We start from the raw sequence: 67,803 nt of genomic DNA, 5'->3' as shown, positions 1-67,803 counted from the left end.
TTACATCTCCTAGTAGATCTACCCTTAGATACACTATAAGATCCTCTATTACGTCTCCCTTAGATCCACAGCAGCAGAAACCCGAGCAGGTCTGCAGCACAAATAAAACCCTGCTGAGAGCACTAATATACCCTTATACACCCTTAGATCTACCCTTAACTCCACTATCAGATCTACCCTTAGATCCACTATTAAGATCCACCCTTAGATCTACAATTAGGATCCACCCTTAGATACACCCTTAAATCCACACCGTTAGATCTCCTCGTAGATTCACCCTTAGATCTACCCTTAAATCCACTATCAGATCTACCCTTATATCCACTATTAAGATCCACCCTTAGATCCCCCCTTAGAGATTTACCCATTAGGATACACCCTTAAATCCACCCTTAGATACACCGTTAGTTCTCCTCGTAGATACACCCTTAGATCCACTCTTAGATCTACCCTTAAATACACTATTAGGTCTACCCTTAGATCCACAGCAGCAGAAACCCGAGCAGGTCTGGAGCACAAATAAAACCCTGCCGAGATAATTAATATACCCTTAGATCCACTATTAGATCCAGCTCTGGATACAGCTTTTGATCTACCTTAGGGTCACCTTTAGGATCACCATTAGGATCACCTTTGAGGTCACCTTTAGGATCACCTTTAAGGTCACCTTTAGGATCAACTTTAGGATCACCATTAGGATCACCATTAGGATCACCTTTAGGATCACCTTTAAGGTCACCTTTAGGATCACCTTTAGGATCACCTTGAAGGTCACCTTTAGGGTCACCTTTACATTTAAGGTCCATCTTTCAAACCTCCTTTGGTTTGATTTTCAGTTCAGGGTTTGAATTGTAGTTAGTTAAATAACTTACAGATGTTCAACATAACAGCTTTTAGCCAATATACTGGTATTGTTCAACACTAGATTTAGACAACATCGATATTTTAACCTGATAGCAATATATATTCATAAATCTCCTCCCTGACCTCATTTTAGGTCACATTATATAAATCTCCATGGAAAAAAACACTTTAAGCCTACTTTTAATTTCATACCCACTGGATGTATTCCATTAATAAACATCGGCGCAAAATAAAATAATAATAACAATTTAACTTCAGTTGTGGGGAAAAAGTGCCTTATTTGTTTTGAACGTTTTGTTTATAAAAAGCATATATCAGTTTTTTTTTTGTTTTTTTTTTATATATCCATTGAAAAAAATTATACAGATGTTAACCGATATTACAATTCATGGCAAATATTGCCCGATAATCACAGCACATTTTGTTATATCAATCCAACATCTGGACAAACAAGTGGACAATGTCAGGTTTGTTAAGACATGGATGGGCATAACATGATTTTTAATCTTAGTGAAGCAGATTAAACTGCAAGCCTTACCTGAGCTCCAAAGATGAATTAAATAAATTATGCAAAATCAATTTCAAACCTTTGGAAACCTTCACAGAACCAGTTATTAATGCCAAAGGTAGACAATCGCCTTACAAAACCTTACAGATACAAATAACTATACCATTATTATTAATGGTTAATAGCTTTTTTATTTCCTTAATGAACTTTAGTCGGATTTACACGGCAGCAATTTGCGTGATAATGGATTTGTATTCAACAGTTTCACTAAATCCCTGAACTCACAGAGCAGGCTTTTATTGTGATAGTCCGAGCCAGCGTTTCACTGCTGTCAATACGTGTGACTTGACAGTGTGTTGTGTAGTTCATCAGTCAGCCTGTAGAGGCGCTGCTACAGCAAGATGAGATGATATAGTGACCATGACGGTAAACAGTTCACGTTTCACCATTTACCCTTTACACGTTTACGCTTTAATGTCAGTGTCTGACCAGCTGTTCATGTGTAAACATCTGGAGGATGGGTAGATAAACATCTGGAGGATGGGTTAGGTAGGTTAACATCTGGAGGATGGGTTAGGTAGATAAACATCTGGAGGATGGGTTAGGTAGGTAAACATCTGGAGGATGGGTTAGGTAGATAAACATCTGGAGGATGGGTTAGGTAGGTAAACATCTGGAGGATGGGTTAGGTAGGTAAATACCTGGTGGATGGGTTACGTAGGTAAATATCTGGAGGATGGGTTAGGTAGGTAAACATCTGGAGGATGGGTTAGGTAGGTAAACATCTGGAAGACTGGTTAGGTAGGTAAACATCTGGAGGACGTGTTAGGAAGGTAAACATCTAGAGGACTGGTTAGGTAGATAAACATCTGGTCTGAGGATGGGTTAGGTAGATAAACATCTGGAGGATGGGATAGGTAGGTAAACAGCTGGAGGATGGGCTAGGTAGATAAACATCTGGAAGGACGGGTTAGGTAGGTAAACATCTGAAGAATGGGTTAGGTAGGTAAACATCTGGAGGACAGGTTCGGTAGGTAAACATCTGGAGAATGGGTTAGGTAGGTAAACATGTAGAGGACGGGTTAGGTAGGTAAACATCTGGAGGATGGGTTAGGTAGGTAAACATCTGGAGGACTGGTTAGGTAGGTAAACATCTGGAGGACGTGTTAGGAAGGTAAACATCTGGTCTGAGGATGGGTTAAGTAGATAAACATCTGGAGGATGGGATAGGTAGGTAAACATCTGGAGGATGGGCTAGGTAGATAAACATCTGGAGGATGGGTTAGGTAGGTAAACATCTGGAGAATGGGTTAGGTAGGTAAACATCTGGAGGACGGGTTAGGTAGGTAAACATCTGGAGGACGGGTTAGGTAGGTAAACATCTGGAGGACGGGTTAGGTAGGTAAACATCTAGAGAATGGGTTAGGTAGGTAAACATCTGGAGAATGAGTTAGGTAGGTAAACATCTGGAGGCAGATACAGAGACATAAACAGGCTGTACGATTGATGTTTTATTCAGAGTTAGCTTTAGTTCCTCTGAGCCTGACATGGTCTAAAATACAAAATTTCAGGTACATATTTACACACTTCCATTGCTGTTCAACTACAATAACACATTTTTTCAACTTTGAAAATCAGTTTTAGTATTGTGCTTATAACCTTCTTAGGTTGATGAGAAGATCCAGAAGAATGAAGTCAATAAAACATAGTCCTATCACTGGTTATTGGAGCTCTCTGCTGGTGACAAATGGAACTGTTACTAGACACCAGAACCTACTGGTCCTTACAAACCAACCTGTTGTATAAGGGAAGTCATTTAAAGCTCATAACAGTGAAATGAAAGCTGCAGCACATGCACACAGACACAGGTGCAGTTTCATCACAACCAACTTATTCATAAATGTGACTTACAAACAGTTCTTTGCAGCCTGTTCACAGAAAACCACAGTGGTGTCTGGTACCCAGGGGTGGACTGGCCATCTGGTATACCGGGCCTCGACCCTATGGGCATCAACCTTTTTTTTTTTTTTTTTCGAAGATTGAGTGCAGGCAGACATGGTGACAGGTGATCAAAAATGGTCCAAGAAGTGGCAAAAATGTGGCAAAAAAAGAGTGTAGAGTGACCAAAAGCAGTGTAAGAGTGGCCAAGAAAAGGAAATAACTCACTCAATTTAATCACAGCAGATTTTATATGGATGTGTTTTAAAAGCACTTTTAATAATAAAGACGTTACGGCCAAGTCTGCAGAAAACAAACAAGACGGAGAAGCCGGTAAAGGAGAAATGTATCAATAATCCTCCTTTATTAACAATGATAATTCTAATAATAATAAAGATTATGGCCTTTGGGTTCAGTGTGTGAAACACTTTGACAGTGATTTATAGATATTCTAAAGCAGTGGTTCACTGTCCACCACCAGGCCCTTCAGCAGCAGCACATGTAGCATTAGCTCGTTAGCATTAGCTCTGCAGACGCCTCATGTTAAAAGGTTCAACCACTGCTCATTTAACCTGGACACATCATTGTTGATAATAATATTGTATTGTTTTGATGTATGGAAACAATCAGAAGAGTCAAATGAACCTAATATGGATTTTGTTTATTGAAAACGTATTGATTATTGAAAAGTTAACATCCTGTTGATTGAAACTGAAGTGTTGGTTGGACTTTATTTAAATAAAATGTGAAATAATAAACAACAGGAATCTAGTAAAGCTCACCTGTACTGTTCAGTACCAGGGATTTATTTCACTCACACTGTACACAATATTATTATGGATAAAAAGCTACTAAATCAATTTTAAATCATTGATTCGTTCTAAATTAATCAATATCATCCATGAATCAAATTGCCATCAATGAATCATTGCTAAAACAAATCTTTACACCCTTAATATTGATACATGATATCTGGATTATGTTATGTTTGTTTTGTTAGTAGATCTTGACGATAGTTAGAATATGAATCATTAGTTGGATGTTGGTGATGACACAACTATTTTTGGACACTACAGCTTTAATACAGTGTAGGAATCCTGAAATCTAGAAAGACTACATGAAAATACATTTTAGAAAAAGGTAGAAAAACTTTGGACCTAAAGAACCTTGACCCAGAAAAAAAAAGCAAAAAAAAAGTTTACTCAGTAAAGGTGAAACAGCCAAAGACGGTGCTGTGCTCACATTGATAGTTTACATCATTTCTTCTACATTCAACTTTGTAAAGATTCAATTTTTGGTACATTTTTATTACTGTAAATTAATAAAGAATATTAGGAGAATCTTCACCAACCTGACCTTTACTATTCCTATTTTAATTGTCATTCTTAGATTCCGCCAAATCAAACCACGCGCTTGTATTGAACGTAGTCACTGTCGTCATAGTAACGTCATTTCATCAGAATCGTCAGAAATAATTGATTCCATGTTGGTCATTGATTTTAAACCTCTGATAAAATGCTTATTGTCGTCTGTGCAGACTTTCCTTTGCTCTTTGCTTCAAATGTTAAGATGTGAAGATGTGTGTGAAGGTTCTCAGCCATCTGGGTCATGTGGTTCTAGATTAGTGAAGATAATTTAACTGAGCTACCAGCGTTAGCTCATTAGCTCAGCACTGACGAATCTCATTGAGTTAAACTTCAAGTCCAGTAGAAGTAATGATGTGTATATGGTATAACCCTTGAGGACGTGTTACATGACCCTGATACAAACCTTTTCTCATACATTTGACACATTATAATATCCTTTACTTGTAGCTGTTTGTGTGTTTGCTCATCTGATACATGTCAGGTGTAGAACCTGTGTCTCCTGCTTGTTCATCCGTGACGTAAAACCAACCGCACTCTGCTCATAGCTGCTGTGAATGTGGGACAGCGAGGTCACTGTGGTGCAAAGGTGGTGTGTGTGTCTCTCACGTGCAGTCCTCAATCCTCTTACAACCCCCACTTCTTCCAGCGTTGGCCCAGACGATAAGACCATGAGTTCAGGTTTTATCCTGAAGATGAAGTCTATCCCCAGCCTGAAGTCACGCCAACAGACGTCAGACATGTTTCCCTCCAATCATCAGACGTTTGATGGGTAATCAGTGTTGGACATTCTCAACACTTGAATGCGTAATTTGATGTTTACACTTTGACTAGATGAAAACAGATCAAACATTAGAGACTTTATGAAGAAATCAAAGAAGTTCTTGATGGAGAACCTCAAACGAATGATAAACTCAGTGAAGCTGAAATGAACCTAATGATCAATGGAAAATCAATTAGTGCTAGCATCTCATAGTTCAGTTCTTCAGCAAATCAGTTTGTTCAGTGCAGCAGTGATAATGAGAGAATTATAATTACATATTAGTACATGTTAGGGGATTTCTAACAACTTGATTGATATAATTTTGCAATAGAAGAATAGATTAGTTATTATTAGTAGTGGCCACACTACAAGGAAAGGGGTGGAGCCTATGAGAACGCCAAGTGCCCGCCAATGTCGTAGGCATGTTTTTCTTTCTTTCTTTCTTTCTTTCTTTCTTTCTTTCTTTCTTTCTTTCTTTCTTTCTTTCTTTCCCAGTGTTGAAACCAACTCACCCACTTTTCACCCACTGAACCATTACATAGAGTCTCAAAAATCAGTCGCGCGCTTCTGTAATTTCTGGCTCTTGCCGACTTTAAAAATTTGACGCACCAGCGCGCCCAAGTACGCCAACAATACATTACTGTTTGCCAAAAAAATTATTCATTGTAGAATCATGAAAATTGACACAGAAGTAGACCATGACAAGACAAGTAAAAAATATTGCAAAGACCATGCCAAAAAATACACAGGAAGTCCAGAATCTTGAATTGAAAATTGCAAAATTGCTATTTTCGCTCACGTTATATTTTAACACATTTTTCCTGGTTGTTTCACTGACAGGGTTCAAAATCGCTGGAGATCATCTAGAGAAGTGGGTCACCGAAAGTGATCCATGGATTTTTGATATTTTTTTACGGTGTTTGCAGGGAGGAGCCGAGAATTTTGGGCAAAAATTACAAAATATAAAATTTTTGGAAAATGCTCCCATTTGCACATACAAACTCCGATTTGCATCAAATGTGAATCAGCTGTTAAACTCCTGGCCCTAAACCAGCTCAATGTGGAAAAACGTACATTTGCGCATTAGTGCCCCCTGCAGAGTGAAGATAATTTAGTATGGGGCAAACGTATTTTAACGCACTCCTCCGAGGGTGTTTCACTGATGAGCTCAAAATTGCTGGAGATCATCTAGAAGAGTGGGACATAAAACCTTTTGAAAATTAAAATTTTTCGAAAATGCACATGCAAACTTTGATTTGCGTCAAATGTAAATCAGTTATTCAACTTTCGGCCCTAAACCAGTTCAATGTGGAAATACGGAAATTGCCACGCTGGCGTCCCCTACAGAGTGAAGACAATTTAATGTGGGGAATTTTTTTTTTTTTAAATGTCGAATTTTTCACGAACAAATGCCGTGCGGCGAAGGCTCGAGACTCCAATCAACCGAACAGTCATGTTTTTGGATTGTGGGAAGAAGCCAGAGTACCCAAAGAAAACCCAGGCAAGGAGAACATGCAAACTCCCCAAAGAAAGTGTCCACCCCAGGGCTTGAACCCGTGACCTTATTGCTGTGAGGCAGAGACGGTTTGTTATTAGTATTATTAGTAATGATTGGGCAGCAATGGTGCAGGTGATCATGAAGGTTCTTATTACTTGGTTCTGTTCTCTATGGGGAACCCGAGTCTTTCTATGTGGGGTTTGCATGTGCTCCCTGAGAGTGATCGAAAAACACTTGAAATCCAAATAGTCCTTGTGCTTTTCTCTGAGTTAAACATTTCCAACGTAAGGCTGTAGCATGAGGTACTTCATTCTTCACAGATGATAATGTATAGATTATTATTATTATTATAATACGATAAATATGGTAAATATGGGTGTCCCTGGCTTTGACGTCATGTTTACAACCTTTTCCAGGTTTTCTGCCCTTCCTCCAACCTCCCTCTCTCTATATTCTTGGCTCCCGTGGTAAAACGGATGTGAACCTGTGATGTCATCAACCTTGGCACAGCGGGACGGAGGAGCTTGCAGACCCTCAGGGTGCCACCATTGGTGCCCATGTGTTTGTGTCCCGTAGATGGTGAAATGTATGATATGGAGCTGCACCTGCGTCTCAGCGTGCTGATTGATCAGTTTGGTCATGTGGAATGTCACCATCTGCTCCCCCCCAGTTCCACCCACCCCTACGACTACGTGTGTGAATGCCAATCACTGGCAGGAAGATGGTTATTTAAGTCATGTCAAATCAGGCACATGATGAAGAGCAGCACGTCAATGACAGGCAGCGTCTCACAAGCAGAGGACACGCATTGAAAGAGCTGCATGTTCTGCATAATTAGGGAAATAAGTTTAGATCAGTGAGGACTGGTTCATGTGAGTCTCTTAATAGTCAATATGATATCAGGGGCCATCAGCAGAGTGACATTCTTCATAGTACAGTGTCACATCCAATGACATTTCAGCCATGGCAGAATACAGATATGCAAATATAAACTCATTAACATTTGATTTACCCGTTGGAATGATCACACCTTTGACACGACTGCAATTAACTAAGATTGATGCAAAGTTCAGTGTGTGTGTGTGTGTGTGTGTGTGTGTGTGTTTGTGTGTGCGTGTTGTTCTGCTCTGAACTACAGCACAGAAACTTTTCTCTGACTGACTTGTGTTGATTGTTTAGCAGTTGACCTACTAACCCAGTTAACACTAGCATGGATACTCTGATTACTCTACTACATGGATACTCTGATTACTCTACTACATGGATACTCTGATTACTCTACTACATGGATACTCTGGATACTCTACTACATGGATACTCTGATTACTCTACTACATGGATACTCTGATTACTCTACTACATGGATACTCTGATTACTCTACTACATGGATACTCTGATTACTCTACTACATGGATACTCTGATTACTCTACCACATGGATACTCTGATTACTCTACTACATGGATACTCTGATTACTCTACTACATGGATACTCTGATTACTCTACCACATGGATACTCTGGATACTCTACTACATGGATACTCTACTACATGAATACTCTGATTACTCTACTACATGAATACTCTACTACATGGATACTCTGATTACTCTACCACATGGATACTATGATTACTCTACTACATGGATACTCTGATTACTCTACTACATGGATACTCTGATTACTCTACTACATGGATACTCTGATTACTCTACCACATGGATACTGTGATTACTCTACCACATGGATACTCTGATTACTCTACTACATGGATACTATGATTACTCTACTACATGGATACTCTGATTACTCTACTACATGGATACTCTGGAATCCAGAGTGATTTATTTTTAGATTAACAAACTGTTTCATCATAATTGTATTTGAAGTTAATGTCATTAATCATCAATACCCTCTGTAAGAAACAACAATTCATTATTTTAACATTTTTTTAAACCTACAAGGAGTTATTTCAAAAGAGTCAAAGAGCCACATGAAGCTCCAGAGCCACAGGTTGCAGACCCCTGGGCTAAGCTAATGGGCACAAAGAATAAAAAGAAAAAAACAAACAAAAAATATTTTTACTTTCTCCTGGGGGCAGAATTGGTTGTTCTAAAGCAGTGGTTCTCAAACTTTTTTTTGGCTCTAATACCCTCTTTCTCTTGAGTCCAAGTTCCCCCTTTTGTTTGACTACAACATTTTGCTTAGAAAACTATTTACAAATCTATAGCGTAATGATGGAATGAATGAGTGATAACACACATGTTAAAGAATCTCATTTTGTAAAAGGGTGGAAAGAAACTGCAGTTCTTCACAACCTTTTTTGGTTCGTGACCCCATTTTGATATCAAGGTATTTCTGGCGACCACAAAGACTTTTTTTCTTTTTCTTTAATTCGAATTTTAAATAGATGTTGATGATGTTAAAGCTTACATTCTTTTTGCTGCATTTTAGTTGAACTACGTACATTTCAGGCAACCCCATTGAAACTCCAGGCGACCCCACATGGGGTCCCAACCCCAAGGTTGAAACACCCTGATTTAATGGCTCCTGAATAGATGTATTTCTATAGTTTTTTATTGTTTTCGGTCATATCACGCCTCGGTGAGACCAAGACTGACACTTTATTTGTTAATTTTCCACTCTTTCTCTCTTGAGCACCCTCTGTAGTGCCATTACGTACCCCTAGTGGTACACGTACCCCCATTTGAGAAACGCTGCACTAAAGGGCAGGATTTGGTCCCCGGGCCTTGAGTTTGACACGGTTAGGGTTTATGGTCAGAAATAGTTATTATATATATATATTATTGCCTGTATGCTTACTAATAAAGTCCTGAGAAAGAAATAACAGGGTTGTTTTTATCCTTAAACGTTATTGTTTGATGTTGTCAAGATATTTAATAGTGAGATAGCAGGAGGCATCGTCAAGATTGATTAAATCAATAAAAGGTATTAAAAACTACTGAGAATTATCAATTCCTCATATATAAAATAAGTTGCACAAGTTGTAGTTTAAGAGAAGATTGCTGCTTCATAGGAATATTGAAGATTTTTTTTTTTGAGTGATTGTGCATCAGGATCAACAAAATAACTGATTGATCCATTCATTCAGGATTTGTGTCTTTTTTAACAAATTCTCAGAGATTGTATCATTGTTTCCATAACACAAAGGTCAGCAGACAGAGGATTTGACCTCTTACAGGAAGTCTGGTGTATACTGTATTAAAAATAACCTTTAGGTCGTCCACGTGCCCACGAACTAATACTGAGTTATTTGTGAATGTGGGTCAGACAAGGATGTGGTATCCTCTGTTTACTGCCAATCTCTACCTGTCTAACAGGAGATTAGCTGAGTCCGTCATCACTGGTTGGTCCTGAACAAGGATTTCTGGACTGGACAATGTTGGACTCACACAAGATGAGGGTAAAACATAAAACTAAAACATGTCGGACCATCAGTGGACAATGATTTAAGGTTGAGGATCCGTGAAGACCTCGTCTATACAATGACTTTTTATAGCTTATATAGCTTTTTTTTATTTATTTATTTATTTTTTAAATCTTTTTTATATTAGTATTAGCAGCGAAATCATCAAGGGGTGTCAAACCGGTTCGATTCAAAACTACATTAGAAGGTTAAGCACTTTGAATTACTGCCTTTTTAATATTTTTCACAAAATTACTCGTGACAATTCACAGAAAATCTGTAAAGTAACGGAGCAAGGTTTTAATAATAGTCAATGCTTTTCTGATGATGCAACAAGGCAGTGTTAACTTCTTCAACTAAAACCTTTTGTCGACCCTTTGTTCCGCAGCTCATTTGTGACGAGAATGTAAATGAAAGAACAAAGAAAATAAAAGGAAATCTCTGTTCATGTTCAAAAGATGAAAATCTGGATTACAACCATCCTCAGTGCTTTGATTGTTTTCCTTTTTAACAAATGCATTATCCCAATTTAAATTCAAACTCTCAATATTGGAGCTTCATTCTTGCAAATTGTAAATCATTTGTTCATATATGCAGAAAATAAACCTTGTGAAGAACATGATTATGTATTGCACTTTGGACATTTTCTATGAAACAACAGTTGTATGGTGCATTCTTATTTTGAATATCTAAACACATAAATTAAAGGTATGCTTTCAATGTAGTTTTTACAACCATGAAAAATATAATTTTGCAACATGTATTACAGTAGAACAACACTGTCTTATTACTTGAAAAGACTAAAATGAGACTAAAACTACTTTCCAGGGATTACATGTACATAACTAAAACATAACAAAACTAAAAGACTAAAATGTGACTTTAACAAAATCCAATCTTTGGTTTGTGACTAAGACTAAAACTAATCCTGTCAAAAGTAACTCTGGCCACAGGCTGATTAAATGGAATGTAGGTCCAAATTTGGCCTGCGCACCTTGAGTTTGGCACATGTGACAGAGTCAAACAAAAATAACCCAATATGTTTTAATGTATTGTTTGATAAAAGATTAAATACAGTCTAGTTCTCTCTTCTCCCTCTATCCTGCTGGAATGGTCTCGTCCTGAATTGCATAAGTTGTCTACTGGTAGCTGCACAACCAGCGGGGGGGGGGGGGGGGAGGGTCTGTGTGTACACATGAGTGGAGGCTCAGACTGTGTGTGTGGACTGTAGTGACAACATGTTCTCTACTCCTCTGATGTCCTACAACATGAAACCGGTGAGTCCCACTGCATGATGATGATGATGATGATGATGATGATGATGATGATCTACTGTCAAACAGTTTGTTTTTATTTTGTATGATTGTGTCACAAATGTGTAGGACATGAATTATGATTTTGTTTGGAGCTCTTATTGTTTGAAAGCTAATGAAATGTGTATATATATACAAAGATATATATTAACTTGCTATATATATATAAGATATACACACAAAACTGTGTGTGTGTGTGTGTGTGTGTGTGTGTGTGTGTGTGTGTGTGTGTGTGTGTGTGTGTGTGTGTGTGTGTGTGTGTGTGTGTGTGTGTGTGTGTGTGTGTGTGAGTGTGTGTGTGTGTGAGTGAGTAATTACAAAAACTAAAACTGTTTATTGATTTTAAACATATCCTGATGAGTCGGGGTGACACTGATGTCCAGTGAACTTCTTCAGTTGTAGATCAGGAAACGTTCATGTATATATATATATATATATATATAAATAATGTATTTCATTCTTTATTTACATCTTTTTTTAAACTGAGATAATCAAAAAACCCAACAAATCTGGATATTTTCACTCCAAAATCTATAGATTTGACTATTACATTTCCTTGACTTGTGATCAAAGCTGTAAAAGTCGTGTTAAAATGCTCGGTGTTGAAGGCCCAGCAGCAGCTTGACATGAAACAGCTTTTATTTCTATTTGATTTAACCCTGCGCCACTGCAGCCATTATCAAAGGCAGCTTTGATCTCTGTGAGACTAACCAGATCCAGATCCAGATCCAGATCCAGACATGGTGGATCACAGAGGCAGGAAATTGGTTCCATGTGGTTTGATTTGACCGTGGTGGAGCATAGCGTAGGGTTGAATAGCAAGTTAATATTTTCTTCTTGGATCATCAAAGGCCTGTATGTTTACAGTAGTGAATACTGTATGTAACTTTGTTCCTCTTTAAAGATGAAAACCTGAATAAAGATAAATGACATTTGTTCTAAAGTCCTTGATTATTTATTGTATTATTTTTAAAGAGATGCTATGTTAAAAGAGGATGCCATGGTGATGGCCCCTCTCCATCAGGAGACAGAGGGGGGGTGTGGCCATTATTAACGGGTCGCCTGCTATGCTGATGGTGAGGAGGACAATTGGCTTTATCCTCTGCCATATGCTGCTCAGACGGGCCATTGGCTGCTCTACTATCACCATGAGACTCATTCCAGCCACAATATATATTTTAAATTTTATTTAGGAAGGAATTGTATTTGCATCCCAGTCTTCTGAAGCTTATGATTAGGGCAGGGGTCTTTAGTGGTGAATGGGTCTTAAATCTGGAGGAGGAGGTGCATGGATCTGTGTCTTATGGATTATGGCAGTAGCGACTGCATTATGTGTTTGTAACACACATACTGTAGTAATATGTATACCAACTGGTAAAGTTGTTTTCTCCTCCATTACCTTGTTTATCTCTTAGGTTTATGGACAGACCACCAGCTCTGACAACTCAGCGTCACATCCATCAAACAAAGGTCCCAACAGTGTGTTTGCAACCACCTTTTTTGGTAACCTCAACAAAATCATGTTTATGTGTCTATTAAGATGTTTTGCAAATGAATTTATGAGAATCATTTGTAACCCCAAACAAGTTACAAGTATCATAGATTATGAATAGAAACTAATTTAATAAAAAAACTATTTGTGATGTAGAGAATAAACTAAGCATGTTTGACTTCGACAACAGGTTTAATATACAAATACCTTCCCATCAAACATTACAAGATGACATTTATTGTGGTTTGAATAATCGATTATAAAAAGCTAGAAAATGCCATTTAGGCTCTGTTAAAGGTGCAGTCTGCAACTCTCAGATCCCTCTCTCCCCCTCCCTCCCCGCTGCTCTCTTGCCCTGCCTCCAAACTTTCCAAAGTCCGTCCCTCAGAGGAGCTAACAAGCAAACGTTAGCCCGACAGCAACATTACAGTAATATAACATGCTCTATTAAAAGCATATTACAGCAGTGCTTCTCTCTCTCAATGTGCACACACATCAGCAGCAGCAACAACACATGTCACTTCCAGAAGCCCAAATGGAGGCTGCTGCACGCACATGAACAACACATGCACTACGGAGTTCTAGTGTAACAATTACAAATGAAACATAATGTAAATCAAGCAGCAGTAATTACCTTTCAAGCAGAAAAGTCACCAATTCCATCTTCTACTCCTACACACCATACATTGTAAAAAAGACAGCGCTCCAGCTCCGGGAAGGGGGCGGGGACTGTGAGCAACAGCTGTCAGACAGCCCATCAAACTCAATCTTGGCTCTGATTGGTTCTTTTTGCTCAGTCGCGGTGCATTCTGGCAATCTGCCAAAGGCTGCAGAAGCAGCAGGGGGCTCAATGAGCCTGTTTTTTTTTCTCACAAACTACTAGTTTGATGTAAACCTGTCCTTTCATAGTGACAGCTTTAGAAAATATGACAAAAAGCCACTTTTATAAGAGTTGCAGACTGCAGCTTTAAAGAGTAACAAAACCCCAGGTTTTTGCTGACCTGCCACTATGAGGGAAATTTAAAAAAATGTCTTGATTGTGGGCGGAGCTCCTGGAGCAGTTAAGACACGCCCACTTTATACTAAAAAATCTCCAATGAACAATCTATGCTATGCTAACTCACTACTCATTACTCACTATACCTTTATTCACTAGTCTCTCAGTCCAAGCTCCACAGGTGATAGTTTTAATAAAAGGGGCGGGGCAAACAGTGAGAAACCACCAAAATGCCACAAACTACCATTCTCAGCCAATAGTAAACTGATTGTAATAGCTGTAAACACATAGAGGGCAGTCACTCTTGTATTTTTTAGAAAAAAAAAATACACCAAATATAAATATTTTACTAAAATGTCAAGAGTTGGACAAGAATCAATCAACAGCACTACGTCATACCATATACATGACAATAAAGTCTATTCTTTCTTTCTTCTTTTTACATTCTATGTAATAGATAATCAATATAATTTTCAAAGGTGATTTATTCACTCTCAGAATGGTCACATTCAAACATGTGGAATCAGAAACAAGCTCCAATCCTGTTTCAGACACGTCGAGCTAGAATAAAGAAAGAAAACCGTGATTTATGAATGATGTGTTGGTTGAAAAAATGGAAAACTTCAATACCACCATACCACATTTCTATGGCAACCACTAAAGTTTTGTTTTTCTGTTGAAGTGGTAATCCAGTGTGTTAATATCTTTAACACACTGATGTATTTTTATAATATTGATTCTAACACATGCAGACTCTATTGAAGCTAACGTAAATCCACTCAGACATGGGAGAACATGCAAACGCCCCAGGTCCTGTTTCAGACTACAGTATATGTTAGTTATGAACAGCATGGCTGACCTGTGTTCATTGGTGTTTATTCCATTGTTTCCATGGATACCAGCTGTCAGACGTTAACGTGTCATCCCTCTTTCAGAGGGAATGAACCATTCTCCTGACATCTGGAGTGTTATTAACGGCCTGAACCAGCCCAGCTATGAAGGTTCCCTAGGACCATGTGGAGGGAGCTACTCTCACCTGGTGAGATTCACCTGCAGGAATGTTTTAACCTTTACTTCTTTCATTCAGCTCAACAGTTCTACAGTTCTCCCGTTCCTGTCCCCCCATGTTATATCTGATTGTCTATTCATGTTTCTTGGTCAGGATGTAACTGAAACTGAATTTCCCCTCGGGGATTAATAAAGTATAATCAATCAATCAATCAATCAATCAATTCAGCTGATCTCATTTTACACCTTTTGTGGAAAAAGTTCAGATATTTCTCTTTTTGTTCTAAATATGTTGGAGTGCATTTTCAGCTCTAACCATTACATTAGAACAGTGGTTCCCAAACTTTTCAAAGTCCCGTACCCCTTTAAACATTTAACCTGACGCCATGTGACCCCTACTCCTGCACAGTGGACACTAATATAACTGTTATGCATTGTTTTACAACCCTGGGGTCTTGACCCCAGGTGGGGTCATCTGGAATTCAAATTTGGTCCCCTGAAATGTCTAATAATTTATGATTCAAAAAAATAAAAATAAATACTGATTGAAATGTATTTTGAAAAAAGTTTTAATTGTATTATTTTTCAAATTAAAACACCACACACAAAACGATCTTAAACAACTGTATTCTATAAATATAAATCAAATTAAAATAAAATGCTGTATAAAAATATCTGAGCTGGAACGTCTTGTCACTTTGTGCACTAATCCTCGTAAAAAGCTAATTCTAAAAAGAAGAAGAAAAAAAAGTCTCTGGTGATGCCAAAAATGTCTGATTAAAGGGGTTAAAAGTTGGGAACCACTGATGTAATGATGTATGTAAATTTTCTCTGAATTTTTACCTATCCTGTTGAGGAATAATATATAATTAAAAAAAAAGAATAATAATCTCTCACCATGTTGTCTTATATCGGCTAATGTGTAATTTGTGGCAATGCATGGAGGCTCCTGACTACTGGTCGATTCATATTTTAGTTTACAATTTTTATTTTTTATTCATGGACCCCCTATGACAATTTATATACCCCTGGGGGTACCCGTACTCCACTTTGAGAACCAAGGCATTAGAATATGCAGTATATCAGTGTCTCTATAATATGTAACATAACAGTAATATAAGCCTAAATATCGAATTATAATCCAATATCTTCTTGTTCAGGACTATCCTCCACATTCACTGGTGTCTGCAGACCCAAACCCAGGTCTTCCTCCTGTGTCCACGTTTCATCGTCACAGCTCAGAGAGATCCACAGGTGACAGGATGAACATTATTTATTACTGTATATACACTTTATTTATAAATCACACACACACACACACACACACACACACACACACACACACACACACACACACACACACACACACACATTTCATGTTTTTCTCTTCTTGTTTATTCAGTATCAGGGAACCAGAGGAATGTATCAGGATCACACACAGGAGACACTTTGGGAAAAGCTTTGGCGTCTGTGAGTAGAAATATTATAAACATGACAAATATTACAAACCAGCTGTTCTCAACTCACTGTATTAACCAACATAATGGAATAGGAATTAATATTAATACAGAATAGTGCAATCCCTCCACACTTTGATGTTTTTCATTAATGGTTTTATTCCCCATCAAAGTTAAAAATTTCTCTTTTTGAATTGTGCTTCCTATTTGATGTGTTTTGACACTGATAATGTTACATAGTTTGATATTGATAATAGTTTCAGTTAGATAATAGTTAGATACGTCTAGATATTCTCCATAGCAGCAAATTTTCTTATGAAGTTTTTCTCGGTAAATTTTCAGGAAATATCCAAACAAATAATTCAGTTTTGTAGGGCAGCGATTCTCAACTGGAGGGTCGCAGACCTGTACGCGGTGGGTCGTGGACAGCTGGTCAAAAATGAACAAATACTTAATGTCTCTCATGTTGGGCTTTTGTTTTAAAAGAACCTATTATTTTGACAAGCATGCTGTAAAATGCATGTTGCAAGAAAAAATATATAGATTTATGTTTTCATGTGTATGTTAAAAACTAAATTTAATTGGTTGAATTCTCAAAAAATGTGTCGTGATTTAATGATCGTGGAAAAATGTGGGTCCCAGGGTGAGACCAGATGAGAACCCCTGTTGTAGGGGATCTGGATCAATATACAGTGTGTTTACCTCTGTGATCTGGTTCTACAGCGCCTCCTGCTGGTGACTTTGCTCCTTTACAGTGTGAAAGATCCTGGACCATAATCAGACTCAGGATCAGGATCAGTGCTTATATTTAATGCTCTCTGAAAGCTCCAGTTTATGTACTGTTTGAAGACTTCAATAAGATGCTTTTTCTGAGTATTAAACCAAACCTATTGTTTCCTCCTGCTTTAAGCAGATCTGTGAATATTAATGCAATATTAATGCAGGTCAACAGTTGGAGGAGGACTTTTTACTGCCTGCTGATCATAAAATTGATGGGTTTTCACTTTTCAGTGCAGATTATCAGCCTCCTCTTCTGCTAATAGCAGCAGCTGTAGAACACAGTTGTGCTTCTTTTTTTTTTTTTGTAAATAATGTTTAAAATAATGTAAATAAAATAATTTGCTCTCTTTCCTCCATCCTGTCAGATTTATTCTCCTGATCACACCAGCAGCAGTTTCCCTTCCAGTGCTTCCACACCAGCCGCGTCTCCCTCTCCACTGGAACCATCAGGTAAAGGCACACACACACACACACACACACACACACACACACACACACACACACACACACACACACACACACACACACACACACACACTGTATTGACTGTGCTTTAATACGTTAATATCCACCTGTGTGTGTTTCATATGTGTTCATAAAATAATGGAAAGCCTTTTTAATGCAGAAATGCCACAGTGCAAAATATGACTTTTAGTGCAAAATGATATCATAGTGTGAAGTTTTCTAGTGTTACAGTAAATGAGTGAAATGTTTTACAAATGCAGAAAAAGGTCCAACGTTAAAATGTGTTGCAGTGCTTATTTTTGTCTTATTTTGAAAAAAATAAAAATCTCTCATTGTAAAAATAACATTTCATCATAGCATAAATATCACATCTCATAGTGTAAAATATGTATATACTGTATAATATCATTTAATGTTCTTTTTAACATGAAACATTTTGCATAGTGTATGAAATTACATTGATGAAATGTGATGGAATAGAAACTATGTTGTAATATTACTGTAATATATATGAATAATAATAATATATATATATATATGAATGTGTTGTTTTCCTCTCAGGGACCAACATGTGGAGCCGTTGTGCAGCGCAGGCCCCCGTCTCACCACATTATGAGTCTTCACTTATATCCATGGTAAACACGTTAATACAACCTTCCATGAACACAACTCTTATGCTTTACATATATTATCCTTTTAAAGTGTCCCTTAAATGAAATGCAGTAGAATAAAAGACAGAATATCGTCTCACATCTGACATGCATACGTTTTACTTTGCTATGATTCAATTGATAATTGTGTTACGTGGGATAATACGATTCATCTGACAAGAACACATTCTAATCAGATAAAGATAATATAATATCAGAGTCTGTGTTTCCAGTCTCTCTAATAAGAAGTCATTGGTTTGATCCCCTACACCTCACACACACACACACACACACACACACACACACACACACGCACACACACACACACACACACACACACACACACACACACACACACACACACACACACACACACACACACACACACACACAGTATATATATATATATCAGTCACAACCTTTAATCATGCCTCCATTTAGAACTTATATATTTTGAATTTACTAAGGTGCAAAGGACACAATAACAAATCAAAAACTTTTTCTAGGGATGTCCCGATACAACTTTTTTCACCACTGATCCGATACCGATATTGCAGCCTTGCGTATTGGCCGATACCGATATAAGTCCGATACAATATCAGCATGAATCATACATACTTTAATTACTTATTTTGTAGTGTGGAATGTTTGAAAAGGTTTGATCAAGTGATGTTACTCAAACAGAGAACAACAATCTGCAACAGTAGGTATGAGAAAAACTGACCCATTTATTATTAACCAATTGGTAAAATACATTTTAACCATCAACATAATATCTACAGTATTCTACAATTGAATACAATATGATATAATACATATCAAAAATTTTAGATGCAGTCCGATAAAATTAGATATTCGTTTTCTGGCTGATATCGGACAGATATCCGATATCAATAACAAATCGGGACACCCCTAGTTTTTTCCTCTATGACTTTTTTTTTTTGTAAAAGTAACAGGAGGAATCTTTTTTTGTTGACCTAATATTTACTGTGTGTTCAGTCTCAGGTGGAGGACCGTTTGGACCGTCTGGATGATGTCATTCATGTCCTGAGAAACCACGCTGTTGGCCCCCCAGCCCCCATGACCCTCACCTCTCACCTTCCAGCCACGGTAAACTGCCTTTACTTTCAATTATTTCAGGAGTTTTCTCCTCTTCATGTAAACATTGTTTTCCTTGAAATGAATAAACCAAGCACAGTAGGGATCACTGGTGTGTTCAAATCCCACAGTACAGTATGTTCACACTGATGTGTGTTATCTTTGAGCAGAGCAGGAGGCGGGGCTTTTAAACCTTAGTCCATTGGTAAAGAGGAATTAATGACTGACTTTTATTGGTTTATTTATGTGTCAGTCAGATGTGTGTCATTCCTGAAGAGAATTAGGGGTGTGGATTAGGATTGTCTGAGATTAAATGAACTGAGTAGTGTTAGAGATCCACTCAGTGTGGATGAGAGACATGTGTTAGAGAGAAAACTGATAAATCAGTGTAATTTTAGGGCAGTTCTTTATCTAAAACCATTAACAACTGTGTAACAGATGCATAATTCACAGACAAAAGTAAACCAAACATACAGAATATTTTAGACTGAGGGAACATGAAAACTCATTTAAAATACATATTGAAACTCCTCACTAGCCAATAGAAAATCACAAATCCTTTCTTTTGTTGTTTTGCTGTTTTGAAAATATGAAATAAGGGCCATTTATGAGGACTTTTCACAATCCAAACTGTATTGGATGCTTCCCTACCATTTGTATTTGTTAGATTTCAAGTAAAAAGTGGAAATACTAACTATAAATTATAGATTTTTGGGCTGAATTTAGCTTTAGATTTTTGTTGATTTTGGGACAGAAAATTGTTAGAATCTGGCAACACTGGTTGTTGGTTAACTGGGGTCCTTTAGTCATGTAATGGACTGATGATTTATTATCCTCCGTCACAAAATGTGAAGGGGGATATAAATTTGAGCTCCATCTGTCCGTCCACTTTTCTCAGAAACTGTTTAGGATAGGAGAGCCAAATTCGGTGTGTGGCTTCAGGCTATCAATACATTGATGGAGTTCGAAAATGAGAAGCGCACAATTATTTTTTCCGGACTTATGGCACTTGTTTAGTTTTTTTACTCTGTTTGAGGTACAGTATCTTCAAAGGGGACAGCTTTTCATAGAAACCGTTTAAGATAGGATAACCAAATTTGGTGTGTGGCTTCAGGGTATCCATACCTTGATGGAGTTTGAAAATGAGAAGTGTGCAAACACTTTTTCCGGAGTTATTGCCCTCTGTTCAAGGTATCTTCAAAGGGGACAGTTTTTCTTAGAAACCGTTTCAGATGGTTCGTCATTTTATATTCTGATGTGATACTATTTTCTTATGTATACATCTAAGTTCTTAGATTTAGGACATTTGGGAAAAGGTTTTGAGTCATAATGACAACCAATCTGGCGGGGGATGTTGATGACTTTGTTTTCTTGTCCGTATTATGTTGGCATTATTGTGTGTTTAAAATCAACAAATATAATCCGCAGTGCCCTTTGACCCTGGTCAGGATAAGTGTGTACATTAGAATATATTGTTTTAATCTGATCTTCCTCTTTGTCTCTTTGTGTGTCTTAAAGGTTGACGTTGTGACGATGAGCAACAGCCACCCATCCTTCCATAGCCACCCCTACGCACCCAAACATAGAGGTATAGAGCCTCATCATCCCAATAACTCATTTATTATTATTATTATTATTATTATTATTATTATTATTATTATTATAATAATAATAATAATAATAATAATAATAATAATAATAATAATAATAATAATAATAATAATAATAATTTACCAGCACTCAAAACAACTGTGTGTTTTGGAATATTTCACACAGGTAGCCCGATAGTTCAGGATAACGTGGACTTTAAGATGGAAAAACAGAAAAAAGAGGAGATGATCTACAGCTCAGACAGCCTCAAATCTGACGAGGAGAGTGAACACAAAACAGCCGGAGAGAACAGCTCTAGAAACAGGTGAGTCTGTTTTAAAGAAATAAAAGAAACACACTGATTGGTCTAAGACAGAAGAAGAAATATGACCAACTGCACTTACCACTGTTTGGTTTCCCTCATTTAAAACAGTCTCCGCCCCCTACTGGGTGGAGGATTCACCATTTAGCTCGGCCTCATATGTTAGGCAGTGGCTATCTGTACGGTTGCCGTATCAATATACCAACATTCTATCCGGATGCAGCGCCCCTCAAATAGCCAGTTTAGGTCATGTGATAGGTCAGTCATTGGCCAGTTTAGGTCATGTGACTAAGACTAAACCTAACTGTAAACCTAACCCTGACCCTAACCCTAAAAATTGTTGCGATATAGGGTTATACCCTAACCCTAACCCTAAGACGCTAAGTACTTGCCGTACGGACAACCCCCGGTGCTATTGGTACGTTTACCGAAGTACACGTACGTAGCGTTTTAAGGTTAGGATTAGGTTTAGGGTTAGGTTTAAGATTAGGTTTAGGGTTAGATTTAGGATTAGGTTTAGGGTTAGGGTTAGGATATAACACAATAACGCAACAATTTTTAGGGTTAGGGTTAGAGTTATGGTTGGGTTTTGGGTAATGTTTAGTCTTAGTCACGGGTCCTAAACTAACCAATGACTGACCTATCACGTGACCTAAACTGGCCAAATAGGGGCGCTGTGTATGGGTAGAATGTCGGTATGTTGATACGGCAAGCGTACGGATAGCAACTGCCTTCATTTTACACAACAAGTGTGTTAATACTAAGATAACACACAGTACACATGACTAACAAGAACATATAGACAATGTACACAAAGTGTATTTACATTATGGCCAGACACATTTGCATATATATGAACAAACAGCTTATACACTCATAACACAACCTGAACAAACATGCACTTCAAGTACATGTACAGACTAGGACACACACACTCACACACCTATAGACTTCACTATCGATACATAACCAATGTAATGTACATGAAAAACATCATTATAAACATGTACAACCCTAACCTAACACATGTCACTACTAAAACACACATGCTAACCTGCTCCTTAATATTAAGTAGTGTTGCTTAAAGGCTAATCATATTTGTTGCACATCTGTAACGAAAGTTTTGCTCCTCTAGCATCCACGAGGATGAGGATCTGAGTCCGGAGCAGAAGGCCGAGCGTGAGCGCGAGCGTAGGATGGCCAACAACGCCCGCGAGCGCCTGCGCGTGCGAGATATAAATGAGGCGTTCAAGGAGCTCGGCCACATGTGTCAGATGCATCTGAACAGTGAGAAAGCACAGACCAAACTGTTGGTGCTGCACCAGGCCGTGTCCGTCATCCTCAGCCTGGAGCAGCAGGTCAGAGGTGAGACCACCATGATGATGATGATGATACATAAAAACAGACTATATGACCCAAATACATTATATTTAATTTATCTCACTGATTTAATTTAAATATGGAACTGTTTGAACTTGACATAAAATCCAAATATAAAACCACGAGAACATTATTATTATTATTATTATTATTATTATTATTTTTTTTTTTTTTTTTTTTTTTTTTTTTTAATAATTTATTTATTGTGTACATTTTTAAAATCTAAATGAGTAACTGGTGGTAATGTTTAATGGGGAAATGCTGCCTTTTTAATCATAAAAATTATACATGTGGTAAATAATTATTTCGGTTTAGCTTTTCCATCAAATTAAAAGTACCTTAATGCACAAATATAAATACTAAGGTATGTTCAAATGCTCAAACGAAGGTTTCACACTTGTTTGACAACAAACACAAAACAATGGGAAACATATAAAGCTTGATTTAACAAGATACCAAATAAAGAGCACTAAATTTGTTCTCATCTAAATTCGCCTGTTGCACATTATTCTTTTTTATTGCAAACACAGTTAATAACGGGTACAAAAGTAATATGTTGGGGTACAAAAGTGGTAAAGACCATCTGACTCAGACGAGTGACCACACGTGTAATATGACATGTTGACATGTTTTTTGAAGAGGCAAATTGACATATTCTTTAATTACAGAAAATATTGCAAACTAGAGCTATTTCACATAAATGTATTAGTTCAGAGTTTAGATTTTACTTGCCAAAAATAGAATAGAAGTCTCGAGGAAAATATCCTATTTTTGTTGTATTTTGAATGAGCAAAAATGATAATTGTTTCTATGCTGATTAATATGGAGATAGCTAATCATGATGTCATCACTCAGTGCATTCAGGTGGTGTAAGGATCATATCGAGTTGGGTTCGAGTTATGTATGCTTGTGAAACAGCTTTGTGAAGTAGCTCAAACTAAGAACTGTGAAGAATAAAAGTTGCTGAACATGAAGTCTGGAAACACAAAGTAATCTGATTACTATTAAAGACTGTCTGTGAGAAAGCCATGTGGGAAAAACTAAAGAAAAGGCAGATAAAGTCAAGAAAAGATGGACGATATATATAGTGTAAAAAAGAAAACAATAGAATGTTTAAATTATTATTTATTTAATGTGTTATGCATAATTTTTTATCAACAAACTAACACAAACAAACATAATTGAGTCTTTTTAAGAAAATATATACAAATGTCACTTTCCTAATTACTTCAAACTTTGTTTTGAAGTAAAGTAACCAACCAGTGATGGGACAAATCTCTTTTAAAATATATACTTCTTATTTTCCTTTACTTTTGCCAAGTCAAATGCTGAAAAGAATCATAACAGGGCTGCACCTACTTTTTGGTTGAGTGACAAGAAGAGAATCCTTTTATTTTGATGATGAAAAACGTTTTACACTTTAATGGCTGCTGACTTCTATTTTGTGTTACAGAAAGAAACCTGAACCCCAAAGCAGCATGTCTGCGTCAGAGAGAGGAGGAGAAGGTGTCTGCTGTCACTGATCCCCAGTCTATGAATGTGGTTTTCCATCCCAGTCTGACGGACCTGACCAACCCAATGGGTCTCTGAGCGCTTCAGTCTATGGTGACGAATGTTCAAGGTAATGCATTTGTGTACATGTTTTATGATAAATCTATAGGGCAGGAAATGAATGGATCATTGTTTCATTGATATCCTAAATATTTTGTTCAAACAATATACAATATGTGTACACTGGAAAACTCTTCTACCATGCCAAATAATACTTTTATTTCAACTCTCGATTCATTTTTAATGACATTGACGATGGATTTAAAGAGGATTAACGGAGCAAAACTGTTAAAGTGCCCAAACCGTCAGTAATATATGAAATTAATTCCCTGTTAATGTTGCTGAGATAAGAAAAAAATATAGTATACATAAATGTTATTTAACAGGTATGAGGGTGGTACTTCTGACCCTACGAGATGGTACGTGTAACATGACAGTCAGGCTAAGACCATGTACCGTACAAACAAAGCCAGGTTTTTATAAAATCAAATATAATATAACCGCATACTGTAAGTGCATATATTAGTACATCATATATATTGTACATGTGAAACACAATCATAAGTATGACAAACCCTTTGGTAGCAGTAGTTCACCAAGTTCAATCAGAAAAACTTTCCATCTCTGTTGTCACTTCTCCCACCCCCTAAGTTCTCCCACCTTCTAAATTCTCCCTCCATCTAAGTTCTCCCACCCCCTAAGTTCTCTCATCATCTAAGTTCTCCCACCCCCTAAGTTCTCCTACCCCCTAAGTTCTCCCACCATCTAAGTTCTCCCACCATCTAAGTTCTCCCACCCCCTAAGTTCTCCCACCATCTAAGTTCTCTCCACCATCTAAGTTCTCCCACCCCCTAAGTTCTCCCACCCCCTAAGTTCTCCTACCCCCTAAGTTCTCCCACCATCTAAGTTCTCCCACCCCCTAAGTTCTCCTACCCCCTAAGTTCTCCTACCCTCTAAGTTCTCCCACCCTCTAAGTTCTCCTACCCTCTAAGTTCTCCTACCCCCTAAGTTCTCCTACCCTCTTTGTTCTCCCACTCTCTGTTTTAGAAAAACGTCCCCAAAAATGGGGAAATACTCAGTATTGTTTCTGATGCACTTCTTTCTTTAATGTCCAGATGTTCATGGTGGTCCTTTCGTGGTCAGAAAGCAGTGGAACAATCATCCCTTCGCTCCGTGACAGACTCTAAACTTTGTGCCTGAACTTGAACGTGTGAGAGAGGACATGTATTGATCTTTTGTACATATTCTGTATATTTATTGATGATCCTTCTGTTGGAATGTGAATGACCTGGTTGGATGTGTTCCCTATGTGTTATTTTGTGTTCGTGTGTATGTGAACATTTGAGGAGTTTGACCATTCTGTGAATGAATACATCTCCAACTCTGTGTTTTTTTTAGTAACAAATACATTTTAAACTTGTATTTTTGCCATATTAACAGGATACTAAACAGCAGAACACTGGCAGATGGCAGATTTGTTTCTCAGTACTCTTTAGACACAGTCACATAAGCTCTTTGCAGGTTTTTATACAAGTGTTTGGTTTGAACTTATATACGTTATCTTTTATATAAAGATAGTGGTTTTACTGATGTCTTCTCTTCTCAATATATCTTTTCTGCAGGTCAATAGATATAACCATACTTCACACTTTGAGTGGTTACAAATACTGTCTTGTATGTTTTATCTCACTGTTGAACAGATTATGCTCAATAAATCTACGAAGTGGAATGCTAAATAACTTGTACAGTATGTTTACGGTCTGAAGTAGCCCACAGGCATGTCTCAATATAATAATGTAGCAATAAACTTCTGTATATTTCCAACATGCTTGTTTTTTGTCCTGTTCATAAAGAGGTAGAGCAGTTCAAAAGTTTAAAGGTCCCATATCATGCTATCCCAAACCCTAACCCTTTTTCACCCATCTCCATTTGTTCTAAGAACCCCAAAAACATAGTACTTGAGGTTTATTTTCCCAAACTCACCTGTTGTCCAGAGTTTTAGCCTCTGAAAAGTCCATTTCTGAGCAACTCTACACAAACGGGCTCATTTGCGGCCTACTTATGCATATTCATGAGTGGGCGTGCCTATAGACGGGACACTGACTTCCTCCTCCCCGCACGGTGACGTAGGGCCTCCCACCCACTCCGTAGCCGAGCTCACGCTGCTTTAAAAACACAAGACAGAGAGTGGGGGCGGGGCGTTTGCCGGTACATACATAGACTGTAGACATTACATACATAGACACGCTCACCTTTGTGGGCGTATCTGTTTACATGTCAATCACAGTAAAGAGCTTCCTGGAGGCGCGGCTTCTCCAGTTCAGTGCAGCGTCAAATTCATCATCAAAGTGGGAACGCGTCATCAAATTGGAGCGAGGTGTTTGGGCTCACCCTGCAGGAAGAAAGGAGCAAATCACCCTCTAACTAACGATTGAGGGAATCAATGAATAAAACACTTTGAGCATGTGTATGAAGCCCTAATAGCACTTTTATAATGTTTAAAGCACAGAAAAGTTAAATTAGCTTTACATGGGCCCTTTAAAGCAGAGCCTTCAAACTTATTCTGAACCATTAGACACATTCAGAACTACTGGAAAATCCCAACATATTTGTAAAAATGTGTATTTTAACGCTATTGTGCATAAAATTTCATTAATAAATGTGATTTATTACATACAGTACAGCATTCAGTTTGAAGCTCTACCCATTAATAATGTTTTTTATTATTAATTTCACCGCAGAGGGCCTATGGATGCTATAATGAGCTGAATTCAACCCAATGGGCTGAGTTTGACACATGTGGTCGATACCAAAAAGCCAAAACATTAAGTCCATTTATGCATGATATTTGTTCAGCTTCTTCTTTTGCTGCCAAAACAAACGTGAGCCATTGGGGGAAACGCCTCGGCTCGACCTCGGAATACATTTAGTGTATCTGACACTAAAACTGAGCAGCAGATCCTTTAAATCCTGTAGGTCACATACATTTTGTTTTAAACCATATCCACTCCTGCTTCTAACGTTCACACACTCACCACACCAGTTACAGGAAAACACACACACGCACGCACACACGCACGCACGCACACACACACACACACACACACACACACACACACGCACACACACGCACGCACACACACACACACACACACACACACACACACACCACACACACACACAACACACACACACACACACACACACACACACACACACACACACACACACACACCAATCTTATAAAGGAACATTGACCTGTAATCACAGCGGAGAGAAAAGAGCAGGAACTGTAATGTATACATTACTGATGTGTGGTGATCTACGTCTGTGATAGTCTCACTACTAAACCATGTGAACCAGCACAAGTATTGAGTTAAACTGTTTCTCAGTTTACATTTGATCATTTAGAGAAACTCATATCCAACCATTTTCAGACCCACTTTGTCCTATTTTAGGGTCATGTGGGGGGGGTCTGCTGCTATAAGTAACTTACTTTATATCAAAACAAATAAAAGTATTAACATATCACAGGAACTTTTCATCATGTCGTCATTAAAGTTGATATCTGAAGTTTCTGAGAAATCTATGTTTATGTATAATTCTTTTGAATGCGAAAAAATACCTAACTAGTCTATTACTATGGTCTACTGCTGGTGGTCATTGATATACATTAATGTATATAAGTCCCTCCTTTGTCCTATAGACCCCTATGCAAATGGAAACGATCGCAGAGTGCGCCCAGCCAATAGGCTTTGACTTCCTGTTTTTGAGACTGTCAATCAAAGTGAATGCGGAACTGTGCACGGAAACAAGACCGCGCGTCACAACAGCAAACAGGTAAATATGATTTAGGCTCTTATCTGACCCATAGACCTATATCAATGTGACCTGATGCGACCTTGTTATGTTCCGTGACGAGCATGCAGAAAAGTAGAGGCGTGGCTTCTGGTAGATTGGGAGAGGCAGTGGGAGGAAGTGAGGCTGTTTAGGGCGGGACATCAAGACAGAAACTCCGGATAGCAGCTTTAACACATGTCCACATACAGACTTTATTCACTTATCGAGAGAAAGAAAGAAAAAAACAAGATCATCAAACAAAAATACTTCTTACTTCATTTAACGGCTTCTTGTAACAAAAACAAAACAAAACAAAACTGTAAAACAGTCTTTGAGCAAAAGGAAATTAAAGAGTCTTTTGGAATCAGAACTGATCCAGTAGTGAAGAGGAGGTGGGGCTTGGGCTTCTCATCTACAGACCATTGGCACACTTCCAGCTGCCAATCAATCCCAATCCAATCCTGATCAATGCTATGGATTACCTTGGTGTGGCTGGGGTTTAGAAAACAGTTCTACTTCATGATTACAAATACCATGTTTTCCCTATAGATTGTACTCGGGGGTAAGAAACTTTCTCAGACCAACTTTAAAGCTCTGGCTGGCCAGATTTGGGCCACAGTCCTCCAGTTTACCACCAAAAGGCAAAAATGAAACAAAACGCTTTTTTTTCCTCAAGCTATCACAAACTTTCACAAGAACATTCTGAGAATGAGACATTACATTAATTTACTTTTTTTTAGCCATGACAAACTAAAACAAGTAAAAACCGACAAACAAACCAAAATAATTAAATAACGCAAACAAAAAAGAAGCAAAATCAAAAGTCAAAAAAATCTAAGAAATAAACAAAACACAACCCAACACAATGAGACTCCTCTGAGTGTGTTTATAATAATATATAATAATTATCATTATTATATCCATCACATCACGTCACGTCACGTCACGTTTACGTTACGTTACATTACATTGTATTATATTATTTTATGTATATATATTATATTATTTTATGTTATATTATATTATATTATATTATATTATATTATATTATATTATATATATTATATTATATTATATTACATTACATTACATTACATTACATTGTATTATATTATTTTATGTTATATTATATTATATTTTTTATGTATATTATATTATATTATTTTGTTTATCTAATATATATATTATAGATACATTGTATTATATTATATTATATTATTTATATTATATTATATATATTACATTGTATTATTGTATTATATTATATTACATTAACATTACATTACATTAAATTATATTAGATATAATATTATATTAGATTATATTATATTATATTAGTTATATTATCTTATATTATATTTATAATACATGTGTTATTAAGCCATGGCCAGCAGTAAGCAGCAGTCGACTCATATGGTGTAAATAAGTTTTGGGCGGGTCGTGAACGCCTCTCTGAGGGCGGTGTGTGGTGTCGTGTCCGGTCCGAGGAGCTCTGGCCGGCCTGAGGAGGACCGGGAAGACCGCGGACCCGTGTGGGCCCTGTGTGGGTGAGTTTCAACCGGGTTTTCCACTGTTAGCTCATGTTTCAGTTTCACCTGGACCCACAGATGTGATGTTCACCAGTTTCCGGATTCCCGCTCATAAAACCAAGTGTGAGGTTGTTATAAACACAGTGTTCATGAGTCATTTTAATAAAATCCAAACCGTCACTGTATAAGATTGAAAAAACAGTTTTAGTACTTTAAATTTAACGGAAAATAATTAATTTAGGTTTTTAATTGACTGAAATATCGTCAACGTTGGATCAGTGAACGAATAAACGCTTTATGAAAGAATGGAACATTGTTTCATGCAATTATTGTTATAATGGTCATTTAAACACATGTTGACAGAAGAAAAACAGCACAAATATATTAGTTCTTATAATTCTAATAATAGGGTATTATCACATAACTTCTTTGCATGGTCTGGACACTTTTTTAAATACTTTCCACCCATAAACAGAGTGGGATGCTTGGACAATGTGACAACTAAATATAATTATCTGAATATATAAATATCTTAAACTAAACAAAATGACATCATATAAAGCACCTACATACGGATAGTTATGTTAATCATCTTCCTCCATTTCAAAAACACTAAAGGATTTTTATTTTATTTTTTTGGTATGAATTCCATGAATAGCTGAATAACTAAAACAAATCATTAGTCAACTCCCATTACTCATAATCTTAGGTGTTACAACATTTAACATAGTGTGCATCACTTATGTGCACCCCAGTTAATGTATTTTATTATTTTAATAATTTATTTGATAATCAGGAAAACTTAACATTTTGACTTAAACCATTAATTTGACTAATTCTGTTATTTTTTGTGCCATTAGCAGCTATCTTAAAGTTTGTGGAGTTAAATCAACATTAATTTATTGTGCCTGTGCGGCGGCCATCTTGGTACAGGACCACCCCCCTACAGCACATTAGGTCTATAGATGAATGACATGTTTACACTATTAAAGTGTATCATTAATCACTCAGTTGTTAACATATAATCACGGGACCCAGAAAATGTGTTTTTAAGTCTTTACAACAATTACATGTCATTTATCAGACGCTCTGATCCAAAGCAACGAACAACATAAGCAGTTAGAGTGAAGGGACTTGATCAACATCCCACAGTGATGGACCAGGTTGGATTCAAACCCGTGACCTTCCGATTACGCTGAATAACACGTAAGTGAACTGGTTACAATGGACAGAATCAGGTGATTTCACCGCTCACTCAATATTATTCCTTATGTACTTTACCTATGATAGTCAATCCACTGAATGTAGTTTGTGCTGCTTATTCAGTCAGGTCATAGAATTGGAAACTGAATTTATTTGTATTTGGGTTGGAAAACCAGCCTTTTGAACATTATTCAAGCGTCCTGTATCAAGTCCAAGTTTAGTCCCACATGACTGACATAGACATGCATAGAAGCTTTATCACCAGTTGTGTGTGAAAGTGTGATCATGTGACATCATACATCATACCTCTGGTATTACAGACATAACAAAAGTACACTGATGATAAATAGAAACATTCACGTTAACCTGTTAATAAGTCTCTTTTATTAGGTTGAATCAGATCAGATCATTGCGTGACTAAAAAATATGATTAATGCATGACATTTTGTAATAAAAAATAAATACTAAATCAAAATGTTCTCACTATAATGAATTAGACCCACTTTTAATCAATCAATGGTAAATACAGTATATTGGCCTGGGGTGGAATATGATAATAAATGAGCAAATTAGAAGTTATTGCTCTACAGGCTGTTGGGACCAGTTACCAGTTAAGTCATGGGTACAATGGTTTTTAGTCTAAATCAGTTTAGTATGTAATAATTTTACATTTTGTATGAGAAAAAAAAGACATTTAAATTCCTAAATGCATCATAACTCAACCTGTATTCAATTTTAGACTAAAGTAAAGGTTCAACAGAAAATTAAGACAAAACCAAACTTTCCAGTTAAAATGTCCAGTTACTATTTATAATTAATTATCACTGTGAAAGGTTTACTATTGTCATAGCAGTAGTTTTTCCACCTATTGTTTGTCTGTAGTGTTTCTATTATAGTCGTCACATAAAGCCGTGTTGTATCACAGTGTGATCTACTCAGTGGTGACGACACTAGGACACAATAGTTGACTGTCAGTACGACACAGAGGGAACTGTTTTCATTGAGTGTCTGTCCCTCATCCAGTGTTTAGTAAATACATGGAACCAACCTGAAGCTCCAGTTCTCCTTCTCCTCCTCCTCCTCCTCCTCCATTATCACTGTAAACAAAGCTGTGTGTGTTTTCAGTCAGATGGAGTCTCACAGACAGAGTCGCTCTGACATCACGATCCACAAGGGCCACGAGAACATGTTTGGGGTCAGGGTTCAGGTTCAGGGGGTCAAAGGTCAGCCGTTCGTGGTGCTGAACACCCCCTGCCAGGAGAACCACGGGGACATTTCTGTCATCAGTCACCAGGCTGGGTACCCCCCAGGCATAGCCAGGAGGACCCCCCCCTTTCATTACCAGAAGCACCCTGAGCTGCTGAGACCCTACGACCCCCACAGTAACCCCCTGAACCTGGTGGTTCCCCTACAGACCTCCCCCAGACCTGATGGGGACCCCCCTAAGGTGAGGGTCCCTCTGCCTGCTGAGGGGCCAGCTGAGGTGACCCCCACCCCACCAAGGCCCCCCACTTTAGTGGACACAGACTCCATCCTCTCTGTGGGGCGGCTCATCAGCCAGTTCAACAGCAGCCAGCGAAGGGGGCGGGGCCAAAGAAACAGGTTGAACCTGGAGGAGGGTCGAAGGTCACGCAGCGTGGACAGCAGTCGGACCTCTGACTCTTCATCATCATCATCCTCATCCAGCAGAGCTTCATCTCTGAGGGGAGTCAGGGGCGGGGGCCCTGCTGGGATGTACCCCCCCGGGTCAGCCAGGGCCCGCCTGCTCAGTGGAGAGGCAACGCTGAGCAACAGGAGAGATGGAGAGGCGACGGTGAGCAACAGGAGAGATGGAGTGGCAACACTGAGCAACATGAAAGATGGAGAAGCAACGCTGAGCAACAGGAGAGATGAAGAGGCAATGGTGATTAACAGGAGAGATGGAGAGACAACGGTGAGCAACAGGAGAGATGGAGAAGCAACGGTGAGCAACAGGAGAGATGGAGAGGCAACGTCGAGCAATAGGAGAGATGGAGAGGCAACGCTGAGCAATAGGAGAGATGGAGAGGCAACGTCCAGCAACAGGAGAGATGGAGAGGCAACACTGAGCAACAGGAGAGATGGAGAAGCAACAGTGAGCAACAGGAGAGATGGAGAGGCAATGTTGAGCAACAGGAGAAATAGAGAGGCAACGGTGAGCAACAGGAGAGATGAGACTGAGCTCCTCAGAACAGATCAACCCTCTGATGACAAAGATGTTCAGGTAAAAGTTTCTTGAAAATTAAGCTTTTGCGAATTAAAATGTCTTAGTTTGATGTTGTATTATTATTATTATTATTATTATTATTATTATTATTATTATTATTATTATTATTAGGTGACTCCTGATCTTCTGAGAGGACGACAGGAGCTCTCTGTGGATCCACCTGAAGATGAAACTAAACAGATGCTGTTGTGGTTCCTCAAGGATGGGTGAGTGCTTCCTGTTCAGAAATTATTTCATATCTTCAGCTCATTTTTTTATTAAAAGAATAATTTATTGAAAGCTGCTTTAGCTTTAGCTGCAGTTAGAACTCATAATTAATGTCTTTAGTCAGAATGCATTAAAGTCTGGGTTCAATCCCTGGTCTGTGGTCCATATCCTTGAATCTGCTGCATAGTTTATTTTTGCTCATCATCATAGTTTATTATGAGCAAAACCCTATTACTAAAAAACTAGTTTATGATTTTATAGATACTGATTAGGTTTGCTTTAATAGCAGTAATGATAAGTATATATAACATTTGTGACAACTTTATGATGACGTGACAAGACAAACTGACAGCGTGTGAGCAAAAGGCAGGACTTGTGCTACGGGTAGGGGAGCAGGTGTACCACAGGTAAAGGGGCGTGGCTACAGAGCAGGAGGCGGGGGATGAGAGGAGATCAGAAATAGAGCGAAGGGTCACAAACCAGATATGAGCATATGTACACAACCTGACCTGTGACAACTTATAATATAAATAATTAGCATAGCACTGACCTGAGTACCTGAGGTATTAGGGGCCAGTTATTAGGGACCGTTTTTTTGAGTGATGGACTTAATGAATTGCAATAGGTTAACTGTACACAAGTTTTTTTTCAGTATTGGGGCTAAATTCAGATAAAAGTTGCAAATCTCTTGCACATATTTGTTATAAATTTCTAAAATATTGAACTTTAGAGGCTGTTTATGAAGCTTAGACAATCTGACACATTATATATGATATACTTATTATATCATTAGAGTTATTTATTCCTTCAGGCGGTTTAACTGGGTCCAAGTTACAAATCCACAGAGAAACGTGCAGTAAATGGTCAGTTATGAAATTATTATGAATATGAACATTTAATATGTTTGTTTGTTAAGGGTTTTTTGTTTTTAGTGTAGAATATTAGTGCTATATTTAGTTATTGCCTTGGGTTGTTAGTGATACAATATAAAAAACATTCTACTAAACTGAATAGATGAAAAGGCCAGAGCGTAAAACTATGAAAAAAACTCGATTCTGAACATGTTCTAGTTTATTTCCCTTATTCAGAGCAGTTAAAACTTTAGCAACTATAACACGTTGAGTCTTTCTGTGGAATAAAAACATTTTTTCTTTTGCTGACTCATCAGTTAGTCCAGCTTGTGGTCCAGATTACATTGTGTATTTGGGGGTTTCCTGCTCCAGCTATGTGTGCTTAAACACTGCAGTAGTCAGGAATGCAAAGCAACAACTAGTTTTTACTGATAAAATAAGAGCCAGCGGTGCCTCTCGTGCCCTTTAGAAAAACGAACAGCGCAGAAGTGATATTGTCGATATCTGAACCAAAATACATACTGTAGAAAGTGATGAGTGATGATGTCACTCTGTCTCAGGACGACGGACGACGACTCCACCACCCAAAGAAAACTACGTCTGCTGCTCGAGAGGATCAACACGCTGAAGTGGAAAACTGCAGAGAATGTGGAGGAGGAGGAGGAAGTGAGTTTAAGTTTGAGTTGTTTGTGAATCAATGCGAATCATATAATGCACTGACACATCCTACGTGTGCTGGGTGCAGCTGTTGAAATACTCTTGTTGAATGTGTTTCCTCTGATTGTGAAGGATGTAAAAGTGCTTCGGGAGAAACAGGAAACTTTGGAGACCGAGGTGTTTCAGTTAAAGACCAAACTAGACACTGAGTTAAAGGTACGGCGCTTCCTTTTTCACACTGGACTCCCTTCCACGTCTCTTTCCTCATTCGCTTCGTTGTTGTTGTTGTTGTTGAAGAATGAAATGACATTAGCCAAAGCCTGTGAGAAGGCAAGAACAGAGAAGAAGAAACTTCAGGAGGAGCTGATCAGGAGTCAGGCTGAGCTCTGCAAACTAAGGGACAAACTGGTGGAAATAGAAGCTGTACTTCAATCAACCAAAGAGGAGTAAGAAACAATAATTACTTCTGTTATTGTTTCAAATATCAATAATCACAGTTTTAGAATTAAAGAGTAACTAAACCCCAAACCCACTTTTTTCTGCTGTACACATATGTATTTGGGTGTTAGTAGTCAGTAGTGCTGTATATTAATCCTAGTTACATTCTTCACATTTTAGTAAAAGTATTTTAATTTTGTATATTTAGCTGTAAAATGTCAGAGTGACTGCCCTCTAAGGGTTGAACGCTGCTATTACAGTAGAATTTTGCTATTGGCTGAAACGGATTCTTTAGATTCTCCTGCTTCATTTTTTAAATTTTCCTCCTAGTGGCAGGTCAGCAGAAGTAGGGGATTAGTTACTCTTTAAAGGTCTTCAGTCATGCTATTTTTTCACCCATCTCCATTAGTTATAAGAACCCAAAAATGTAGTATTTGAGGTTTATTTTCCCAAACTCAACTGTTTTTCAGAGTTTTAGCCTCTGAAATTCACTTTCTGAGCAACTCTACACAAAACAGGCTGATTTGCGGCCTACTTATGCATATTCATGAGTGGGCGTGTCTATAGATGGGACACTGACTTCCTCCTCCCTGCACGGTGACGTAGGGCCAGAGGACGGCCCACCCTCCTCCCACCCACTCCGTAGCCGAGCTCATGCTGCTTTATAAACATGAGACAGAGCGTGGGGCGGGTCGTTCACCGGTGCATACATAGACTGTAGAAAATACTTACATAGCACTGCGCGAAGGACCCTGAAATGTTCACCTTCGTCTGTTTACATGTCAATCATGGCAGAGAGCTTCCTGGAGGTGCGGCTTCTCCAGCTCAGGCCGCGTCAAATTCGTCATCAATTGGAGCGAGGTGTAGGGCTCACCCTGCAGTAAGAAAGGAGCAAACCACCCTCTAAACTACAATTGAGGGAATCAATGAAAAAAACACTTTGGACATGTGTATGAAGCCCTAATAGGACCTTTATGATGTTTAACGCACAGAAAAGTCCATTTAGCTTAACACGGGCTCTTTAAGGACATGTTCATGATAGGACTTTAAATTGTGCTGAATGTCTTAATTTAAAAACCTGCCCACATCTTTATTGTTTGTTCCCAGGCTGTCTCAGATGAAAGCAGAGAGACAAAGATCCAAAGCAGAGATGAAGGACCTTCAACACCAGCTCTCTGAGATGCACGACGAGCTGGACCGAGCTCAGAGGTCAGAGGTCGTCAGCACGGAACACATCCTGCAGCAGGTAAACACACAGGAAGTGATGCACATGTCAGTCAAGCTTAATTAACGTGCGTGCGTGCGTGTTGTGTGTGTGTAGCTCAGAGCAGACTTCCAGGTGGTGCAGGAGGTGAAGGAGCAGCAGGAGGAGGAGCTGAAGGCTCTAAAGGCAGCGCCTGAAAGAAGAGGTAGCAACTCATGACAGATACATGGGTTTCTATGAAGGAGGAGTTTGAGATGGAGCTGGAGAAGCTGCTCACAGACCTGGACCAGATAGAGAGGTACGAATGATAAACCACATCCTAGAGTCTATAGTTTAATCTGACATGTTGAGTCATGTTCTGTCTCAGACTAACACAGTGCTGAGTCAGCAGAAGATGCAGGTGGAGGAGGAGGGAGGGGGGTTGTTCAGGTGCAACTGAAGGAGCTGAATGTGGAGAAAACAGCAGCTGAACATGAGGATAGAACTGCTGAGTCAGTGTTTGCAGGAGTCAAAGAGCTCTGAGCTTCTGATGGAGCAGAGGACCAAGCAGCTGGAGGTGGGAATTATTTATCCATTAATAATAATAATGATTAACAGTAAATAAATGAATAACCGGATGGATGTCACTATTGTTTTAGTTTTTAGAGGCTGTGACAGATTATTTTTTTATGTTGTACTTTATTTGTTATTTTTATGTTGTCTTTTAGAGGGAGAAGCAGCAGGTTGAGGAAATGCTGAAGGACGTGAGCAGGAAGGAGGACGAGATGTGTCTATCAAACCAAGCGTTGCTGACTCGATTGGAAGATGTTCAGGTATTATTATTATATTATTATTATTATTATTATTATTATTAGAGATCATTAAATGCTTTGTCACATCTATGACATAAAAGCTTGTGTTCTGACAGGGCGAAGCTGACGAAGCTGAACCATGAGCATCGGGAGCTGAAAAGAGAAGCTGAAAGAAGAGAGGAAACAAACGGAGGAGATGTGGAGGACCAAAGCGGAGCTGGAGGATGAGAAGAGGCTCCAGGACCGAGCAAGTGGAGCAGCTCCAGAGGAAGGTAATATATTAAATTTCACTTCTATAATCAGCACACACACTAACAGCTCTTTGTGTTTGTAGATGAACAGCATCATGGAGGAGTGTGAGGCGTCCACAGATGTTTCTTCAGAACCAGGGTCCGATGAGGTCAGAGAGAGAGTCAGAGGGATATAGATGATCTACGGAGACAGCTGCAGGAGAAAGGAGCCGAGCTGGGAAAAATCCAGACAAGCTGCAAAAAAACCTGCAGGAAGAGGTGTGGAGCTCTATCCTGCTGAGTCAGCATGCTGAGTTCATCATCCAGTCACTGTCAGGCTGAGCCTCAGAGAGTTGACTGAGATGGGTGGATTGTACATGTTTTTTCCAGCTGCTTCCTCTGGAGGACGAGTTGCGTCGCTTGTCGCTCAGAGCTTCAGGATGTTGAGCTGAGGAATCAGAAGCTCCAGCAGAGGGTGGAGGAGCTGGAGCAGAGCCCACGCCTCCACACTGGACGAGCGGGAGCGGCAGATCAAACTGTTTGAGGTAAACATCTGTGAACATCTGTATTTACTTATTCATAATAAACAAATACATTTAACTTTTACATTGCTTTCCAAACATTTTCAAACAATTATAGTTATAACATAAAATTCATGTTCAACACCGACTCTTTCAAAGGAGAGAATTATCAGCTTTGTTACCACATACTTCATCGTTCATGATGACATCACTATTGTGTTTATTACAGCTAACATTAGAGTGTGTTGGCTAACATATATACAGAGAGACTCGTTCTCACACTCATGCATTCACGGGTATTTTGGGACACGTTACACGTGTTTTTACACTACAGGAGGAAGGAAATCAGAGTCTTCCAATTCTGAAAACTAAAAATTGCTGACAACACTACTTTTACAGTCAAATAACCAACTATGTAGACAATTTCTGTTGTAACTTTGAAGCAAACAAAGTCAAATCTATATATCTAATAAATCATGGATAGTCTGTCTGTGTGTGTGTGCGACGCAGTGTCTGACCAGCTTGCGCATGCCCCCATGGTGAGCATCCGTTATTTTGGACGATGCACACCAGTCTAACGCACGCGTACCTATTTGCTTAGCTTTCACTAAACTTACCTTATTTACGTAGTTAGGTGTAGTGGCAGGTGTGGCATGAGTGAAGCTATAGCGATCAGGTGCGCTTTATTATGTATCACTGCGTGACATTTAAACGCTTAGAAAAAGTTGTCAGGCGTGCAGACGTACACACATGTGCAAGTCAGTAAGTGTGTGTGAGTGTTGAGTGTTGTATCCTGTCCAATCACAGCAACGATCTGACTCAGAGCGTAACACTACAGTTACTACCACTCTATGGACGGGTGTAGTGACACAGACTGTAACCAGACTAAATGGTGGTCTGTTATACACTCACACACACACACACACTGACTTGTATACGCCTGCTCGCCTTGACGCCTAATATTTTTTTCCAAGTGTTTACATGTCACCTGTGTATTGTGCCCGTGTACCCATTCTAAGTCTATGGGAAATGTAGATCAGATGTGCAGGCGCAGGCTACGCGTTCGTTACGCGTTCGACAGACTGGTGCGCATGAATTTGTGTGAGAGTGCCGGCCTAAGAAATGTTTAATGCTAAATAAATAGTTTCATTTTTACAAATGTATGTCTTTTATCAGATTCTACCTAAACCGCAGCATTGGTACAAACTTTATCATGTGCATGTCCCATAGAATTAAACCAGGGAAATTTCACACGCTATTTTATTTTGCACCCGCAAATATAGCCCTTTATAACACTACACAGTACAGAGTATGTACACCTTTTTGTACATCCAACCTTCAAACACATACTCATTTGGCCATAATTGACAACTCTACTTAAGCTCCTCCCACTATATGAATACATACTTCCGACGGGCACTGTACTAGTCCTATATTTAAGAATGATTAAGGCTATGGATTGATATTATTGACGATGTGTTGTAAGGTGCTAACTTGTGTTTGTCCAATCTAAGTTATTGTTGATTCTAAAGCTTCTGTTTGCAGGAGAAAGTAACTCAACCTGTCTGGGTGTCTTCATCAAACATTTGCTGTAGTCAGCTTTGTTTAATGTTTAAAGTTCAGTAGCAGATGGGTCTATGTTATTGGGTTTTTAGAGCCTTTACTGTATGTTTTGTATATAAAGTTTGTTAGTTTAATAGTTTAACTTTGCATAGCAACAATTAAACGTTTGAATTGTTGTGTTGTCTCCTCAGGGACGCATTGGTCAGCTGGAGGATGACCTCAGTGAGGAGCGAACCAGCGCTGACCGTCTGATAGAACGTTTGGACAAAACCAAAGAGCAGGTGCTGTGCTTTTATCTCATTCTGAGTAAATAATTCAATCATTTATCAGTAAGTAAGTAAGCATTTATCAATGCTGAAGATGGAAGTCTGGACCATACTTTGTTTTTATTCCATAACAGACAAAGGACTGAGAGCTCAGAAAGCTGCTGACACAAATCTATCGAAAATGTTTAGTTTATGGATTCATTTGAACCTGAAATAAAACAAGAGTTTGGAATGAAACTGTGAAACAACCAGTAAAATGGTGCAACTCGCTAGAAGTAGAAACATGTTTTTGGTAAAACCAGGTGAATAACGTGAACACAGTTTCTCCTGAAAACAATATTCCTGCTGTTGCACAAAGATCATTCGGAATTATAAGTGTTCTTGCTTTGTGTTTACATGGAAATAGTAACTCCCGAACTGAGGTTTACATGGAAAACCGGTTTATTTGGCTTTAGTTAACTCCGCTTTAGGTCTGGGGGTTGGGAAGGCTCTGATTGGAGAGGGGGCGAACATGACGTATCACGTCGGTCACGTTTATCGGGAGAAACACACAACAAACCTTTAATTGTCAGCTGTAACACAGAAAACCACACATGAGAACTGTTTTCACCTTTATTTTTAGCAGCTCAACAATAACACACTTTGGTTCACGGAGCGGAAGAGATAGGAACTAATCACCGGTAAATAAAGTTCAGTAAAACTCCGATGTGCGCATGTTTATGCCTCCGTCCACCCACTTTTTCATTACATCCATGTCTTTTAAGGCTCTTATTATTATAATGTCGGCTCTCGTCTGGGTGGCCATGTTGGATTATGTTGTCACCCAGCACGTCATCGCACGCACACTTAAGTTTAATTCGGAATTAAATTAGCATTAGGAATTAAGGCTAAAGAGGAATTAACGAGTACATACAGTACATACAGTACACAGGTATCATATATATACATTAAAGCTCCTTTTTATTCCCAACATCTTGTTCAGCAAACAATCAAAAGTCCTTCCTAATACTTTGCCTTTTTTTTGACTGATAGCTCTGTTAAACTCATGTGATAAATCTCAATCTAAATTGCAAATGACTGGCAAAAATTCACTTATTAACACAAAAATTTTAAAAATACACAAACGGCATTTACACAGCTTGGAGATGTTGATAATTTATTGGCTCTGTACATGAAAACAGATGTTTGAAAAGGCCATTTTTCCATTAATTCCAGTTGTTCGTGTGAGAGCAAAATTCAAAGTGCGATAGAAAATTCTGTTTTTGAGATAAAATTCAGATTCTAGAATCTAATCAGGATCTACAATGACTCCAAAATGATGTAATTTTTTCAATGAACATAGAAAACGTGTTTAGCAAGTATATATTAACATTAGCATTTATAGTCTTTGATGCACTGTAGGCTCAATTGTTTGATAAATCATAAATGTGTGTGTTTGGATGGTTTGTGTAGGACAGGTTTGGTGTCAGTTGAACAACATTATGGGAGGAGATCAGTTGAAAAAAACAGCGTGATGGAGCGCATAATTTGCAATAATTTTAAATGTACAAAAGTTTTTCAGTATTGGGGCAATATTTTAGTGAAAGTTACAAATCTGTAGCACATGTGGTTGATTTGTTGATTATTGGCCTGTTTTAACAGCTGAGATTGTGTTCCACTGGATCCTTAAGTATAGAAATAAAGCTTTATAAATGATACTTTATATTTCATCTTTATTTCATCTTTATTTCATCGTGCTCTTTTATTCTTTTTGCTGAATGGCCAACAGTTTTCCACGTGTACTAAATGATATGTTCTAGTAAAAGGCTGAAGCTCAGTGTGTTTCCTCTGGGTGTTTAACAGATGGATAACATGAGAAACGAGCTGATGATGGAGAGATCTGCTAGACACGACCTGGAGTGTGATAAGATGAGTCTGGAGAGACAGGTAAAGTAATCTCACATTATTTATATCATTTATATCTTTCACACACTGGCCTTTCTGATGTTTCTTTCTAAAATAAATAAAATGATTTTAAACTAACAGCTCCACAAGATTTCTAGATATATGAATATATGTTTTTTCCAGACCTGCTGGAGTCTATCCAGCTTATGAATGAAGTATACATTATTATTAGTGAGGATCCATTTCAAACCCTTTTTTCACCTATTTCAACTTTTTTTCAACTTTTTCAAGTTTTTTCACCCTTTTCAACTTTTTTTCACCTTTTTCAGCTCTTTTCAAGTTTTTGCAACTTTTTTCCTTTTTTCACCTTTTTCAACCCTTTTCAACCTTTTTGACCTTTTCCAACTTCTTTTCACTTTTTCAACTTCTTTTCACTTTTTTCAACCTATTTCAACCTTTTCAACCTATTTCAACCTTTTCAACCTATTTCAACCTTTTCAACCTATTTCAACCTTTTCAACCTTTTTGCTAATGCTAGGTTAATGCTTAGCTAATGCTAGGTTAGGGTTAATGCTATGCTAATGCTAGGTTAGTGCTAATGCTAGGTGAATGCTAATGCTAGGCTAATGCAAGGTTAGGGTTAATGCTATGCTAATGCTAGGTTAGTGCTAATGCTAGGTTAGTGCTAATGCTAGGTGAATGCTAATGCTAGGCTAATGCAAGGCTAATGCCAATATTAGGCCAATGCTAACGCTAGTTGAAGGCTAATATTAGATTAATGCTAATGCTAGGCTAATGCTGATGGTAGGCTAATGCTAACGGTAGGCTAATGCTAACACTAGGCTAATGCTTACATTAATGCTATGCTAATGCTAATGATAGGCTAATGCTAATTCTAGGTTAATGCTAACACTGGGCTAATGCTATTGCTAGGTTAAAGTTAACGCTAGGTTAATGCTAACAATAGGTTAATGCTAATGCTAGGCTAATGCTAATGCTAGGTTAATGTTAATGCTAGGCTAATGCTAACCTAATGTAGCGGCTAGCACCTGCATCCTCACTTGCATTTTCTTCAGGAGATGCAAATATTCTAGTTATTATTATGATAGGAGCCAGTCACATCATACCTCATTTCAGAAATTCTGATATTGTCAACGCTTTTACAGCAACTTGTCCACTAAGTGGTGAACTGCTGAGGTTCTCATGTGCTCTCAGTGAAGTCTGATAATGTTGAGGATTCAATGATTCAATGTTCCTAAATAAGTTGAACCAAAGTTCAAGAGCATTAAACATATGGAATCAGAATCTGGCCATGGTTGGCAAATTATTCCTGATTTTCCCTGTGAATGAGTTCTTGTTCCCTTTGGTTCATTAATAATGAGAATCTGTCAACATCTGTATATATAACATCTGTAAATATCAGAATCAGAAATACTTTAGTAATCCCAGGGGGAAATTACTTTTGTTACGGCTCCAGATATACAAACAACATACAGTATATAACATCTCTAAATACAACATCTATGTACACAACAACATCTGTAAATGCAAGGCTTTTAATGAGTCTGTACACAACATTTGTCCTCGTGTGTGTGTGTGTGAGTTGAATTTGATGAGTTGATATAAAATGACATGATTTTGTAGACGATCCAGAAGGTTCTGTAGAAAAATAATCCAAAACACATGTTGGAGCGTAATGTGGGTGTTTGGCTGGTTCTACAGCGCCACCTGCTGGTGGAGGTTTATTTAAACCAGTGGTGCCTAGTTATTTTTAATAGTTATTCCTGAACAATCGCCAAACATTAAAAATGTATTAAACTGGAATAAAAACAATGAACTGAAATCTGTTTTTCAGAATAAAGATCTGAAGAGCAGAGTGACACACCTGGAAGGAAACCAGAAGACAAACCAGGACTCATTCGTCTCTAAACTCAACAGTCGTATCCAGGAGCTGGAGGAGAGGCTACAAGGAGAAGAAAGGTACTGTGTGTCATTATTAGAAGGTTCTATCAGATGTTCATACCCTGTCCCTGTGTCTCTGATACTAATAATTATTTATTACTACCACAACCGCACCAGGAATGTGTTTAGTTACAGGAAGCTTGTTTCTTCTGCTCCCAGGGAAAACAAAGGCCTACAACAAGTCAACCGCAAACTGGAGCGTAAAATAAAGGAGATGAAGATCCAGTGTGATGAGGAGAACGTCAACCTGAAGAGTCAAAGAGACCAGGTAATGGTGGTGGTTGTGGTGGTGGTGGTGGTGGTGGTGGTGGGGGGGTGAGAATAAAATAAAATGACAAAATAATGACAGCTGTATATTGTGTTTACTTAATGAAATGTACTTTAGCTTTTATCACTCATGTACACAAACATTGGAGTAGAATGTGAATAAAAAGCTGAAATCATCCTCATATTGATTCCGAATCATATTTATTCATAGTCGTACCAGTGAAGATCAGCTCTGTCACTTTAACACCTATGGATAGGTCAAAGGGCACAGCAACCTTGTCTAGCCTAGAGCGGGATTTGAACTGCCAACCCTCAATTTATTAAACTGCCTCCATATTTGGTGCATATTTCCCTCACCACACATAAGGTATTTATAATTAAGAAAAATGTACTAAATTACTAAACTAAAACAAAAATTATATAATATTATTTATACAAAAAGTACATAAAACGAGAACAGAAATGCACAAAAATATACAAAAAGGCTCCAAAAACACAAAAAATTGCTCACATTACAGAAAAATACACCAAACAACAAAAATATGAAAATGACTCAAAATACACAAAACTAAAAATGTACACAAAAAATACACAAAATGACAACAGAAATGCACAAAACAACACCAAAAAAGATACAAAAATACACAAAATGACTCTAGAATCACACTACAATGGCAATAATTGTACAAAAAATGCACAAAAAGACAACAGAAAGATACAAAAATACACATAATGACTACAACAAAACATACATTACAGAAAAATACACCAAACAAAAAAAATATAAAAATAAGGGAAAAAAAACCAAACACATTTATCATGCACATGTCCCATAGAATTAAACCAGGCAAATTGCACACGCTATTTTACTTTGCACCCGCACATCCAACATTCAAACACATACTCATTTGGACATAATTAACTCATTCAGTGCCAGCCATTCAGAGATTTTCTACCCCCCGCAGTGCCAGCCGTTTTTGAGCATTTTGACTGATTTTTAAAGACCCACAGAATATTTTCTACTATGACTATCTGAAATCTGACACCAGATTCTGAAAGATTGAAGCCTTTACTTTCATCAAAAAAAAAATTAGTTTCTGGCTTGTTTCATTCTTTTGTAATCAGCCGTTGAATAAAGCAACTTTTACACAAATCTTCAGTTTCAGAGCAAAAAGCTGAGGAAATAGCCTTTTTGTAAAAAAAAACCCTGTCAGTGACTTTAAAGCTTTTTTTTTGCTTTAGTGACAACTCTAACATCTGAACATCGTTTGCTTATATAAAACTAAAAAAACCACACACAGACCGGGCTTTTGGCAAAATTACTATTATTTATCTATCTATGTCAGAGTTTAATGTATTTCTTACTGTATTTTGGCGTTCCTCCAACTTTCTCTCCTGTCAGTCTGCACACACGCAACTTCCTCCTCCTCCCAGACATGCAGAGTGTCACTACTTACCCCGTTTTTTTATGGTTTTATCTCACAATCGGCACATTATCCATGAATTCCACAGTTGCTCTGGTCGAGTGTGCGCTGCTGTGCGCTGCTGGGAACGTCAGCTCTGCACGTAGCGCCATTTTCTGTCTCGTAAACGCCTTTCTTTCTCCCTCTGAGCTCCGATGAGCATGGATGATCTCACATCCAAAGGTGCGCTGCTACTTCCTACATGTCACCTATTATTTTGCTATCTGGCTCACAGGCTGGGGGTATTTTGTACCCACCTCCACACCGCCCCTCCTTCCCCCTCCTCCTGACATGCAGGGATGACCTGTTTGGCCCGGTTAGTTGATGGTTTTATCTCACGATCACAACATTATCAATAATCCACTCAGGTCCACACATGTTCTGTGTTAGTATGTGGTGCTGTGAGCTGCTGGATACGTCACAATATCACTTCATAGAGCCATAATCTCACTTCTTTTCCTGCTTCTTCCTCTTTTGCTGGATAGCATCAGTGGCTATTCTCTCATCTAAAGTTGCACTGCTGCCATCTTCAGGACACAGTTGGTCACTACAACACCCCACAGCTTAGATATTGATGAGGGACCTCCGCCAGGGTGTTTTCTAGTAATCCCAGTGAAAAAATGCAAGTGACGAGATATCTCGTCAATGACACTGAGCGTTTGGATTTGAAATGACGAGATATCTCGTCAATGGCACTGAGTGAGTTAACAACTTTCCTTAAACCCCTCTATATGAATACATACTTCCGACGGGCACTGTGCTAGTTAATGTAAAACAAGATCATCAAACAGACTGAGTGTCCCAGTCAGACCCTCTTTAGACAGTGGTGATGTTTGCAGCTGACTCAGAGGTTGAAACATGTGATGTTTGCAGCTGACTCAGAGGTTAAAAACATCCAAACGTCAGATGGACGAAGCCGAGGCAGAGATCGAGCGTCTGGAAAACGCCAAGAAGAAGCTTCAGAGGGAAGTGGACGAGCAGATGGTGACCAATGAGCAACTTCACGACCAGCTGAGGAACCAGATGAGGTGATTACCTTTTAATCCAACACACCAGTGGTTCTAAACTCCTGGTTTGCCAAACAAAAGCTGTTGGTCTTTTTTTAAAGATGATTGATTCATGCGTCACAGGCCTGTTTTATAGACCCTTTGATTGTTTGTAAACATTATGACGTATTTTGTTGGGCGGGGCTTAGCCTGGAAGCAAACCACCATAGATATATATCAACACAAGATGACTTACCCGTGCTGTTAGACAATGAGGAGCGACGTAGCAACGTGGCGGCCATCTTCCCTCAGGCAGCGGGCCCCGCTCATTACATTGATGTCAGTGGTGCATGTACTATTTAAATAACCGTGACTTGCTCAATTTTCTTTTTTTAGTTCTTTTTTCAAGACATTAAGAGTTGGAGTAGGTGTTGTTCTTTACCTTTTTCTTGACAGTTTCAGCGATGTCTCTCGCCTTCCTCAGACACTTAATATCTGGAAAAAAGAACCAAAAAACACCTACAGTAGTAAGAAGACATGATGAACGTTTTTGAGCTATTGCTCAATTTTCAACCAATTTCCAAACGGCAAGCGTCAATTTCAACATGTACAAGCATCCTATGTCATACCTACGTATAATAAGGTTTGGGTCTGGGGAGCTCTGGGGGAGGCTTGGTCGGTGCCCCTGGGGGCCAGCGGGGCGATTTGGCGGCTGGGGATTGGCGGCTGGGGATGTGTTCATCGTCCCTGGGTGGCTACTCCTGGTGCTGCTTCTATTCCGGGTCCTTCTGGCCTGGGGTCCAGTCCCTGCTGGCTCTGGGCCCACCGACGGGTGCCCGCCGGATCCCAGTTTGGCGCGGCTCTTGCCGTCTGCTGGGCGTGGGCCTTGGCTCCTCTGCTGGGGTCTCGGGCGAGGGGCTCTCTGGGCTCTCCCCTCGGGGAGTTGGGTGGGGGGGGCGGATGTTGGCGGGGGGCCTTGGGGTTAGGGGTTGGGGTCGGTGGCAGGGTGCGCTGGGTCGGCTCCTTGGGGTTTTCTCGAGTGTGTATGTGGGGGGCGGTGGCTGCCTTTCGACTTGGGATCTTGGGGGGCTGCTCGGCCGTGGGGGGGTTGCCTGGCTCCCGCTCTTTCTGCTGGCCTGGCTGCACCTGCGGTTTTGGGGCAGTGCTTGGGTTTGCAGTAGCGGTTTTTGCACATACATTGGTCTACGATGTACTGGCATGCCTTGGGTTGTGGGATAAAACTCGTATTGGGCTTAACTTTAAACACATTGATCCCAAATACCTGTTTTAGGTATTACCACTCACTCTTTCCCTCTGTCCACAGCCACCACCATTATAGCTAAGCTTCACACTTGTCACCAGAATGGCTTGATCAACACAATAAGCACAATATGCACATCTACAACTTCACATTACACTCTCACTTTAAAATAATCAACTCTTCCCCACCCTTTCCATTTACCACCTCGAGTCTCTCCTCCCTGTTTTTAATTGCAATAACAAAACATGCCATGCTGTCTTAAAAAGATTGTACTTCTTGTAGTGTTGACCGTTGACAGCATGTGCTGACAAGGTAAAAAAATGAAAAAGAATGTCAGAAGATCAGTTGTCTGAGGTAAGATGGCCGCCGTTGAGCTACGCTAACAAATCCCGCTTGCGTCATTTAGTGTTTGTAAATATCTATGCTTTAACCACTTGTGACGTGGGCCATTCAGGGTTTTATTTGTACTTTAGTACAGTTCTTTTAAATTAATGTAAATGTAAACTGTATTGATTTGGTTCATGGTTTGTTAACGAACGTTAACTCAGAGTAGGTGTGAACCAATGCACTACACTAAATCCGTCTGCTTTGAAATATCAGTAATTTGGATGTTTTCACTTTAACAGGCGCAGGAAAAAGTCTTCTTCTTTTCTCAAAGACGTGGACGATGACGTGGCGGACTGGGACCAGTTTGGATCAGAACGACCCACTAATCTTTAAAAACAGGAGATACTTGTGAACATTCCTAACTTGCTCTCACTAAACTTACTCAGGCGTGAGTGTCTCTGACCCCTACTGGCAACAAGTGTAACTGCAACTTTAACTGTATCTGTTCTGCTGTCTTTGTTGGAGGCAAATAACAAAAGAAACCAAATGTTAAATATTGAATAAATAAAAACAAATGCTTTAATTCATCATGTGGAACATTTTTGTTCAATTTCAAACTCTGGTGGTGTTAATATTGAACGTGAAAGACTGGTGACCTGTTCTGAATGAGTAAATCAATGCTGGCTGCTGATTGGCTGCGGTCGTGCAGTTGTTAAGATGAGACTCGGCAGTGATGAGCAGAGATCCACTCAGGGATTCTAACTACCTACACACACACCGCTACATGGAAGTGAATCATCAGAGAAGCATGAGGCAGCACTGTGCGCTCAAACATGGAATATTCAAGGAATTCTTGGCAGAGATGTTGGGAACTTTCGTCTTGGTTGTAAGTGAAACGTCGCTGATTTTTTAATCGTTGTTGGTGCTTTAATCTCTGATGTGTGAGGATGTGTTGTTGTTCGTGTGTGTGTAGGTGTTTGGCTGTGGCTCAGTGGCTCAAAGTGTCCTGAGCAGAAACACGCTGGGAGAACCTCTAACCGTGCACATCGGCTTCTCCGTGGGCCTGATTATGGCCGTGTACGTGGCCGGAGGAGTTTCAGGTACGCACAAAAAGTACTCACATAAGTACTCTACTTATCAGGGATTTTAAAACATCTCATTTGTTTTAATACCGGTATTAATCAAGAAAATGAACAGTTTACGATGCAGATTTAACCCAAATGTTTCAGTTTTCCAAGAGATTTTCTACTTTTTTGAATGACATCAGTTACCATGGTTACCAGCTAATTCTTACAGGCAGGTTCAGTTTCCTACAGTTAGTTCAATTAAAGTTATTTTATGTAATACATGTTTTAGAAACAATGAAATACATTGTGTACAGTGTTGTTTTTTTATAGAATATTCCCCTTGTCCATGTGTTCCTGTAGAGCAGGGGTGTAAACCTCATTTTAGTTCAGGGGCCAAATACGGACCAGTTTGATCTTAAGTGGGCCACAGATTTTATGCTGGAAAACCAGTAATTTCCACATTCTTGTGCTTAGTTTACACTTTCACGTATACATAAAATACAAAATATGTGAGAAAGCGACAATATCCAAGCATTGAGTGACAGATATCAGTCCCAACAAGATCTACACTTTAAATGTCCTAGATTTTGTGACCAATTTCTGTTTCATTAAAGGAAATGTTGTGTCATAATTTGAGGAAATTGTAAGAATTTTGAGATTTTTCAACTGTTTAGCAGTAAAAATGACTGCAATCATGTAATATAAGTACAGGGAAAATATTGTTGACATTCATTTACACAATGATTCATGTTTTCTCTGTCATTGTCACTTTTTTCCTGCCTGCCAAATGGGATGCTCCAAAGGGCCAAATTTGGCCCCCGGGCCATGAGTTTGACACGTGCTGTAGAGGATTCAATTGAATTTATTTTTCAGAAATAATATTTCCACAAACAACGATAACAATCCTAGATTTTTGTGGAGGCTTTGTGTGTTAATTTAAATAATATGGGGTGTGGAAATAAAATGGGTCCTTTCAATACATTTATCATTTCACATGAAAGCTCAGTAAGCAGATAGAGGACGATATATTGTGTAAAAAAGATATGGCGCTATATATCGTCCATGGTACGAGCGGTATCGCAACATTTTTTTCCTTTTTTGGAAATAAAGACTTTTTACTTTTCCTCCGAAGTTTCCATGCAAAGCTCAGTAAAATATAAATATCAACATTCTACATGTCACTTTGTTTTATTTGAACCCATCAGTGCATCACAGAGCCATTATTACTAAATAGTAATATTAATTCATTAACAGAGGTTTGTAGAGATATACATATCTCAGTACATTTATACACATTTCAATTAATTTGTATAAATAAGCAAATCTACAAAGAAGCAACAGAAAACACACATTTGACTTTAACGCAATAATTAAGAATAATTGATCTATTTTTATTTTTCTTCTTAAAAACAAAAACATGTCAGTTGATGAAATAACTGCAGCTAGTCCAGACCCCACCCCCCTGTTGTGACCATGTGAGGGAGCTTTCTCGCCCCGGGCGATCAACGACCTTCAAACCACATCGATCACGACGTGCGATGTTTGGCCTGTGACAGAAAATGTGTTTCATGACATTCATTTACAGGCATTTATTTAAGTCCTCCTCATGTTTTTATTACTACGACTTTTTTATTATTCAATTTTGGATTTTATTTAATTTAAACTGTAATAATCCATAACCTTAAAATATTAAATGTTTAAAAATATATCAACACGGAGTGGAATTAATGTTGAGTATTAATTTAATTACTTAAATGATTGCTCTGTCATTACAATTAATTATTTTGTCATTACAATTAATTACATTAATTTGTTTACCTGTTTATAACAGACTAAGACTAAATGTAGTGATTAGTTGTGATTAGCTGTGATTAGCTGTGATTAATTGTGATAAATTGTGATTAGTTGTGATTAATTGTGATTAGTTGTGATAAATTGTGGGTAGTTGTGATTAGTTGTAATTAATTGTAATTAGCTGTGATTAGCTGTGATTAATTGCGAGTAGTAGTGATTATCTGCGATTAATTGTAAGTAGTTGTGATTAATTGTAATTAGTTTTGATTAGTAGTGAGTAGTAGTGATTAATTGTGATTAGTTGTGATAAATTGTGGGTAGTTGTGATTAGTTGTAATTAGTTGTGATTAGTAGTGATTAGTTGTGATTAATTGTAATTAGTAGTGATTAGTTGTGATTAGTTGTGATTAATTGTGATTAGTTGTGATAAATTGTGGGTAGTTGTAATTAATTGTAATTAGTTATTAGTAGTGAGTAGTAGTGATTAGTTGTGATTAATTGTAATTAGTTGTGAATAGCTGTGATTAATTGCGAGTAGTAGTGATTATCTGCGATTAATTGTGAGTAGTTGTGATTAGTAGTGATTAGTTGTGATTCATTTTAATTAGTTGTGATTAGTAGTTATTAGTAATGATTAGTTGTGATTAGTAATGATTAGTTGTGATTAGTAGTTATTAGTAATGATTAGTTGTGATTAGTAATGATTAGTTGTGATTAGTAGTGATTAATTCAATTCAATTAAATTTAATTCAATTAAATTTATTTCAACTTTATTTGTACAGCGCAAATTACAACAGTCATCTCAATGTGCTTATCAAAATATAAAATTCATAATAAGAATGAAAAAACCCAACAAGATCCACATGAACAAGCATTTAGCGACAGTGGGAAAAAACAACTCCTTTTTAACAGGAAGAAATCTCCAGCAGAACCAGGTTCAGAGGTGGCAGCCATCTGCGTCAACTGGTTGGGATTAGTGGACAGAAGGACCAACAGAACAGGATGGAGAGATAGAACATCAGGGTGTCTTAGACTAGTTGAGCTGTGAACCACAGATCAGGAACTGCCATCATCAGCTTCACCACACCTGAAACAGAGAAGGGCGAGGAGAAGGCACTGACTGCAGAAAAACATGATACATTATTATCAAATTATTATCAAAAAATGTTGCGGAGGATGAGAACATCAGTCAGAGACACTTGCATTGTCCATAATATTTAAATAATTAATATACATGAATATTCACTTAATACTTTTTCTGTCATTGGGAAACATCTAGTATAGATTACATTATTTTTAAATTACAACATAACATACATTCAGTCAGAACTGGACAAGTTGCGGTAATGAGAATTTAAGCAGAAAATGCAATAAAATACAAGAAATATTTGTTCTTATTTTGAAATTAATCTTTGTGCAAGACAGAGAAAATTGTTGTCTTTATTATAATATTTAGTTATATAACAAAATTTCAAATTTAATATTTACAATCATTACGGACATGGTATTGTATTAGTTTCATGAGATTAACCCATCTAGCTACATCAGAATTTTAATCTCTTCCTGTTTATTGAACCAGTAAATGCGACCGTTTCCAGACGAGACCATTTTCGTTCTAGCGGTTTGGTTATGTTATGATTCATAACAATCATTAGTAGTGATTGGTAGTTATTAGTTGTGATTGTGATTAGTAGTTATTAGTTGTGTGTTTCCCATGCCAGGAGGTCATGTGAACCCTGCCGTGTCTCTGGCGATGGTCGTTCTGGGAAAACTGAAGATCTGGAAGTTTCCGATCTACGTCATGGCTCAGTTTATCGGTGCTTTCACAGGAGCTGCTGCAGTGTTTGGTTTATATTATGGTAAATGTTCAAAGTGTTACAACAACCTTTCAGTTTGGCACAAATAATAATAATAATAATAATAATAATGTAAAGTAATGTAATAATAATACATACAGATGTTCCTTCACAGATGCTTTTATGGACTTCACCAGTGGAATCCTGTCAGTGACCGGAATCAGTGCAACTGCTCATATTTTTGCCTCTTATCCAGCGAGACACCTGTCAATCCTCGGGGGCTTTATCGATCAGGTAACAGCGTCTATTATCTATTATTATATCTATTTATTACTATTAATTACAATTGCACCCTCTATTATTTGGGGGTCCCACACACAGTTAAAAGTTTAAAATAATAAAACAAACTGTAGTTTAAAAACAATGTCCAGTTGATTTAAAACAAACGTTTTGTTCCATGAAGGCCTGTAAAAACATATGTGAAATGACTCAATTCAATAACTCAAGACCGGAAATGGGCCACTGACCATCAGTTTGCTCTAAATACTCCAGAGTCTGTCTGACTAATGACTAATGTCATTGATTGATCCTAATTCACTCATTTCCTTCCTGGAAACAGCTGATCAACAGCTTTTTCAGCGTATTTAGGCCAAAAAGATGAAGCTATGTTTCTTTAGTTTAGTGATGTAAACCTGACTTTAGGCTAAGTTAGTTACAGTTTATCTGCTGTTAATCATTATCTAATCATCACACTCACATCTAAGCCACAGAAATGTGGGTGAAATTTGCATTAAAAAAATCTAAATCTAATCTTGTTTACAATTAGAAACACTTTGTTTATAATATCAATAAATCTTTTTGGATTGAATGATATCAGTCGTGTGTGTGTGTGTGTGTGTGTGTGTGTACCTGGAGTAACTACTCATAATGCTACGGCTCAGCCACCCCCACTCCACGGCCAAACAAATACACAGACACGTTAAAGCCTACTGCCAATTTAGATACTTTAAATCATTTGCTTCATAGATTATTCCCACCACAAATATGCGTATTAAAAACTCAAACAAAGAACTAGACAGGAACTGAAATCCCTGTCTTCGTGTTGCAAAGCAGCATCTGTCGTATTGAGCTAAAATAAATTTTAGGGTTTAAGGGTTGGCTCAAAACCAAGAACAACTTCCAAAATGTCACAATTTCAGGAGTGTGAATGATTTTTCCTTTTACTTCAAGTAACCCTAACCTAACCTAAGTCTAACTCTAACCGAAGTCTAACTCTAACCTAAGTCTAACTCTAACCTAAGTTTAACTCTAACCTACGTCTAACTCTAACCTAAGTTTAACTCTAACTTAAGTCTAACTCTAACCTAAGTCTAGCCATAACCTAAGTTTAACCCTAAACTAAATCTAACCCTATCCTAAGTCTAACTCTAACCTAAGTCTAACTCTAACTCTAACTCTAACCTAAGTCTAACTCTAATTTAAGTCTAACCTAAGTCTAACTCTAACTCTAACTTAAGTCTAACTCTAACCTAAGTTTAACTCTAACCTAAGTTTAACCCTAAACTAAGTCTAACCCTAACTCTAACCTAAGTCTAACTCTAACCTAAGTTTAACTCTAACCTAAGTTTAACCCTAAACTAAGTCTAACCCTAACCTAAGTCTAACTCTAACCTGAGTCTAACTCTAACCTGAGTCAATAATCTGAATCAGATGATTTATATTTTCTTCTTCTATGCTTACTGTGAAATATTCAGATCAGAACGTGGATTGAAACCAGTTTTAAATCTAAACCTGACCCTGCTGTAGGTGGTGGGTACTGGGATGTTGGTGCTGTGCATCCTCGCCATCATGGACAGAGAAAACATCGGCGCCCCTAGAGGCGTGGAGCCGCTGGCCACGGGTCTGATCATCATGGCCATCGCTGTGTCCATGGGGCTCAACTGCGGATACCCTCTGAATCCTGCCAGAGACCTGGGGCCACGCCTCTTCACAGCTGTGGCGGGATGGGGGATGGAGGTGTTCAGGTACCAGATGTTCAGAACTGCTGGAAAATGAAAAAGATCAACAGAACATTGAAATAATAAGAATGTTTATTTGACTGTAACATAGGCATGAGTTTTTTTGCACCTGAATATGGAACATAATATAAACTGTGTACTTGTGATATAAGTAGGTGTCCCTAATTATAGGATAAGAGGGTACAGACGACAAAGAAGGGTTTAGTTAATCCTATTTATTCTGAGTGCAGTGAGCAGCTGTTAGCACTGTAACCTCCATCATATTGTATCTGAGAACTATATTATATACTATAAACAATGTGTACATCACATGAAGTGCAAAGAGAACCAGATGGTGGTCAACATGGGTTCCCTGCTTGATATGAAGGTATTTTATTCCAGACCAAATAGTTACACCTTCAATATGCAGAAGACTTTATGAAGACAACTATTATTATTATTGTTATTATTAATATTATTGAGTGTTTTAGAGCTCTGTGCTCGTGAAAAAGGTTGAAGGGTCAGATAATATACTGACATGCTCCGCCCCCTATTGTAGGATTGTACATTGACTATGTGTCATTAGCCAAATGTTAACAGTGGATGTAGGACCGTAGCATGGAGATGTTTCAGAGATCACTGTACTTTATATTACATTTTCAGTAAAACAAAGAAAAAAAGTGAAAGAACCCAAACATACTGTTTAAATTTAAAGGTAGGGACCACACATTAACATACATACATAAAAAAAAAAAACTCTAAATCAACAAACCCAACAGAAAACTGAAACATCTGAGTATCTCAGAGATGTTTGAGTGCTATTTGTTGATACATGTGTGTAATAAGTTACAGTAAATAAACCAGAACCAGTGTTTCTAGATGTTGAGAATTGGTTTTAATGTAGCAATTGATCTCAGTTTTTTTTAACTATGGCTGACAACTGAATTTATTTTCTTATCGAAATTTTGGCTAAAATATCATATTAATTTAATACAAATTATAATAAAATAATTTCCACCTGAAGCAGCAAAACAGCAGAGAATGGTTTTGATTGTTGAATCCTGTGTTTTTAAAGAGTCATCGAGTGTTTACATTTGTTTACATGTGAGCGTGAGTCACATGGTCAGTATTGGGAGGTAATATAATGACATATACTTATATAATGTCACATGCTGCTTTTCCTCTTCCGTGCAGCACTGGGAACTACTGGTGGTGGATCCCAGTGGGCGGGCCCATGGTGGGGGGCGTGGTCGCTGCTGTCCTCTACTTCCTGCTCATCGAGCTGCACCACCCACGGGTGGAGCAGGACCAGAACCAGCAGGTGGAGGAGGAAGAGGAGGAGGAGGAGGAAGATGAGGAGGATGACGACAGCCTGAAGGACAAATATGAGATGATCGCCATGAGTTAGAAACAATGGGCACTAATAATAATAATAATAATTTCATTTATTATTATTATTCAATATGAGATGATCACCATGAGTTAAAAACAATGGGCACTAATAATAATAATTTGATTTATTATTATTATTTATTATTATTATTATTATTATTATTATTATTATTATTATTATTATTATTATTATTATTAATAAATATGAGATGATCACCATGAGTTAAAAACAATGGGCACTAATAATAATAATTTGATTTATTATTATTATTATTATTATTATTATTATTATTATTAATAAATATGAGATGATCACCATGAGTTAAAAACAATGGGCACTAATAATAATAATTTGATTTATTATTATTATTATTATTAATAATAATAAATATGAGATGATCACCATGAGTTAGAAACAATGAGCACTAATAATAATAATAATAATAATAATAGATGTATTATTATTATTATTATTATTATTATTATAATAATATTAATAATAAATATGAGATGATCACCATGAGTTAGAAACAATGGGCACTAATAATAATAATAATAATAATAATAATAATAATAATAATAGATTTATTATTATTATTATTATTATTATTAATAATAATAAATATGAGATGATCACCATGAGTTAGAAACAATGAGAACTAATAATAATAATTTGATTTATTATTATTATTATTATTAATAATAAATATGAGATGATCACCATGAGTTAGAAACAATGAGCACTAATAATAATAATAATAATAATAATAATAATAATAATAGATTTATTATTATTATCATTATTATTATGAGATGCTTCACCATGAGGTTAGAAACAATGGGCATTAAATAATATAAAATGATAATAATAATTAATTAATTATTATTATTATTATAATACTGTGTACATAAATCACATTTATTATTTCCCTTTTGACCTATTTTTACAACCTTTTTTGTCTCGTGATGTTTTCCGTGTTGTTCACATTAAAATTTCTATAAGAATTCTAACTTTCTGTTTCATGAGCTTAAATGTTTTGTCACATTGTTCAATATCCAGAAACATTATATGGTTATTAACTGAATAACACAGCTTTTCTCTTTATCATTATTTATTTATTTACTCTAAAGTGACTTAAAATAAGAGCATGCATAATAACTAGTTCATTATTTCAGAGCATAAATGCAGCGTACAGTAAATAGTTTTTTTTTTTTTTTCAAAACTTGGTCATAAAAATGCTGTGGTCTTTGAATTAAAACATTCGTAGATAATGTAGTAAATACTAATTCTCAACAGGATCAATGAGACATTTTAGGCCATGTGGAGAAGAACTAACGCAGCCTTATTTGCAATTGTTACAAATCTTTCTTAATGCAGATGAACCAATGGTTGTGTTTCATACTTCTGTTCAATATAAAAGATGAAAACATTTCTTTGATTTTCACTTGCATTTCATCAATTAACAAAAGTAATAGACTTTTATTTCTAATGTACACCTGATATTTACTGTATATGTAAAGTCACTGCGTAGAAAAGCACTGACATTACAGCATAGAATGACATGATCTGTTATTTACAGTACTGTTATTGAGGGTCAGAACTAGAAATCAATCAATCAGCACATTTCACAGCATGCGCTTGTTTCCACAAACAGATATTTACTTTCCTCCGTCTGTTTCGTCACACACAGTAGAGAGACCATTCATTAGTATAGGCAGTAATAATATTAAGTAATTACTGAGTAATAATGAATAATAAGCACTTACTCAGTAATAATAAGTAATTACTAAGTAATAATGAATAATATGTCATTACTGAGCAAAAAAAACTAAGTAATTACTGAGTAATAATGAGTAATAATACTAAGTTATTACTGAGTAATAACACTAAGTAATTACTAAGTAATAATGAATAATATGTCATTACTGAGCAAAAAAACTATGTAATTACTGAGTAAATATGTGTAATAATACTAAGTAATTACTAAGTAATAATGAGTAATAATAAGTAATTACTGAGCAATAATACTAAGTAATTATGTGTGATAATACTGAGTAATAATACTAAGTAATAATGAGTAATAATAAGTAATTACTGAGTAATAATACTAAGTAATTACTAAGTAATTTCTGAGTAAATATGTGTAATAATACTAAGTAATGACTGAGTAAAAACGAGAGTAATAATACTACGTAATTATGTGTAACAGTACTAAATAATGATTGAGTAATAATACTAAGTAATTACAGAGCAATAATGCTGCAGACATTACAACCAGTCACGTGCAGAGATTTAAGAATGAGATGTGATAATCATATTTAGATCAGATTAAGTAACTCAGACTCAGCAGGGTGAGGAAGAACATCTGGATACAGTCATAGTTGACCTGAAACATCTGCTGCACTTTCAAAAGGCAGGAAGTTGTTTCTCAAATGTTCTAAATGCATAGAAAAATGTTATGAATGTACTTCCTTTTTTCTTCTTCTTCTGCTGCTTTGTCTGCACACGCTGTCGAAGGTCAACACTACAAGAAGTGCAATCTTTTTAAGACAGCAATGCATGATTTGTTATTGCAAATAAATAAATAATTGTATTTTTTTAGAAGCAAAACTTATTAGATCAGTACTAGAATCTGATGGTAGGTGGACATGTGGATGTTGACAATACGTAAGTATGCCTGTATATTGATGTATATATGTATCCATTTGCTCAAAGATCAGATTTATTTTGTTCTTTGTGAAATATCTTAGAAATTTTAAGTATAGTGGCAGGACTAGATAAGCTTTGTTCTGCTCCTTCTCAATCATTGCTGGGGCTTTTTTTAAGTGAGCAATGACTGCTTTATATTGTTTTGTTATGTTTGAGATAAATAAATACATCAAATCAAATATATCATCTCTGAGGGCATCTTATTTTCATGCAACACTTTGTTATCACGGGGTACAGAACGACAGGGTGTTAAAGATATATCAGATGAGAACATCTGCTTTAGATCCAGATGTGCCTTATATGCTGGATAAAACAAAGCAAGCACAACAGTGGCTCTCCAGGAAGAGGCTGATACAGTATAGCCCATTAATGGTTTAGTTGTGGCATCATTACCTGTTGTAATTTGCGCTACACAAATAAAGTTGAATTGAATTGAATATCCTACTAAAATAATTTATTCAGCGATCACACTTTAAATATATATATTATTTATATTATATCAGGACTCTTACCGTTAAAGGTTAGAAACTTTTTTAGAAATCCAATGTTTGGTGGCGTGCATTTGATCACTTGTATGATTTTACAGCGTTTCCCAGTTTTTCTGTCACTTTGGTACATTCCTCATCCTGATCATTTGCACATTAAGCGCATTTATTAAAACAATTTGCACAAACAGCACACCATGGATTACCTGTAAAAGCCAGTGTCATTCTCATTTCCTTATTTCATTCTCAAGGTAAAAATCTGTGTCAATGAACACGTCGGTGCCTTCACAATAAAAAGTCCTCGTGTCATTGTGTACGGATAAGACAGTGAAAATGCTTAGTCATGCTATCAGTGTAATGGTGAACTCTGGAGGGATTCTGATACAAACTATGGCTAAAGATTCATTTTAGTGTTTGTGGGACATTAATCACATTTGCTCTTTTACAGTTTGTATTTTAACTTGATGTCACTGCGATACAGAAAAAAAAAAGAAGACAGAACTGTATAGCACAATTTGTTGTCCTTCCATTGGAAGATTGTGTTGTGTTCCAGCTACTGTGTACACTTAATAGTTTTTGGTTCATGATGAGATGACGTTATATGTAAAAACTTAAATGAACAAACGACTATTCAACAGATGATTGTATAATACATTTGATCAAAATGACAAATTGATAATGTAGGAAACAACAGAGAATTATACACAGCTCAGATGTAGCAAAATATTTCTAACTTTTTCAAAGAAATGAAAAACTGCTTTTTTTTGCTGTTCACAAGTGTTACAATGATGTGAGGATTGAAGAAGAAGATGTTTAAAGAATTAAATTTCTGATCTGAGAAATGTGCCAAAGCCACTGAAGAAAACTGTAATAGCTGTTAACACGTGTTTAATTCAATGTTTGGACGGCGTTCTGTGGATGTACAGCAATAAAAAGGTGATAAGATGTTAAACTTAAGAGATTTTGGATGTATTTAATTGCATTTTAAATAGAATAACTTACTAAAACTATCGAAACCTGCATTACACTTAAAAACACGACTTAAATCTCCAAAAAGTACACATGCTGCAGACAGTAAACAGGGTCTATTTTATTTTTCAACGAGTCTTTTAATTAATGCATTTCAAGTACTCCAAAAATTTACATCTCTTTGCACAATACAATTTGAGTTTTTTTTTTTTTTTTTAGTAAAATGTTCAAAGTGAACAAAAATTTCCGGTACTGTATAAAACACAGTGAACATTAAAATCAGACAGTAGTAGTACTTTTAATGGTGTTCTTTCGGCCTACATCACCTACCATGTTTTCAACTCAATTTGGACATTTTTCAGTGCACGTTCATCTAAAAACTTTACCAAGACTACGAAATGGAAAAGAAAGTAAATTTACAGGCATTACGCTGCTGCTCGTCTGAACCATGCCACAGGAAAACAAAGATGAAAAATTAGAATGAAACACTGACTCCATCAATCAATCCTTTTTCCTATCAGTGGTGGAGAAAAGTATGAGTTGAACAAGCACAGAGAAGAACATGAATAACTTAAAATTGTCACGTATGAACATATTAACCTGGAAATAAAATGAAACCAATGTATCAAAATGTAATTTTTCATCTTCAAATGAAATGCTTGTTTTAAGTATTGTACAAGTTTACAAGTAGATCCTCCCAGCGCGGGAACATTTTAAAAAGAGCTTCGTTTTGTACAGACATTAGAAGTTTTTGCGAGCGCTGATCGTCAAATTCACCCGCCGTGAAATCACGTTTTCCAGATTCCTCCAGAGCACATGTGAATATTTGGGCCACGTAGACTAACGGAGAATAATCTGATTACTGCATGCATTCAAAGTAAAAACTAGTCAAATAAAGTAAGAGCAGGGAATACTTTTACACACCGCACCACCACAGGTTTTGCATAATATGGTGTCCACACTGTTGTAATAAAACCCAAAATGACTGTAACAAGAGCAGAAGAAAACACCCGAGGTCAAAGGTCAAACCATAACAAAACTATCACCTCCTTCCTTTTATTCATTCATTCAGAAAAGACTCAGAAAGACTCACAATGCTTCCTGTGCTTCCCTCTAACCTGTGCGGGGAGGCGGGGCTTCACTGATGCAGACTGAGGCCTGTCCATTCAGGAGCTCTTCAGTTGTTGACCTGTAGAAACCAAACAGCTGCTCGTCTCCTGTGAGAGTGACTAACACTGAGGAATGTGATGAGTTACTGTAAAAGTATAAGTGTTGAGTGACACACACATAATAGACATTCAGTCAATCAATAATCACATTGAATAAATGTGTGTGCATGGCGTGCCCACATTGAAATGTTCTTAGATTTCAGTAATAACATGTTTTTTTGGGTCATTTTTTTCTAATTTTAAACTACACGTATGTAAACTAACATGACACACTCTCACCCACACTACTATACTACTCCACAGCAGCTTCACATCTGATCGGGTCCATTGATCATCGGTTTCAGTTAGTGATTGGTCATTCTTCATCTAGTTTGTGATGTTAGTGAGGAACCGTGAACAGACAAAAGAATAATAAGGGTGTATCTTTAGCTCCTCCTGATTGGTCAGCAGGAGAAACATCTCCATGGTAACATCATTCCTTCATTAATGTGTTTAGAATCCTGAGAGCACTAACCCAAAAGTAACAATCAAAAAAAAAAAGTGAAGAATTACACATTTACAGTAGAAGAAATAGTTTGTCTTCACTTATGATACACTAAATATTTACAGTCACATGCAGAAGAACGTCTGCACGGGGACCGGAGCCTGTGTGACTGGTGTCACATGTGTCTCTTATTCCTGGGGAAAAGCACAGAACAATTGACCAGCAGCCATGGGTTCATCACTCATAAGAACACAAACACACACCACACAATGATTCCTTCACTCCTTAAAGAGACAGTACATGATGCAGATGTTCAGGTCCTCTCCACATAGAGCCAGCGGTGATGGAGGAGATGAAGCTTCTCTTTGGATGAGTCACTGACGCTTTAGTTTCCCACTGTAGGCACAAGGAGGGGCCAAGGCATCGGGGGGCGTGGCTACAGCTCAGCGTCTCATCTGACCCATCTGATAGTTCTCTCTGGGCTGACGGTGGTGCCTCTGGGGCTGGGCCTGGCGCTGGGCCGGTCTCTGGGCAGGGCGCTGGACGCCATGGCGACCGTTTCCACCGTGAGCGCCGTGAGACTGGTGCTGCACCTGGGAACTGGAACCGGAACTGGACTGCTGCTGCGCTCGCCGTCTCTTTAAGGTACCTGTGGATGGGAGGAGTTTAGCTGTGGATGGGAGGAGTTCAACTGTGGATGGGAGGAGTTAGCTGATCGTGCTGTGAACAGACTGGGACTTCAACACCATGCCTCTCATTTGTTTCTGTTTGTACTTTCAGATCTGAGCGTACAACGTGCATTATTCAATTCTGACATGATCGTACGCTACGATCAGATCTCATTTCTGGTCTGACTTTGTATACGCAAACCTGAGTGGATCTGTGCTGCAGCATAGACTGAGACTGAAAATAAAGTATTAAACAAGCCTCAGCTGTCATTTAAGCTTTAGTAGACACACATTCAGAACAAATCAAAACAGATTATTAAAACAAAATACATTTTTGAAAACCCACGTTATTACTAATACCACTTTTTTTGCTTTCCTTTAACAGAGTACTTGATAAACCCAGCTGATAACAGGCTGGAACGCATAGGTTCACCCAGCGCAACACACACATGGATGACAGCAGAGCTGCTTTGACTGGTATCAGCAGGAGAACACTGTTGTACATGTACAGTATTGAGGAAGTGTGTGACGTTATTTTTAACCTGTTTGCACAACATTTCATTACCAGCGCAGCGTGAGGATCCAAAGCTGAACCAGTGTCAGCTCAGCCTCCACTGAGGCTTTTTAAAGGATTCATTCATTTATTTTAATGTGTTATTTATTGCTTCCAATGTGTGGACAACTGAGGCCATACAGTATTTCAGTGTCTCTCTCCAGGATCTCTGATATGATCAATTTGATCGTTGTGCAGTGCACACTGGGGGGGGGCTCGTGTGTGTGTGTGTCCGTCCTACCTGGGAGTGGTTTGGGAGGAGGTAGTTTGGGGTTACTGCTGGGTGTGTGCACGCTGCAGATCTTAATGAACCCAGCCATGAGCATGATGAGAGCCACTCCCATCAGTAGCACCGCCCACCAGTGAGCCTGAGGAGAGTGAAGAATACAGTGAGAATCAAAGCCCATCTATTCCAGGCCAGTACGTTGATGGACTGGACACGTACCACAATCCACTCAGCGATGTTCTCGTACAGTTCTGGGTTAAAGATGGCCTTCTTCAGCCTGGCCAGGGGACCGTCTGCATCCACCAGTCGACACTTCATAAACACGTCACAGTAGCCCTTGAAATCATTACAGGGGGAGCCGGCTGGAAGCGTCGTCACTTTTTGTTGAAGAAACGAGCGAGGCGCTCTGATCCTGTGCTGCTGCAGGTGTTGGAATTCACTGTGGAGGAAACCAGGAATCAGAAACACCAGGAACCACAAAATCACAAGGAACCAGAAAAACAAACACCATGTTCTCCACACAGGGAGGACATAGAATAGAATGACTCACTCTTGTCATACAGCACACGTGGCACAGCTCCGTCTCATCTTTCCATCCTGCTGGCACAGGTACACGCCTCCAGTCCATACTTCTCACAAATGGAGCCGGAGCAGCCCTGTGGGGGAGGGGCAGAAAGACATTAAACACACTTCACTATAAAACACTACTTTGTCTTTACTTTGGAGGTGGAACGACATGACCCTGATGTGCATAGTTTAAAACTGATCCAATAATCCAAGTTGATGCTGGAAACCAAGAGTGTGATTAACATGGAACAGTGTTCAGTTTGATCTAAACAAAAAAACTACTACACAGTTATGCATTTTATTAGTTTTTTTTAAATATGCATCGTTATAATCAGTGGCTATGTCAGCTCACCAGTTGAACCGTAACTGTAACGAGTCAATGTGATCAAAGTTCAACATTTGTCCTGGTTCAAAATATCATATATCATTCTACAAGTAGTAATAACTAATAACACAATAACATTATTGACACTAATCTAAACATTTGTGACCAATCACACAACAGATGAGCATGTTTGCAGCTCACTGACATACTTCTCTGTTCTTGTAGAACGTTCAGGTAGTAATAACACTAATAACAAAACATGTAGAACAACTGAATTCCTTCGTTACTACCTGATAGAGATTTACAGAAAAATGAAACAGGATCATTTTTTGGGACCTAAACGCAACCTTGTGACTGTGAGGGAGTGGAAGAGTTGAAGAATTTCCAAGCAGGACATGAACATAATATTTGTTGTCAGAGTGAGTGTGTGGGTGCGTGACCCTTTAACTGCGAATGAACACCCTAGTCGCTCAACCATGTGCGGAGTGAGGGAGCATATGTGAACGGTGCAGATCAATTATCAGCTGTATGCTGTTTTCAGTGATTGCCAAAATAAACATTGCCGCTGTTGAATTAAACCGGAGTCCCATGTTACACTCAATGACTGCTGTGAAGCAACTACAAGAGAGTTGGAGATGAAGCTGTGGAGGCAGACCACACTGGAACTATGTGAACCCTCCATCAACATAGCATTAGGAACAAACACATATATACTAACTGTAGCATCGCAAAACCTGTTGTTGCTTATAGTCCATATTCACAGGTGCACATCGGAGGCGCTTCTGTTTCCACCACCGCCCGGATATGGACAGAAGTGTCCGCTATGAAAATGAAAGTAAACGGGAGGCATCGCTCCGCTTTAGGACTCTCACTTTTAACATGCTCGGGCTACATAAACAAAACAAACGCACACATACATACAAACACACACAGACACTAACAGCAGACTCTGCCTCCGCTTTAAGAACCAGTAGACTGGGGAAGAAGTCCGGTGCTCAGCTGCTTCGCTCAAACCAAGAGACATTTTTGGCGTTCACTCATAGCTTTTCACCTTTGTGCACAAATGTGAGTGAAATAAAGCCGTGTCATATAGAGCAAACAACTCTTCAATGTAAATGAGACGATAAACAATGCAATGGGAACATCTACAGAAAGTTTCAACACCACAATGACGTCATTGATTGGATCGGCAAATTAAGACATTATAGCCGATCACAATAATTACATAAAATGTTAATATTGGCCGATCCGATATAGCCGATCAGATCAGTGTAAAGCCTAGAACATGTAAAACCTTCAGGTAGTAATAACACTAATAACAGAACATGTAGAACCTTCAAGTAGCAGAACTCACCCCGTTGAGGCACACTTGAGTTTCTCCGTGGCAGGCGGTGAAGTTGGCCTTGGGTTCAGATTGTGGGACACTGAGCTGGTGACCCCGTTACACATGCCTGATGAGCACACTCTGACTCCTCCCTGCACTTCTCATTACGACCCTTGTGTGAGCAGGTCAGCGTTACAGCAGGGCCCCTGACTAGGACTGAGGAAAACAACACGTGTTACACTACATTACATAGTAGAGATACTTTGACTCACACCAACAACAAATACAATAAAACAGAATCCCAACTACCTGCCACCTTTGTTGGGCTTTAATTTACACTTTTTGTTGTCAGGCTGGTTGGCATCGTAGCAGCAGTTGTCCTTACACTGGTCCTGTAGCCACAGTCACACTCCTCTCCAGGCTCCACCAGACCATTACCACAGATGGGCTGACCAGACTCTGTTTGAACATTAGTACATTACTGGAGGGTTGTTAAATTGTGCGTAAATGTATGCAACTGCTTTATGTTCAAGCTCTAAGTCTCTTGTTATATATAATTTCACATTATACAGGTAAAAGCCAGTGAATTAGAATATTAGAAAAACTTGATTTATTTCAGGTAATTGCATTCAAAAGGTGTAACTTGTACATTATATTTATTCATTGCACACAGACTGATGCATTCAAATGTTTATTTCATTTAATTTGATGATTTGAAGTGGCAACAAATGAAAATCCAAAATTCCGTGTGTCACAAAATTAGAATATTACTTAAGGCTGATACAAAAAAGGGATTTTTAGAAATGTTGGCCAACTGAAAGTATGAAAATGAAAAATATGAGCATGTACAATACTCAATACTTGGTTGGAGCTCCTTTTGCCTCAATTACTGCGTTAATGCGGCGTGGCATGGAGTCCATGAGTTCTGGCACTGCTCGGGTTGTTATGAGAGCCCAGGTTGCCCTGATAGTGGCCTTCAACTCCTCTGCGTTTTGGGTCTGGCATTCTGCATCTTCCTTTTCACAATACCCCACAGATTTTCTATGGGGCTAAGGTCAGGGGAGTTGGCTGGCCAATTAGAACAGAAATACCATGGTCCGTAAACCAGGCACGGGTAGATTTTGCGCTGTGTGCAGGCGCCAAGTCCTGTTGGAACTTGAAATCTCCATCTCCATAGAGCAGGTCAGCAGCAGGAAGCATGAAGTGCTCTAAAACTTGCTGGTATACGGCTGCGTTGACCCTGGATCTCAGGAAACAGAGTGGACCGACACCAGCAGATGACATGGCACCCCAAACCATCACTGATGGTGGAAACTTTACACTAGACTTCAGGCAACGTGGATCCTGTGCCTCTCCTGTCCTCCTCCAGACTCTGGGACCTCGATTTCCAAAGGAAATGCAAAATTTGCTTTCGTCAGAAAACATGACTTTGGACCACTCAGCAGCAGTCCAGCTCTTTTTTTCCTTAGCCCAGGTGAGACGCTTTTCGCGCTGTTTCTTGGTCAACAGTGGCTTGACACGAGGTATGCGGCAGTCTGAAACCCATGTCTTTCAAGCGTCTCTTGGTGGTGGATCTTGAAGCACTGACTCCAGCAGCTGTCCACTCCTTGTGAATCTCCCCCACATTCTTGAATGGGTTTTTTTTCACAATCCTGACCAGGGCGCGGTGATCCCTATTGCTTGTACACTTTTTCTGACCACAGTTGTTCCTTCCCTTTGCCTCTCCATTAATGTGTTTGGACACAGAGCTCTGAGAACAGCCAGCCTCTTCAGCAATAACCTTTTGTGTCTTTCCCTCCTTGTGCAATGTGTCGATGGTCGCCTTTGGACAGCTGAGTATTGTACATGCTCATATTTTTCATTTTCATACTTTTCAGTTGGCCAACATTTCTAAAAATCCCTTTTTTGTATCAGCCTTAAGTAATATTCTAATTTTGTGACACACGGAATTTGGATTTTCATTTGTTGCCACTTCAAATCATCAAAATTAAATGAAATAAACATTTGAATGCATCAGTCTGTGTGCAATGAATAAATATAATGTACAAGTTACACCTTTTGAATGCAATTACTGAAATAAATCAAGTTTTTCTAAATATTCTAATTCACTGGCTTTTA

The 67,803-nt window shown here is 38.1% G+C and overlaps 3 protein-coding genes and 1 pseudogene across 7 annotated transcripts in view; 3 read left to right on the top strand and 1 right to left on the bottom strand.

The window, feature by feature from the left end:
• The first annotated feature begins 11,542 nt into the window (after window positions 1-11,542).
• On the top strand, window positions 11,543-25,908 carry LOC114465533 (transcription factor 12-like). 2 transcript variants are annotated; one of them, XM_028450606.1, is made up of 13 exons: window positions 11,543-11,638; window positions 13,090-13,177; window positions 15,099-15,202; window positions 16,332-16,425; window positions 16,574-16,641; window positions 17,774-17,858; window positions 18,435-18,508; window positions 19,523-19,633; window positions 21,140-21,209; window positions 21,398-21,536; window positions 22,669-22,898; window positions 24,367-24,534; window positions 25,580-25,908. In XM_028450606.1, the coding sequence occupies exons 1-12, from the start codon at window positions 11,600-11,602 to the stop codon at window positions 24,501-24,503; spliced, it is 1,239 nt and encodes a 412-aa protein (XP_028306407.1). In that variant the 5' UTR covers window positions 11,543-11,599; the 3' UTR covers window positions 24,504-24,534; window positions 25,580-25,908. The 2 variants fall into 2 exon arrangements, with proteins under 2 accessions (XP_028306407.1, XP_028306409.1); XM_028450608.1 differs by lacking the exon at window positions 11,543-11,638 and having other exon boundaries at window positions 13,114-13,177; window positions 15,066-15,202.
• A 3,818-nt stretch (window positions 25,909-29,726) lies between these two features.
• Window positions 29,727-48,696, top strand: LOC114465058 (cingulin-like protein 1; annotated as a pseudogene).
• Window positions 48,697-48,943: 247 nt separating this feature from the next.
• Window positions 48,944-56,225, top strand: aqp9a (aquaporin 9a). Of its 4 annotated transcripts, none has more exons than XM_028448799.1 (7): window positions 48,944-49,045; window positions 49,133-49,259; window positions 52,742-52,879; window positions 52,992-53,110; window positions 54,623-54,840; window positions 56,008-56,110; window positions 56,162-56,221. In XM_028448799.1, the coding sequence occupies exons 1-7, from the start codon at window positions 48,944-48,946 to the stop codon at window positions 56,219-56,221; spliced, it is 867 nt and encodes a 288-aa protein (XP_028304600.1). The 4 variants fall into 4 exon arrangements, with proteins under 4 accessions (XP_028304600.1, XP_028304599.1, XP_028304601.1 ...); XM_028448798.1 differs by having other exon boundaries at window positions 56,156-56,221; XM_028448800.1 differs by having other exon boundaries at window positions 48,968-49,045; window positions 56,008-56,134; window positions 56,174-56,221.
• Window positions 56,226-60,470: 4,245 nt separating this feature from the next.
• Window positions 60,471-67,803, bottom strand: part of LOC114464533 (disintegrin and metalloproteinase domain-containing protein 10-like) — a 19,584-nt gene continuing 12,251 nt past the window's right edge. The window contains 11 exon segments of the mRNA XM_028448801.1: window positions 60,471-62,671; window positions 63,485-63,611; window positions 63,689-63,846; window positions 63,849-63,908; window positions 64,016-64,065; window positions 64,067-64,125; window positions 65,716-65,775; window positions 65,777-65,878; window positions 65,880-65,901; window positions 65,995-66,079; window positions 66,082-66,144. Coding sequence (XP_028304602.1) covers window positions 62,466-62,671; window positions 63,485-63,611; window positions 63,689-63,846; window positions 63,849-63,908; window positions 64,016-64,065; window positions 64,067-64,125; window positions 65,716-65,775; window positions 65,777-65,878; window positions 65,880-65,901; window positions 65,995-66,079; window positions 66,082-66,144 — 992 coding nt within the window. The 3' untranslated portion in view covers window positions 60,471-62,465.

The sequence above is a fragment of the Gouania willdenowi genome, chromosome 6 (genome assembly GCF_900634775.1).
Source record: "Gouania willdenowi chromosome 6, fGouWil2.1, whole genome shotgun sequence".
In the NCBI taxonomy this organism is placed as follows: Eukaryota; Metazoa; Chordata; class Actinopteri; order Blenniiformes; family Gobiesocidae; genus Gouania; species Gouania willdenowi.
Note: the sequence above shows the minus strand (reverse complement) of the source record. Positions and strands in the feature narration are given on the sequence as shown.

Excerpts from the sequence above, each read along its gene's own strand:
- LOC114465533 (XM_028450606.1), top strand. The coding sequence starts at position 11,600 with ATGTTCTCTACTCCTCTGATGTCCTACAACATGAAACCG. Across the intron at positions 15,203-16,331 it reads GAGGGAGCTACTCTCACCTG|GACTATCCTCCACATTCACT; the intron begins GTGAGATTCACC and ends CTTCTTGTTCAG. Across the intron at positions 21,210-21,397 it reads CTACGCACCCAAACATAGAG|GTAGCCCGATAGTTCAGGAT; the intron begins GTATAGAGCCTC and ends TATTTCACACAG.
- aqp9a (XM_028448797.1), top strand. The coding sequence starts at position 48,968 with ATGAGGCAGCACTGTGCGCTCAAACATGGAATATTCAAGGAATTCTTG. Across the intron at positions 49,260-52,741 it reads CGTGGCCGGAGGAGTTTCAG|GAGGTCATGTGAACCCTGCC; the intron begins GTACGCACAAAA and ends TTCCCATGCCAG. Across the intron at positions 52,880-52,991 it reads AGTGTTTGGTTTATATTATG|ATGCTTTTATGGACTTCACC; the intron begins GTAAATGTTCAA and ends GTTCCTTCACAG.